The 53,947-nt window shown below is 26.9% G+C and overlaps 1 protein-coding gene across 1 annotated transcript; it reads left to right on the top strand.

Annotated features, from left to right (window-relative positions):
* The first annotated feature begins 8,444 nt into the window (after positions 1 to 8,444).
* On the top strand, positions 8,445 to 41,601 carry LOC145846800 (transmembrane protein 131-like). Its single transcript, XM_082953412.1, has 38 exons — positions 8,445 to 8,544; positions 8,829 to 8,965; positions 9,312 to 9,424; positions 10,609 to 10,674; positions 10,811 to 10,931; positions 12,551 to 12,664; positions 14,735 to 14,857; positions 15,088 to 15,168; positions 15,415 to 15,574; positions 15,800 to 15,856; positions 16,457 to 16,639; positions 17,085 to 17,199; positions 18,173 to 18,347; positions 18,995 to 19,219; positions 19,723 to 19,824; positions 20,016 to 20,156; positions 20,497 to 20,601; positions 21,077 to 21,120; positions 25,461 to 25,582; positions 25,893 to 26,010; positions 26,243 to 26,378; positions 26,564 to 26,746; positions 27,908 to 28,110; positions 28,512 to 28,651; positions 28,847 to 29,036; positions 29,345 to 29,570; positions 30,385 to 30,539; positions 30,933 to 31,636; positions 32,881 to 32,945; positions 33,007 to 33,137; positions 33,327 to 33,483; positions 34,053 to 34,242; positions 34,518 to 34,594; positions 37,543 to 37,684; positions 38,264 to 38,413; positions 38,507 to 38,572; positions 40,292 to 40,734; positions 41,539 to 41,601. The coding sequence occupies exons 1-38, from the start codon at positions 8,466 to 8,468 to the stop codon at positions 41,593 to 41,595; spliced, it is 5,796 nt and encodes a 1,931-aa protein (XP_082809538.1). The 5' UTR covers positions 8,445 to 8,465; the 3' UTR covers positions 41,596 to 41,601.
* Positions 41,602 to 53,947: the final 12,346 nt, after the last annotated feature.

Genomic DNA, 53,947 nt, shown 5'->3' with positions numbered 1-53,947 from the left:
CACTTGAAGGGCTTTTAAATAATTTATTGAAATGACGATTTTAAAAATGCTGGAACATATGTTTCATAAAGACAAAAAAGATTGTCTCTAATCTTCAGCCAGTTCAAATTTAAAAAAAGATTTTTTAATTTGAACTGGCTGAAGATTAGAGACAATTTTTTTTGTCTTTATGAAACATATGTTCCAGCATTTTTAAAATCGTCATTTCAATAAATTATATATATATTTATATATATGTTGGAAGAGAGATAAAACACTCTCGTATTTATTATATATTAGTTTTGAAACAAAAAATAAGCGCTCAAAATAATTATTCCTAGGACCTGGTGTACAAAAAAACTCTTAGGTTATCAAGTCGTACACCACTTGGATATATTATAACATCTTGTCAAGGACACTTTATGTAAAACTATTGATTTTATTTATTGCTATGAACTACTTTTAAAATATATATGGAAAATCAATATATTTTTTATCTTCGAAACCTACGTGTTTAAAAACAATCTAAGCGAATATTTTTTAAATGATTAAAACTCTTAACAATTTTTAATTTTACTCTAATTTAGTTGTCATTTGAGTTCATCTTAAGCTAGTAGTTTTAAAAAAGATGGTTGTGAACAAGACAACAGATTAGCTTTAAAGATGTATTGAAAAAATAAAAAGTTTTACCTTTGATAGTTTTTAAAATAAACATTATAATGTTAATGCTATACTTAAGCTATAAAATTTAAATGCAATTTAAGCTATAAAAGTTGCAAAAAAGAGCACATATTTTCAGATTTTATATAGTTTATCAAAACAGTGAAAGTTCCAAGTTTGAGCGCTATATTTTTCAGTCTTTTACCTGTAGAACTGTTACAAACTGTATAAACATACTAAATTAAATAATTGTCATACCTTTTTATTAGCTTTAACTTTAAACTAGAGTCGTAAAAAAGAAGAAAATTTTAAATCGGTAATTTTATTTGATAGTTTTAATACATTAAACGTTTCTAAAACATTGGTTGAACATCAGTAAGCCTTGTGTAATGATATTTATTTAGCCTAAAAAAGAAAGCTGGGACAACAAGTAGATGATTTATCTGACTATAGAAAAATTTTATTGGCTTTACTTTAAAAAAATTCAAAAATATAAATCGTGATTTAAATTGTGATGTTGGACTTTTAACAAAGTACACAACACTAAACTCGTACTACCAATAAAATATTTCATAACAGTGTTAACTTAAAACTAGTAATTTTAAATTTGTGCATGTTAATTTCATTTATTTAAGTTCTTCTGAAAACTGCTCTGTACAGTTTAAATTATTAAAAATACTTCTAAAAAATACTTTTTTAAATATTAAAGACAAAATCAATGATTTAAAGCAAAGTTTTAGAACATTTTATAAATAACGAGACAGGTTTCAGGGTCTTTACGGACCGGGTTTGTTAGAAAAAGTGTTCGCGGGCCACCATAGTTTAAATAATACAAACAAACGCATCAACAGCAAAGCATTACTAAATTAACCATTATATTAAAACTACTGCTTACTCATAATCAATAATAAATACACATTTTTTTAAAGAAAGCTTAGGTTTGTTTGTTTTGCTAAAGTTTATTTAAATCTAGAAAAAACGTTGCCAGCAAGGGATTTACGCTTGATCGTCCGAATCTGGCCTGCGGGTCGTATTTTTACGACCCTGACTTCGTTCAATTATCCTCGTGTTATAATAAGAAAACAAAACAAGTGCGATATCTTTTATAACAAATTTTCTATCAAATAGTAGACGTGAATCAAGTACTTCTTATTTTTATTTTACACAGACTCAAGCAAACTAATTTTATCAAGTTTTAAACAACATAAACTTTTGGTTAATTTTTTTGGAAAACAATTACAATTAATAGAAAAACCAATTAAAAACCTTATTTATTCTCTTTATTATTAGAATGCTTCTATTTCCCCTCAAAAATGAAAGTTTTGTGGTAAATCTTAGGTTAAGTATTTGTTTGTAACAAATCACATAAAAAAAGAGTGAAACTAGCTACTAGCCAAAGACTTTTGACGATTTTGCTTTTTATCGTTGCTTTTGAAAAAGATCTTCTTTTTTTTAATACAAGTTACTTTTAAAATATATTAGTACTTAGCTTCAAATACAAAAAAGCTAAACTAATAGCCCTTAAATAGCTGTCAATGAAACAATAACCAGAACACTTTAGCTTAGCTTCAGAAAGATTTTTTTAAATTTATTCAGCTTTGTCTTTTTTAAAATACATAAACCGCAAATATCTGTTGAGATTCGAATTATATAAATTTAATAAGAAAATAAAATAAATCACTATAGTTTGTTCCTTGAACTATTCTTTATTCTGAGGTTTGGTACGTCATTTCTATTTGATAATTTGTAGATTGTCTTGAAACGTGTCTTTATTTCTTGAAGAAGTTGCAAAATTGCTGAATAATTTAATATCTTGTTTATCAGCGTCGTTGACTACACTCATTTACTATTTCTTTTGCATGGTCACATGATTATTAAAATTCTGTCAATTAAACTTCGAACAATTCAAATTCCGACGATTCAAATACAACAACTCAAATTCGGATAATTCAAGTTCAGACAATTGAAATTCCGACAATTCAAATTCCGACAATCTAAATCCCGCCGATTCGAATTCGGACAATTCAAGTTCTGACATTTTAACTCCGACAATTAAAAATCAAATAAAAAATACTTTAAGTTAAAATTTTCACATCAAGAGGTATAAAAGTAAAGTTTATGCAATTTATAAACTTTTAAGACTACGTCGTAGTACTAAATACTGTCGTTCTAATATGAAAATGTTTAACATTTTATATCTCTAGCAATAAATCAATAAAAAATTTGTACATTGTTGCCTGTTTTTATGCTTATCAGAATCTAAAGTTGAAAAAAAAACAACTAGGTTATATTTTCTAATCATTTTTACTTTTTTTAGGGATTTACAATTAATTATAACTTAATATAAAATTTTATATACAAAGCAACACCACAACATTAAATTTTAAAACAGATGTTTAATCTTTACTTTATTAACATTTACATATATTATGCTTTTAAACAGAACTATTTTATTTAAATATTTTAACTGTAATAACGTATAACTAAAAACAATAAATTTGTTTTTTAGTACTATAGCTCCATACTTGTAGTTCTTTTTTATAAAATTATGATTCACTTATTATTGTACACTGAACGACAAAAATAAAATTGCTCAAAATGTTTGATCCTAGGACCGGGTGCACGAAAAAACATTTCGGTTATTGAGTCGCACACTACTTTGATACCTTCTAACGTCTTGTCAAGGACAGGTATTACTTAGTTTCCAAATAAGTTGTATTGTTTTATTCAAAGAAAAAAATTTTTTAGGGTTATACTTTATAGTCTTGTTTTACTTTTTCACTTTCTATGATTTTTAAAATATATATTTTTAGAATTTTAATTTAATTACACACGAACTTTTTAGGCAAAACTTAGTTTTTCAAAATAAACTCTTGCAGCGTACAAAAAACATGCAAAGACAAAAAGTTTTTGTTGTTTGAATACTAAATTTTATATATTTTTTAACTCGTTTTCTTTTTTTCTGCGGCTAACAATTGTCGAGAGACCTGTAAAGTTCGAAGACTAGGTGTAGATACTTAAATAAAAAACTGTTAAAATAAATGTTAATTAGCGAGTCTTGTGTAAAACTTTATATCAAACAGTAACTGAAACAAATAATTAATATAATTTGAGAAAAAAGGTAAGGTAGAGTAAGAGTGTCCCACATAATAAAACTTACAAAAGCATAAAGAAATAGAAGTGTCTTTAAAATACTAACTAAGCTTCAGAAAGAGGAAAAAAAGAGAGTGTAACAAAGCGATCGTGAACCTTGTTGTTTTGTTTTAAAGTCTTTACGAAAGAGTTAATAGTTAAGTCGAAAAACTACAAAAGCTTTCTGTGCAGTCTCAAATCTTTTAGTAAGGAAAAAGTTGAGAAAAGAAACGTGATTTACTTCTAAGAGTTAAGTTAAAAGTGTTTGTTTCCCTGGTACACGGGGAGACGGCGAAGCAAATGCTGAAGCACTGTCTAAGAAAAGAGTTTTTTGATAGAACGAGGGTATAAAAGTAGCCGAAAACTTCACTGTCCAATTTTTAACCTGTCCATGTTATGAAATCTAAATATAAGAAATTTAATCTTATAGTTAAGTTTATTGTGCCTACAAGAATTTATGTGAAGTTGTTAGTAACATTTTTATCACAATTTTTTTTCAATTTCATTTTTATATAAAATCATATAGCACAAAATAGTATTTAATCTATAACTAATTGTTTAGAATTAACCTATATAAGATTTATCTGGCGTTCAATCTTGACGTCTGTAATAATAACATCAATAACCAATTTTAACTATGATAACCAAGCACGCATTAATTATGTTAATACCAAACCTAACACGTTAGTTATAAACTGTTGTAATGGCGTCCTTCAAAGCTATAACCAATTTTCGAAGATAGGAAAGAATGCAAGAAGACAAAAAATGAAGGAAAAATGCGCCAAGATTTGGTTTTAGTTTATAACGTCGTCCTGCACAGCTTGAAACTACCAACCCACGAAGTAATATTTTAAAATGAGGACATAAGTGGTAGCAGTGAAGCTTGAAATGGGACAGAAATATCATGTACTGAAGTTCATTTAAAATGAGCTTTTTTTAAGTAACGGTAAGTGTTTTAAACCACAACTACTTCAAAAGAGTGATAATAATCTTCTAATCAACACTTAATGCTGTTTTCACCGCATGTTTAAACGTAATTTTCTCTGGTAACTTAACATCTGTCTTGTATATAATCTTTCCCTTATAAAATACGATTTTATTTCTTTTAAATTGTACATTTCATCAGTAAAATATCCCACACATACTTTTATGTTATCATCTACATAAATATATCATCATACTTAAAATTATTTTGTCTATATTGCTACAAGTTTAATTTAAATTATGACAGTACTACCTTATACTTATATAGTGATATTTATAAACGAAAACTGGTTTTATGACGTAGAAGTCCTTATGCTGGCTTTAAAAACTCTCTGAATTATCTTTGCCATACTAAAATACAGTGTATAACCCTACAAGATTGTGGGTTACTTCAATTAGAGATTGGTTTTGGTACTCTTTAAATCCCAATTATTAACCATAAATAATAAAAAAATAATAATCTAGCTAAATGATACTTAATAACTAGGCAAAATAATTGAGTGGTTTAATTATTGTTTTAGAAAAAAAAGATACACCGTTAACAGTATAGAGAACCATGCACAAAATAAAAGTGTCAAAAAATGTATGCTTCATAAAATACTTAATATGGAATTAAAACCTTTACACGTAATGTAAATCTAAGAGAAGCATACTTAAGGAATACTAAATTAAGTTGAAAAATAACTACACGAAATAAATCACACATTTAAGAAATAAACATTGTTAAAAAAATAATTAACACAAACAGTTATATAACACAAATGTCTATATTCCGAAAACTACATGTTGACACTTTCAATGACTGCCAGATGGGTTGTGGCTCGAATAGGTCTGCTCAAACTGATAAGTTTATATGTTCGCGTAGTTTGTTGCATCAGTAAACCATGTTACTTATCGTATGATGTTGTCGTAAGATTACAAAAGTTGCGCTTCTCGTAGTTCTCTCTTATTCTTCTTGCGAGCTTTCTCTTAAACACTTGGATGGATATTAATTACTTCAAACTTTCTATTAAATCAAAACTGTTTATTAAATGCAATTTGATATCATGTAACAAGATGTCGACATAAAGTTTAAGTTTTATACCTACTCAAGTTTCAAAAAGTACACACATCTTTTTCAAAAAAAAAGGATTTGTATCTTTAAAAGTAAATTATTGTTACTTAAAAATAAAAATTTGTTTTAAATGTGATAAGTTGTCTTTCAATACTTAGTAAACGTAGAAAAAGTTGTTTAGTATGTAAAAGTACATGTTACAATACAACTTATTAAATTGTTTTGCTTATTTACGCTTACAAGTTATATTTAATAAAGCAATAAGATTGCTTTGAATTTAAAATCTTAAGAAAATAAAAGTTTTTTTTCACTATTAGTAAAAATAGATCTTAAAAAACTAGCGCAATTTTTAAGTTCGATTATTACTCTACAAAAAGTTAATCAGTAATGTCAAGCTCAACGTTTCTCTATTTATGTAATAAATAGCTATAAGGCTTCATTAGGTACGATTACTAAAATTTGTTGTTATATTATTGTTTATTGAACGACAGAAATAGCGCTCAAAATGTTTGGTCATAGGATCTGTTACACGAAAAACCTTTCGTTATTAAAGCGAGCACCATTTTGATACCTTGTAATGTCTTATCAAGGACATAAGCAATAAGGAAGTTAAGGAAAAAAAAGTTTTATACAGTATTTTATTTAAATTTAGAAAGATTATTGTATTCTGAACTTAAAATAATGTAAAAATTCAATATTATTTATACTTTATATATATATATTTATATCAATAAACCAAAACAAATCTTTAAATTTTATGTTTAAAATAAAAATTAGTAAAGAAAAATACTTAATAAATAACTTTTTATTCTAAAACCTATTTTAGATTTAGCTGATTAAAGTACGTTTAATAGAATATATATTTTTTTATCATATGCGAACGATCTTAAATTAAAAAACGCTACTACTTTATTCAAAAATATTAACACAAATATTACTAATCAAGCCAATTAAATTCTCATAAGTAATTATTCATAACAGTATTTTACAGTAACACAAACATTTTCTTGTGGTGTTTTAACTGGTATGTTTACTGTAAACTAAAGAAAGACTGTTAGCTTAAAAACTTTTATTAAAAAAAAAGAAAATCATTAAACGTAAAAAAACAAAAAATATTTTATAAAAGATTTTTTTTAGTCACAAGTTAAAAAATAAACAACTTTTAGTTGTTTAGTATGGAAACTGTAATAAAATTATTTATAAAAAAAAAGGGTGAACAGTTAAATAAACTGTTTTGAACTAATTAACTAGAGTCATTAATGTACTTTATATTTATTTTAATAAAAACATAATTACTTTTTTGTTAAATTTGTTTATGTACTTTTATTTTAACCGGATAACTAGTAAACGGTATTTAAAAGTCAGCACTCAGCAGCCAATCATGGTTTGTAGTAAATTTAGCTTCAACCACCAAACTTTTTCATGTTAGGGTATTAAAAAAATTGTATGAAATACAGTTAATAGTTTTAAAATAGTATATATAAAATAATAAAATTTAGTAATAACTTAATTAGTAAACCTTTTAAATTACTATATAATAAACGATATATTCTAGCTTTACTATAGTTAGTAATTAAATTTTTATGTAACACATATTTCCACAATGAACAAATTTTCTTCAACAATAATAAAATTAAATTTTACACACTCTAAGCTTTATCACACTATAGCTCGATGACCGAAAGGTCTTTCTCCACACCAATCCATCGACCTTAGTTGTGAGCGTTCACATTTTTCTTTCTTTCTTTCTTTCTTTCTAAGTAAATGTGGGTTTTTGAACTTTTCTCCTTTTTAAAATAAAAATAGTAAAATTATTTTGCTTGAGGTACAGTAAATAGTTCATTGTCATACGTTATATATGCTGAGTAGTAGTTCATATATACTTAAAATTTAGTTACAACTTTAGCAAAATTTTGTTTGTTGATTTAGATCAGGGTTTCCCAAACTTTTTTGCAAATGGCCCCCTTTAAAGAAATTGAAAAAGCTATGGCCCTCTTCAACAAGATTACTCATAAACTACCTTTTTTTTTAAATCTTTATCTGCAACTCGAGAATATCTAGTGTAAGTTCCTAAACTAAACCCCTAAGACCTTTTTTTTTCTTTGCTCTACATCTGCAACTCGAGAATGTCTAGTGTAATTTTCTAAACTACCATAAAAAACCCCTAAGACCTTTTTTTTTTCTCTTCATCTGCAACTCAAGAATATCTAGTGTAAGTTTCAAAGTATGAACTCATGGTCCCCCTGTGGCTCCTTGACTGCTTATGGCCCCCCTCTTACCCCTTTGCTGCTTGTGGCCCACTTTGAGAAACCCTGATTTAGATTATAAAACTCTACTGCTCCCTAGTTAAGTAGAAAAGTAATTTTGAAATAAAATACTAACTATAAAAACAATTGTTTACTTCATCATTTATAAAGTCTACAAAACCAATGCAGCAATGTATATTATAAAATACAAACTAGAAAATTATTTGTTACTAGTATCTAAGTAAGTCATAAGACTTTTCCTTTTTATAAAGTTTGATAAAACATGTTTTTATCACAATTGTAAACTTTTATTTTTTTACACTTGTTTTTATTATTAAGATTAAAAAAATGTTTATTGTGCTTTATAAACTTTTGCAGAGATAAACTATAGTAAATATAAAAAAAAAAAAATGGAGTTAAAAATTGAAGCTGTATTTTTTATGTTGGTGTTCTTACTTTCACTGTGTTCTAATTTTGTGAATGCTTTAGGTATGTTTTATTTTTTTGTGAATATTTAAACTAAAATAGTTTTATATGTACATATATTAATTAAACTTATGTTCTGTTTAGATTTTTCTTAATTTTGTAGAAGTTAATTTTATGACTGCTAATATAGTTTTTATAATCAACAGTCATAACTATACTTTTTAAATAAAGATTAAAAAACTGCAACCATCTAGTTGAAAAAAAAATCAATACTATCTAATATTTGTTATGAATTACAATTTAATGAATAATAATGTAAATTTTTTTTTTATCAATTTATTTTTTAGGGGAGATGAAGTCAGAAATATTAAGTTGGGATTATGAGAGTGAGGATGATAGTAGCACAATTATAGAGCATGTGCAAGTTGAAATTAAGCAAATGCAAGCTATGATTTCATTTAAGGATGAAAGTAGTCACAGAAAAGTAGTTATTTTATTTTACAGTATTGCAACTTTATTTGTTTCAAAATTATATAGTAGTTCTTAAGTATTTTCCAAACATATTCATTGTAAGTAAGTTAATTTTTTATTAAATTTTCCAAGATTTTTACAAAAGTATGTGTTATTGTAAAGATTTTTGTACTACAAATTAATTTTTAATTAAACAAAAAAAAAAAAAAACTTCAAAGTAAAACAAAAGTTGAAACGCATTAATGATTTTTTAAAGTTTTAGTTGAATTAGGTAAAATAGTTAAGGTAGTTTTTACATTTTGTTCTGATAAATCTATAGAAAAGTAAATATGAATAATAAAAAAAACTAATAATTATAGCCACCGGATGATATAGCAAACAAGCAATTACAGCTACTAAGAAATCTGCTTGATGCTATAACAGATGAACAAAAAAGTATTAGTAGTTCTTTGTGTGAAAATACAGCCTTGAGGTATTTTTTTTTCATTAAAAATGTTTTATTTATTTCAAATATAACATTGACAGAAAGTAGAAAATTATATCTAGTTTAATTTTTTTTATATAAAAAATTTTTTTTCCAAATTTGCTTGCTATTGTTTTAGTGCTTATTGCACCAATTGTCAAAGCAAATTAAAGTTAAGTTTGTTGGTGAAATTATTATAAAGTTTACTAAAACATTGTGAGGCAATAAAAATAGTTTAGTTAGTTGATATTTTCAAATACATAAGTACATAAGTTTTAAGTTATGATTCAATTTTTAAATAAATAAATTTTACCTCAGACGTTTTGTGTCAAAACTTTATTCCGACTAACGGCGTTTCACTGCTCTCAAATAAATTTAAGAACAGATCTACGGAGTCTCAAAAAAGCTCTAAGAATAGACTATTTTTAGAGCTTATGTCTATTATTAGCTTAGGTTTATTCTTAGAGCTATTTTGAGACTCTGTAGATATTTTCTTAAATTTATTTGAGAGCAGTGAAACGCCGTTAGTCAGAATAAAGTTTTGACACAAAAACATCTGTGGTATATCTTCTGATAAGTTTAGCTTATCAGGATCTCCAGGATTTAACACCTTTTAACGTTACATCTTATAAATAAATTTTATTTATGTTTGTACTCTTTTTAATTTTTTATTTACCAATAGTTTTTTTTTAATAATTTTTTTGACTTAATATCTCTTCAAGCTGCTTAAATAGACAATTATAAGCAATTTTGGAAAAAAGTTTTTTTTTATTCAAAATATTTAGCTCTGCAATAACGAATTGCATATAATAACTGTGACAGTAATCAATCCAAAAAAAACTAAGTATATCCAGTTTTATATGTTTTTTACATCTTAAACCATTTAATGTCTTTGATTTTTTAATTTTTAAAAGTGATGTTATGTAGATTTTCTTCTATTTAATGCAATGCTTTAAGAAATAACTACATCACAGCATCTATCATTAAACTATGCTTCTTAATTAAAAAAATTTTCGTTCTAGCTATTTAGCTTATTAGCTATAAGTTATCAGGTTTATTTTTAGATATTTTATTTTTGTAAAATAAAATTAGTGGTATCTGTACAAATTAAAAAAATAATATTTTTACTTAACATGATCTTTATAAAAAGTTATGTAAAGAAATGTTTATACATAAATTTATTGTTAACACAGAGATGAAGGAACAAAAACAATAGGATTTTTAGAATTTAGTCCTCCATACATAGACTTTGGTCACCAGTAAGTTTTTTTAAATTTTCACAGTAAGTTGTATAAAGTATTTAAAAGTAACTCTGAAATATTATTTATGAGTATCGAAAGTTAACATCTGATTTATGATACCAATAAAAATAACAATGTTTCTTATTAATTACAGAGAAATAGGTACAGTTACAACAAGAGACATCATTATATATAATAAAATGGACAAAGATGTTGAGTTGAATTCGATTGCTGGCTCTACTCCGCACCTACATGCGTCTTTCTTTGGAAATAAGGTTAACGCATAATTTTGTATGAGATCTTATATGATTTAAAAAAATAATTTTTGTCAGAGTGTTTGAAATTTTAGCATGCTGTGCTGATGCCTAGTAATATTTATCTACAGTTTTTAGTATTATAAACAGATCATAAAAAATTAGTATTTAGTTTTTTTCTGGACATGTTGGGCGAGATTTTTCTGTAAAAATGTCCGGATAAGTACAAAAAGTTATTTTTATAAAAGAACAAACTGCTGTATTTAGTGCAATACATAATAAAAGCTCAGCTCCTCATTTTTTTTACTTTAAACTTTTTAAACTTTTTTTCACTTATCAAAATGTTGTACAAAGTGACCTTCTTATGCTAAATTGCTCAATTATTAAAGACTTTAACAGAATATTTTTACCATTTTACAAACTTCTGATTTATTTTCAATGGTTAGTGCAACTCGTTTTCTTTTTTTGAAGTCTTGCCATTTCTAAAATCTGGTATGTTGAGTGTGTTAAACAACTTATATAACTTATAAATATAAAAAGTTGTCAAAAAGTGAAACATAAAATTAACAGTTTTACATTATTATTTTTAAAACTTAGAATTTGTTAAACTATTAAAAAAACATTTAAAGTTAAAAAAAAAATGTTAAGTCATATTTAAATTGTTTACAAAAGTTTTAAAAACTGACTTTATATACAAAGGTTTTTTATAACTAAACTAGTTTTGAACAAAGCTTAAATGTAAGCTTCAGTAATATGATTACGTCATAATAATGAAACAAATTGCAGATCTTATTAAATCCCTTAACATTTTCTTACAGTATGAAAGCTTAAATATTTGTATCACACAAAAATGTTTGTGTTTGATATTGTGTTATTTTTGAATTTTTTTCTTGACTAAAACTGTCCGGATAAGCGAATAAGCACTGTATTGCTATTTACTATTTGATTTTGAAATTTTTTATTTTTTGTTAATTTTCTGTAAAATTCACCTTAAAGTATGCGTACTATTTATTAATAGCTTTTTTATAAAGTATTCAAAATACTTATTTCATACAACAAATGAAAGCTAGGCCTGTTGAATAAATTTTAAAGCCGAAGTCTATAGCTATGAATAATGAACATGCAGTATAACCATGATTCGACGCAGGTTCAAAATATATAGTTACTTCGTAGAAAACTGAGTTTTATAGTTTAAAATAACTTGAATTGCCATATCATTGCTTTTCTTGTTTCGGTGCTAGAATACTTGTTGCTACTTTTTTTAGGTCTTAAACTTAAAATTTTGTAGTTTTTTTGAGTTTTGTTAAAATTTAGATAGAGAAACTCATTGTTTATTTAACCATTAACAAGGTTATTTAATCACAACCACGATAATTTTAAAGTTATTATCTGTCTGAAAAATAAAAACAGCAAACTTTAATATAATGATAACATTTTATGTCCGGTAAAATATTATATTGAAACTGATTATTAAGCTACTTATTAGCATCAATTTACACTAACAACTAAAGTTTTAGAATATATTTGTTGATTGTATATATAAGAACATAATAATAATAAAAAATCTATAGTTATAATCTTTATTTTACAAAAAAAGATTATGAAACAACTTATAACTGAAAAATTAAAAATATGTTTAGATATTAGCAACTGGTGGTAATACATCGTTTCAAACTATTTTTAATCCAAGAAGTTCTGGAAATGTTGAAAACACTATCTATATAGATACTTCACAAGGAAGATTTTCCTATCAGGTATGTTTGAATTTCATTTTAAAATTTTGTTTTTATTATGCATTTAAGATAAAAAATCTTTAACTATACATATAGTAAAACTATTCGATGAAATCCACATAAAGAAGTTGGTTAAACAATGATTATTTTTACTGACAACCAAAATTAGTTAAATAGTATCATAATTCTAATCAGTAAAGACAAATTTTTGAAGTTGGATAAGCTATTGATGATTTTTTTAGCAAAAATAGTTATATTTAGCTTTTATATAAAATACATTTTAGCTTATAAGTAGACAACATCTAAAGCTGTTAGCTTAGCTTATACTTAAGCTCAAGACTAATAAAAGACTAGTCGATTAATGGGTTTTTGATATTTACTATATAAAATTTTAAATGTGTTTATATATATATTTTTAAAGCAGGGATTGCATTTATGAACACAGTTTTAATGGAATGGTTATTTTCAAATTTGCTATTGTTTTTAATATATTTTAAAAGCTAACTTAAAACAATGCCGAACAAAACAAGTCTATACACATATAACATACATCCCTAGCCTATCTTTTGCAAAAATTAGAAAAAAAATAGCCTAACATTTAATCCTCCTTACACAAACAGTATTTATTTCAACTTAAAAAAGATGTTTTAGCATCAATTCATAAATGAATAACTTATAAAATTTGTTAGAAAACACTTCTGTAATTGTAACTTTTATCTACGTGAAATACTAAACTGCACATACTACCTAAAATAACAGCTCTTGCTACAGACTACGGCCCGGGTTTTTTCTTAGTATAGGTATCCTTACCTAAAAGTTCTAATAAGATCAAAACTAGATTCGAAGTCTGTTATTGGATTTGTTTTTGTTCTTTCAGTCTAGTGTTAAATTTTAGATTTAGGAAGTAACTTCTTGGCAATGCTGATGAGTTTTAATAATTTTAGTTGTATTTGTAAACTATAACTGTATATTTATTTTACAGTTACAAGCATCAAGTTTACTTTTCTCATATATAATTGTAAAATTTGATTTCTTGGTACTTATTGAAAGACTCTGTTTTAAAGGATAGTACTGATAAAAAATACTTTAAATATAAAATGTATTTTAATGAAATCTTTTCAAATTCTTTTCATTTTTAATATTATTAATAAAGTTTTAAATTCAACAGTAAGTTTATAACTTTGTTATTTTAAGAACCCTCAATTTGTAGAGATTTATTTAGCTTTTTCGTTAATGTCATCACTAGTATATTTTATGTTGTGTTTGACGTGCCTGCATTATTTTCCTGAGTGTTTCATATCTCATATCTCTCTTATGTAAAACTGCATCTTTAAAAAAATCTGATAAAGGGAAAGCTGAGATTTAAACACTTGAGTGAATATTTTAAAAGTTCGTGCAGCTTCAGAAGCCACTTTGTTTATGCGAGGATATTCGATTACACCTAATATACTTAGTTTGTTGATAAAATGGTTTCAGTGAAACAAAAATTACATAATTCGGTTAATAAATGAGATTACTTAATCTTTTATTTTAAATATCATATAAAGTTATACTTTAGATTAAACTTAATTTTTATGATTAAATTTTTATACGTATACAAAGTACACAACTACAAATTACTTTAGAAAAAACATTTTGAAATCGTTTTAAAATTACTGATAGAAATCAAGTAAAGGTGGCTTAGAAGTTTAAATCACAAAATAATAACTAGGAAATGCAAGCTTTCTAAAAATCTGTTTTTACCTTTAGATGGCCAAATATTCTCATTTTCTTTTGTCTTATCAATCTTTTATATAAATGAACTTTCTATGTAATTAGTGAAGCATTAAAGAACAAGTTCGGTAAATACTTATTTGAAAAAGTTTAATTTTATTTGTTGACTTAAAAGTTTTATTTTATGCTACTTTATTTTAGATAATAACATTAAGGGCTTTTTAAGTAACCAGTATGTTAAGTTATTGTTTTAGTTTTAGGTGCCAGTTTTACTATTAGCATTTTAAAACTTATTTATATAAAAAAAAACTAATTAATAAAAACTCTTTAATATATTAATTGGTGTAAAATAAAAAATATAATCTTTACATTATTTAGTTGTTTGGAGTTGGGCATCCGAATCCATACCGGTTTAAGCCGCTTACGAGTTCTTCTGTATTTGTCAATAGTTCTTTTTCTCCATTACTAACCATTTTCAATCCAACTTCTTCGCCTATACAAGTATTGAATTCATTTTTTTGTTATTAAAAGGGAATCAGTACTAATTTTATACGAATAAAAATACGTTTTAAGGTTTACTTAAGTAAAGCTCATGTATATAAATAAGCTCATGCTTAAATTTTACAACTTAAAAAGAAAAATTATAAAGAAACTGATGGTTTTTTTATAACTATGATTTACTATCATTTCCACTTATATATGTTTACATAATAAAAAACTCTCTACCATAGGTGAAAGAAGTATATAGTTCGTCGGTTAATTTGCATCTGCAATTACCTGACGGCCAAGATTCAGCTGACACTTCTGCATGGGTTTGTTTTAACTTAAAATATTCACTTATGTGTTAAAATATTTTTGTAGTATGTATTCAGTGATACGTATCAGTTTCTGCTGAAGAATAACTAAGCTTGTATTATAATTTATAAAATCAGTGTAAAAAAGTTTCAGTTGTATAAAAAATGAACATCCGAAATTTAAATAGTTTAAAAAATTGTACGTATATTATGTAATTTTTTTGTTTTAAGTTGTTTTTTGAATTATCACTTAATGTTATTTAGAAAGTGGAGCCTTACGAAACTAAATCTTTAATGCGAGTTTACTATATTGTGTCAAATTTAAATACTTTCGGTAACCGAACAGCATATATTAATATTCGGGCTGAAAGTGAAAATAATTGCACGTTGTTTAAAGTTCCCATGGATGTCACTATCACTTCCAGTTAGTTTTTTAAAATATATTTTCATAATTATTTACCAAAAAACGTTAAAAATAACAACAAAATTTAAATAATATTTCTACATATAAAGTGTTTGTATATGATATAAAGTATGAAAAAAAATATTTAACTATTTAAAATAAAATTTTATAATACACTTTAGTTGATAAAAGACTTTGCTAAAAAGAATCATATGTGGCATGTCTAAATTAATAGTTTTTTAACAGAACCTGGTATATATTTTTCAATGGATTATTTGGATTTTGGTACAATGAGATCCGGAGGTAGTTTTTTTTTAATTAGTTTGAATGTGAATCAGTTTAGCTTCTTCTATACAAATGTTTTATTTACATGCTGAAGCGTTAAGTACAATTTCTTGTTAGATTTTATAGCATTGAAATAGTTTTTTTTTCTTGGTTTAAAGTTAATTTATATAATAATTTTTTTTTAAGTTTGTTTTTGTATTTATAAACTAAAAAAACATTTATTTAATATAAGTATTTGTATTAGAATTACTTTTATATAATTATTTCTCTTTTTTATTTATTTTATAACTCATAATCTTAGTATAAGTGAAAAATTTATCTTTTAATTGTATGTCAAATAAATTGTTTAAAGAATAGAAAATTAAAATTTTACATCTGCTTTGTTTTGTTCATAAAGTGTAGTAAAATGCTTTTAAAAAGCGTGTAGTTTATGTAGTCCACTTATACATAATATATGTAGTGTTTTTTGAACTAGTACATTATAATAATGAAGTGGTTAGTACTTTTTTAAGAGTTAGTTTTAAACAATTTAGTTAAATCAGTGTTATTGCCACTTATATAGAAAGTTAAAAAGTTACAAGATTATGAACGGACTTTTAATTATTTTTAAATTGACAGACGAAAAAAGAATGCTGTCAGTGTACATGCTGAACACAGGAGATCGTGAAATTACCATAAAAAGCATAAAAGTGGAAAAGAAAAAAGTCAAGAGGGAAGAACCGTTAGAGATACAACTCACACAAACGAAAATACCCACATCAAAACAACAATTTGTGCTTGCTGCCAATGTTACGTTTAATCGTAAGTTTTGAATACTTTAGTTTCTAACTAGAATTCAAACAGTTCGTGGTATACAAACAGTGGTATTATTTAAAACATTTGTTATTAGGATAACCTTTTAAATTTTTGCATGTTTTATGATTCAAGTATACAGTTAGAAATTAGTTAAATAACAAATTGATTTTGAGCCATAGTAAATTAGACTATTTTTGATTTTTGTGGTTTTAATGATGAAATAGTTTGGCACATCTCGTTAAATATTGTAGCTAACATAAATTTTCAAATTTACCAAAAGAGTAAATAATCATAAGTATATAAGACTTATAGTTTTATACATACAAAATTACTTTTAAATAACATCTCAAAAAGTTAAAGTGAAGTACAGGCAAGGTATAACATATTTTTAAATAGTTCTATTCTTAACTTTTTTTTTATTAGTATTAACAAATGATTTTTTTATTTACAGCTGAAAAAGTTAAATCAAAGCACAGGCAAGGTTGTTATGGTAACTTAATTATAGCGACCTCAAGTGCAGAACAGCCATATCTTTATTTGCCTTATAAAGCCGTTGTCTACGACGGGTAATTTTTACTAGTTTTTATTTAACTGTATAAACATTAGTAATCTTTAATTAGTTTGCGGGGCTAGATTATAAGCCAATTTAAAATGATGAAGTTTTTTAAAACTTTTAACAGTCTTTAATAATAGTGAGAAAATATCTTACAGTATTTCAAAGAAGCTTGCTTAGAGAGATATCTAAATAAATAATAATAAATTTTAGTCCAAAATAATTATATGTTTTCTAATTAAACACATGTATTTGGTATAATATCATACTTTGTAATAAACATTTAATTTTTTAATGCTCTCTCTCTCTATATATATATATATATGTTTTAAAATATTTATGTTTTAAAATGTTATCACAATGTACAAACTGAAGATCCGTTCTGTTTAACAGAATAGTGAAACAATTGTATTTGTAAAGCATTGTGTTTTGTTAATATATATATATATATGTATAGAAAATAATGTGATTTTATAAAATTAATCACTTTCAATAGAGCCCGCTTGAAGGGCTTTTGAATGATTTATAAAAAAATTCGATTTAAAAAAATACAAAAAATACGTTTCATAAACAAAATATATATGTATGCTAGCTAAAGGGTGTAATACAAACACAGATGTATGAAGTAGAATATTGTTTATAAGTTTGTTAATTTTGTTTTCATTATTAACTCATGTGACAAACACATGATAACTATCTGTATTTGTCTTACTTAACAATTTAATTAAAGTTGTTAAACAACATAATAACGTTTTTTAACGAGGAGTATATAATTTATTTAAGTCAAATGTACATATTTTCAATAGCAGATAAAAAACATTGACTATATATTTTAAATATTGTATAAAGTTTTATAAACACGAATGAAACGTATCTGAGTAGCATAGTTTTATAGTTGTGCATAAAAAAAAACTTATTATTTTACCTGTTACAAAATTTTACGTAAGATCAAAAGTAAAAACTTGTAAATGATTTTAAATGCACAGCACGCTCGGTTGGAACGAGACTACCACCTTGATCGGGTTGCCGAAGTTTAAGGACGACGGAGACAGCGTGGTTGAGAGAACAATCGAAATGATGAATTCGTTTACGTTTGACGTTTTGCTGCACCGGATAGATGTGCACGGCAACGGCATGACTAGCAACGACCCCATTGTACAGGTATAATGAAGTGTAAACCATACAGGGCAGATTTATAATTTATTGCATGTACTGTTTGAATTTATCATCAATAAAAGATTTGTGTTTAAAAAAAATATATTTTCTATTGAACAAACCTTTTAAAATTTACGTCAAAGTTGTTCATTTACAATGTGAATTTGTTAAGTTTGTTGATACTAACTATTTTTTGTCTGTACACTGTTCTAAAAAAACTGATTTATGAAAATTTTGTGATAAATAAAAATAGCTTTAAAGTAGATATGTATCATGTTAACAGTTTTGTTTCTTGAAGTTTCTTTGAAATGTATAATTTTGTTAGTTCTGGATTTTTTTTCATCTATACAAAAGTAAGAAAGGGATTTAAATAACAAGTATAAGTATCCTTAAATAAATATAAGCTAAGTATTCTATTGAAAAAATTCTTAATTACCTAAATAGGTAAACTTTTATATCAAAGCTAAAGTAATGTTTTAGCCATTGTTTCATTTAATAGTATTAGTTTGAAACATTTTAAAAAATAAGAATGTTTGTAACGTCCCATGACAGTAGAATTACTATCTTGCAGTTGTATAAATAAACATTTATGATTTAAATAAATTTAAATTAAAGGACAAAATGCAATCAATTCGATTATATTTCTCATCCAGGTTGAAGAGCTCGGCACTAAGTTGAAGTCTGCGACGTCGATAAAAGTCAATGTCAAGTTGACCGCCCGTCACATCAGCCCCTCTTTCAACCTCGTTTGCAACATGACAGCCGCCCGCAACGCCATGAAGAGCACGGGGTCCACTCTGATGAATTTGCAAGCTGTCGTGAACACCAACATATCTTCCTTTACTGTTCCAATCACAATATACAGCAATTGGCTGCAGGTAATTCTATTTTACTCGCAAAGTTGAAAAAGATCTTTTCTTGAAACTCATATAAAATAATAGTTTCTAAAAGTAGTAATCATTTTTAAAACTTAACATCAAAACTTTAACTCGATGAGTAATATTAAACTATATTTTAATTTCAGTACAATTAGAAAACCTAGGCCTGAAAAAATCTGGATTTTTAAAGAATTTTTTACATATCAAATAATGAAATTCAATATCTTTATAATATTTAAGACAGTTTTTAATCTTAAGTTTAATTTTATAATAAAAATGGACAATAAAACTTTTACTATCAAAAATCTTGTAAAAACTCAGAAAACCTGGAAAAAAATTTCAAAAAACTTCTAGCAAACCTGTATATAAAACAATAACACTAATTTAGTATTACTTTAATAGAATTGTTGTTATATTTTTTTGACATAAAAAAGTTATATCTATTGAGAATTACTCAAGTATGCTTTATCCTAACTATAGATTTCAAAGTAAACATTTTTTAGTATGAAACACAAGACAAAACCCAAATATTGGATTTTCAAGTTGTTGCTGTCAGGCAAAAACGGATGAAAACTATCAAAGTTATCAACTTAAACCCTGCGCCAGTGAGTTTATTATTCTTTAGTATAAATTTATGAGTTTCACATAAAACTAATAAAAAACATTAAATGGTATTTAAGCTATTTTATACTACTCTTTGAAAAAAGTTTGTAAACACAGTTTACGCAAAGCTATTCTTTGTAGTTATTAAAACAACAAGCTGAACAAATTTTACAACAACTGTTGTGCTTTCAAGGTCAACATAGAGTCAATCTACACGACGCTCAGCGGTCTCAAGTTGAAACTGCATTTGGACGAGGAGGAAGTGTCGATGGCGCAGGACAGCAGCGGAGACGACGTTGCTGAACACGATGTCGGCACGAATCAGATAAATAAAGTAGTTTTTCACTTATATATATATATGTATATGGATCATTGGTTTACCTATCTATTGATTTTTTTTTCAAGTAGATGTCGCAATAAATTACACTTTTTGTTTTATTATATACATTTATATGATTTAGCGCTTGATTGAATTATGATAACTATAGTTGTATACCTTTAACTAATATTTTTATATAGGTAGCTTTTTGTACACAAGTTTAAAAAATTCTATCTAAATTTTATCTAAAATTTTAGTTACTAGGAACATACTTTTATTTTAATGAAATAAAAAGATTATTTAAAAATACTGTAATAAAATGCTTAGAATTTAATTCTACTTTAATTTTTAAAAGGTAGTAGTAAATGAGAAAAGCAACCTTACGTTGGATGTTACGTTCACAGCGCCACCTAATGAGCAAAGCTACACTGGGCTTCTTATAATTGAGACCAATTATGAGGTACAAAATAAAATATTTTGATATTTACAATTAAAGAGTTTATGGTATGGTTCTTTATTAATTTTTTGCTTAGCTAATGATTCACAGAACTAGAATATTCCTTGAAATAAGTACACTTTTGTATCTTTGCTTTAAAAATGTATAATTATTTAGTGTTCAAAATAAATGTTAAGTAAGTATTTTATTTTTAATAGATTAAAATTTCTTAATTTGTTAAAGATATAATTTTAATACTCTTTAACTAAAAGCACTTGTTTTATTAGTTACTATTTAAACAATATATCAATAAACTGTATTTATAAAAATTAACATAAAGTAGTTTCCTAAAAATATCTGAATTGATTTAAAAACGTATTTTGTAAGCAACTTCCTATTTTTATATGTTGTCAAAAGTTTAAAATAAACTTAAAAGTACCTTTATTGTAGCAAAGAAAAATTAAAATTTATAAAAATGTTTATTCAAACAACCTTGTAGACATTGCAAATAACGGTGAGAGGACAGGTTGAGTGGGGTCTTTGGTGTTTGAACCGGAATCTCTAACATTTCCAAGAAGTTTCCCTGTTAGTTTTTGAAATTACTCATATAGTTTTTCTTAATAATATGTTTCTTGATAGTAATAAGGTAAACAGTATTAAATTTGTATATAAAATAAGTTAAGTGTTGTACTTACTTGAAACTATTTATTGAAGATTAAAACTAATTCAGCAAGTTTTTTTCATTGTATGGAATTTAAAACTTTTATTGTATTATATTAAGTAAAAAGTTTATTAAAGTGAGTTTGGTAACAAATAAAAATTTGAAATAAAGTTGTAAAGAAGTGTTTTTGACAAGAAATCAGAATAAAAGTATTACGACAGGGTAAAATTGTGCATCAAACTTTGAAGATTTCTTCATCTTTCGCTCATTCAACTAAATTAGAAAGTTTCACGTCTAACAGCAAGCTTTTTTACCATCGGTTAGTTTAAATTAGTTACATGCTTTTATTTTCGTAATTTTTACTTTTGTGAATAAAGAATCTGGCATTAAAAATATATAGTGTGTGTGTTTGTATATAGATTTTACTATAGTTAGGGCGGGTGGGTGTCATTTTTGCACGATCGTCACTTTTGCACGAGCGTCACTTTTGCAGGAAGGGTCACTTTTGGACGAGGGGACACTTTTGCACGGCGACTCTTTTGCACGAGCGTCACTTTAGCACGAGGGGACAATTTTCCACGGCGTCACTTTTGCACGAGGGGACTCTTTTGCACGGCGTTACTTATGCACGAGCGTCACTTTAGCACGAGGAGACACTTTTGCACGGCGTCACTTTTGCACGGAGTGTCACTTTTGCACGAGGGGACACTTTTGCACGGCGACTCTTTTTCACGAAGGGTCACTTTTGCACGAGGGGACACTTTTGCACGGCGTTACTTTTGCACAAGGAGACACTTTTGCACGGTCGTCACTTTTGCACGCAGGTTCATTTTTGCACAGCGTCATTATTGCACGAGAAGACACTTTTGCACGGCGACATTTTTACGATAACAACTTTTTACGGCAGCATTGTTGCACAACGATACTTTTGCAGAACGTCACATTTTTACGATGGATTTTTTGCACAGCGACATTTTCGCACGATGACTATTTTGCAAGGAACATCAATTTTGCTTTTTGGTAAAAAGTTTTTTAGCTAGTACCAAATCTGTAACATAAAAAGAATCTGAAAACTAAAATTTTATAACATGCTTATATTAAAGGCAAATAATGAAAGATTTAAAGTCTTAAACAGTAAAAGTTAATGTTTGAAACAAACTAGCGAAAGAATAAAATAATTTTTTTTACAAAAAATTCATACCAGGGACAAAAAACTTACTTATTTAGAAACTAGGATAAAAAAATCTTTAAGTGTAAGTAAATTGTTCTAGTTTATTTTGAACTTTAATAAAATCAACAGCTATGCCTTTTTATATATTTTCGGTTCCAAGTTTATTGTCCATATGATGGACCTAGGCATCAAAACCTAGACCACTTAAACTGAAAGACACACAAAGAAAAAAATAAGAATAAACACAAATAGTTTATTTATTAAAACAAAGATAAAAACATAATTTGATATAAAATTTATAGGTTAACATAAAAAGCAAAGTTTTAACCACAAACTTATACTTATTTACACTTTGATGTAGAACGATCAACATCAATTATTTAAATGCATTAACCAACAACAAAAATAAAAACCTAACGCTGCAAGGACCTTAACATTAGACTGGCCAGATGAATAATCATTAAATACATTGAAAAATTACTCATTATTAATAGAGTAAAGATACGGCTAATAAAATTTAACTGTAAACTAAGTTAAATCTTAAAATTAAATCAACGGTTAATAAAATTACTTATTAAATTTACTAACACAAATATAATTCAGATAAAGCTTTTTTAACTTTAATCGAAGTTCTTTAAAGTTTTTGCAAGAAACTAATTCATTTGGTAGTTTGTTTCTTATTTCAAGTGACCGATAAAAATAAATCTGCCAAGCCTCATTATTGAAATATTGCAGCGGTTGAAGACTATTATTGTATATTTTTTTGAACATAAGTTCAAACTTGCAAATGTTACTCTCTCATGGGCTTATTATGATCTTGCAATTATAGTAATGAATTAATCCGAGTTTAAATCATGAAAAATGCGCTATTTCATTACTCTTTTTATTCTCACGCTAAGGTAAAAAAATAAAAAATAAAAAATATCAAGTAAAATTTGAAATACCTTTACGCTTCATAAATTAACTAATTTTTTTTTTTAATTTAACAATTGTTTAAAATTAAAATAAATTTAAAATATTTTTCTAACAACTATATAATATAATTATAACATAAAGAGAATATAAATAAAAAATAATACTCAAGATTCGTATTTTAAAGCCTTACTAAATTAAGTTAATCTTTCTGTTTAAAAATTAACGAGATTGAGATTATTTTTATTCAAAGTATTTAAAATTTATTTTTTTTAAATTAGAAAATGTGTGTTCATCTAGTTTATTTAAATTAAGATTATAAATATGAATTAATGAATTGTGGTACGTTAAAATATTGTTCTACGTAAAACTTCAAATAAAAACTTTTATATAAGAACTTTATTTAAGCACTTACGAGCTCTTTGACCGAAACTTAGTTGTAAAATAAACTCTTAAAAGAATAAACTTATAAAACTTTACATTAAAATTTTATTAAAAAACTACCACGTTTTATTAATTCAAAACAACTTTCGTTTAAAAGCGAATATTATTTAAGTTGACAAAAAAAATATTTTAGTTTTCATATGAGAAAAAACGATTAGAAGCGTGCAAAAGTGAAGTTCCGTTCGAAATTGACTGACTGTTTAAATTTTTTGCTGTTCATAAGTATATCCTCGAAAACATAATGCCGTGCGAAAGTGACGCTTTGCAAAAATGACACCATGCAAATGTAACGTCGCGCATAGTGACGCTGTGCAAAAGTGTCCCCTCGTGCAAAAGTGACGCCGTGCAAAAGTGTCCCCTCGTCCTAAAGTGACGCTCGTGCAAAAGTAACGCCGTGCAAAAGTGTCCCCACGTGTAAAAGTAACCCTGCGTGCAAAAGTGTCCCCTCGTTCAAAAGTGACCCGTTCCCAGTAAGGGCATAGGGGTTTCCAACATTTGTTTACAAAAATTAACATTGGCTCTTATTTGAAAACTTGGAGTATATACTATAAAAAACTTAGCAATTAATAAAAAAATTAATTAATTTTTGAGATATAATCAGTTTTGTAAAAAAATGATACAACTGTTTGGAATCAAAAAACTTTAAGGCCGATTTTCTCGGAGTTTCGAAAAGTTCAATTAAAATCTATCTTATCCTTCATTTTTTAAGCTATTAATCTCAAATTTTCACGAAATGTTTCTTCTATTTAAATAAAAGCGCTATTGTAATAATAAAAAATAAATAAATACTAAATTATGACCAAAAAAACAAAAAAAAAAATTATTTTTTAAGAAAAAAAATATATACTTAAAATTTTACAAATAACTTTTATAGAATTCTTTATTACTAAGTTAAGATTCAACTAAGTAAGTTTGAGAAAAATTGCTCAAAAATTGTGGGAGATGATATTTTTAGTGATATAGTCTTTTTCGACTTTTTTTTACCTCGCCCTTCCATTGGGACCCTGAAGATTTCTCCGACTCTGTCGCTTCATATCTCATAAACTTATTTTTATTATAAGAAATGATAACAAGCAACTGTTAAGTTAAAAATCTTTATAGATCAACATGTAAAAAAGCGCATGACCTTCTTATCCCCTTATTTAATACTGCTCTTTCGTGGTAGCCTTTTGAAGAAGATCTAATTTACTTACGAATCAAATGTTTTTTGTGTGGCATATTTCGCTTAATATATTTATAGACAAAGCAATAAGGACTAAGTAAAAAGGTTCAAAAAATCACATTTGCTGTTTTTGTAGTTTTATTTAATTCAACGATTTACCTTGAGGTATAATAAAATTAAAGTTTATGCAATACCAACAAAATTAGTTCTCTTTTTAATTTTGTTTTTGAGGTTGAAATTTTTTAAAGTCTTATATAGTATAAAACTATTTTTATAAAGTTTTTTTGTATTATTCAGACTTGAATATTTTTATAAATTTAATAACTTCATATATTTTCGATCAAATAAAACGTTGTAAAAGTTAATTTCAGCTGTTGAAAAACTCAATATATTTAGAGGTAGAATAAATATCAAGTCTTACGTACTTTCCTTATGTTTGTATCAACTGATCTGCTGCCACTCACACTTACTGTTGTTTTTTAATGATACAAATTAACTCATGCTCACTTTGACTTATCAACTTCAACTCACAGTAAGCTGAGAAGCAAAGAGTCGTGCGGAGGGAAGTTTGTGAAAAGCGGCAAAGTTTACTTCGACATACGACAGGAATGCAAGCTGAACGGTTGCTACACCACACTGCCATCTTCAACAACTCGTTAGTTTGTTTTTTATGTTTGTTTCGCAAGTTTTCCGTAGATTGTAAACTATTAAAATTAAGGAGTTATTTGTTTTTATTGTGGTTTATTGCGCAACCCAGGCACTAAAACCTGAGCCACTCAAACAGAATAAAAACGATGAAAAAATAGACAGAAGTTTGGTGAATATATTTTATAGTGTTTTACTGCTCACTAATTGTTTTCGTTCCTTTTGGTTTATTTGATAGTCAAGTGATTTATTTTTGTAAATATTATACATGTTGTAATAGTTTATAGATGTGCCAAATAGTTGTGATAATTTCTTTTCAGTTGGACATACATGGATTACAAGTTTAAGCTTAGGAAAAAGCACAAGTAGCATTGATGAAAAGTGCTATAAAATTTTAACTGATCGGTGGAACAAAGTTGTGAATAGCAATCAAGCTAAGTAAGTTTAGTTTGAAAACGAATTAAATATTTTTACTGCTACTGAAATATAATATAAAATTAAAATAAAATGTTTATAAAGTACATAGCTGCTTGAGGTAAAAGTTTTATACCTTTCGTAGTGCAAATAGAATATGTCTTTGTAATTGTTATATATTTATAATAAATTTATAATATCTGATCAAGTTTACCAAGCTGGAATTTTTATATTACAAAATAAATTACGTCAACAGAAAGGAAGCCACATTTACATTGATGACGTCATCACAGCAGACTTACCACTTGGACACCCGAGCGTCTTTGTATTGGCCGCATTTGGCTGACACCAACCATTACAAGTTTCCTAAAACCATGGTTGGACATAGCAGTGTTAGTCGAAACTATAGTTGATAGGTTTTATAGTAATACCTAAACTAAACATTGTTGAACTAAACAATTTAAGTGATAAAATTTAAGAAAATTAACAATTTTCAAATAATTTATATTTGTTTTAATAAAAGAAAGGTTTAAACAAACTAGTAAACATTTTTTTTAGTTATACAATATTGTTTCAGAATCTGGAGGTCAAAATAAGAAATCCATCAGACTTTTTTCTTGTAGTCCAGCTGACCACGTTATCAAATTATCCTCAATCTGATGACGTCATAAAGCTTTTGAACTTAACAACCGAACTTCCGTTCAGCAGTTTTGTTAGCAACGACTCGTCAGTATTTCAAATTAATCACAATTCAGACTTAGTAAGTTGTATTTTGTTTAAAATTAGTTTAAATTAATTTTTAAGGCCAATGGGGAAAGGTATTATTTTTATGAAGTTTAACATTGACCATTATATGAAAGCTTATAGTTTGACGTGTTATAGTTCAATTTTTATGGAAAAAATAATAATTATGTTTTGGGATAGTGTCAAAAATAGTTTTCGGTCTAAACATAAATGTATCCAAATATGTTCATTGTCAATTTTCTAGGAAGTTTCTTAAAAGGAATAAACTTTAAATTCTAATTTTCTGTTTTATAACAAAGTTTATATTTTCTGGAAAAGTTATTCGTATTTTTAACAAGAGGAGAGCAGTATATGTTTAATAAAAATATATTTAAAACGTTCTCAAGTATTTACATAACAAACAAGTTTGTTCAACTATTTTTAGCATTAATTTAAAATAAATCATTTAATAACAAAATTTATTTTTACTAGTAATAATAAAATGATTTATACAGAAAATTAGTTAGTTGTAAAAGTAGTTGTAAAAGATTTTATACGTTTTGTTTCTAAATCATCAGTTTAAATAATGTTAGTATTGCTTAAAAAAATTATAAATCAAGTTTAAGTTACTCACAGTGACTCAAGACATACAAATTTAAAAAATAAGCTTTTGTATCAAGTTATAACTAAGTTTTTACATGAAATAAATATTTTTTTTAAACCTTGTAGTTTCATGTTTAGGTTCTAAATTTAAGTGCCAAAATGTCAGTTAGGCTGTTAAAATAACATAAAAGTTCCTAAATATAAAAAGTTCTTTCAAAAAGACCAGTAAACGCTTGCTAAAAATATTTTTTTGTATCGTCCAGCAATGCACCATATAAGCTACAACTTTCTAAGTACTATTTAAGCTAATTTGTACTTACCATGATATTAAAGTTCTTACCTGTGTAACAATCATAACAAGTACATAAGTTTTTGTTTGTTTTAGTACAAAATATCATACTTGAGTGAGTTTGTGGCGATAAACTTGAAGCCAATCATGCAACTATAATTTAGGTACTTTAACAAAAAAAAATTCTTATTCTATACTAACAGAGGCTTTAACAATTTTTTTTTTGGTTTTTAACTCAGTAGGCCTCAATTTTTTTTTGTCAAATGCACATAAAATTTTAATAGTTTGAATTCGTTAAAATCACAGTACAAGAAGCAGAAACTACGCGAAGTTATGAACGGAAATAGCGGACTTACTTGGCTGAAAATTGCCTTCAATCTGAACTTGGACAACTGTGCGAACGATGAAAAATGCACCATAATGGTCCTTGAACCTGGCCAGCAGAGAACCATACCTATTCAATACAAACCTACTGTTAATACAAAGCATCATTCTTACATACTGATAAGGTAAAATGGAAGAAATTACAAAAACATTAAGACTGACATTTTTTCTAATTAAAAAAACTTAAGTAAAACTAACTTTTAGTATATTAGTAAAACCGAGCGATTAAAACGTTCTTACGCTTTGTTTTAATTTTTTGGTAAAGGTTTTGTTTAATTAATAGTTCCTGTTAACAATATTAACGCTTAATCATCTTTCAAAGTTAAGATTTTCGTATATAGTACTACATATGAAGTTGATTTTTGTAAATAAAATTTAAAGTAAGTCGATTTGTATGCTATGCTATAAAACTAGCTTTTATATTAGAAAATAATTTTATAAACGGATTAATTCTTGAAATTTAGATTTTTGTTATTAATGAAATTAGTTTTACAATATTTGTAACTCCATATCAATTACAAACTAGAAACAACTTAACTGCTTTGGAGCCAATTCACTTAATTGGAGATTCGTACATTGAAAAACTGAAAGTCGGATCAGTTGAACACCACCAGTCCCACATTAAAGACTTGAAGATTCAGTACACAGAATACTTGTTGCGAGACTGTTTACAGTATCCTAAAAACAATAGGCATAATTGTTAGTGTTTTTAAAATGTTTTGTAAAAAAATATTAACAATATATAATAACTGTTATAGATGGTTCATTTTTGAAAAGGTTAATGTGTTTCAGAATCCTATAAGTGTTTATACTAAGTATTATGTATTAAAGAATAAAAAATATTTTTTTGATTTATTTCAGCTTATAATGAAGGACCATACATTACCATCTTAAAAAAGTTTCAAGTAAAAAATATGGGACCTCTGCCTCTAGAAATATTGCATGTAGTTATAGATGATCAAGTTTGCGAAGGATACGGATTTAAAATTGTCAATTGCTTTGAGTTTGAAAATATTTTACAGCCCAACGCTTCGCAGGAAATAGTTATAAGGTTTTTTTTTTATACTAATTCTAAATATTGTGCCTTTTTTATATGTCCAGTTAGTTTTAAACATGCTAATAAAACATAAACATTTTAAAACTATATTTAATATTAATAAATCTTTTTTTATTCACTTTCTACTAGTATATAAAATTTAAATAGTTTTAGTTAAAAAAATAAAATAAGCATGTGCATTTCAAAACGGCTAATCGCCTGATTAAAAAGTATATGAAACGGTGAAAAATGCTGTTTGATTATTTTTACTGTTCTTTATTTTATTATTCCGTTAAATTTCAATCTCTTTTTCTTCGACGCAGGTTCTCTCCCGACTTCACCACGACGCAGGTCACTCGCACGCTCAAGTTCCTCACTGAGCAGGGAACGCTGTTCCAGTTCAACTTGAACGTCACGCTTCCCAGGAGCATGCTGCGAATATGCCAGCAGGCGATACCGAAGCACGCGGACGAGCTGACCATCGCCGTCGCCGCCCGGGTCATGGTCATGTTCTTTGTCGTAGGCGTGCTCGTCGCGGCCTACTTCGAGGTGATTTTAAGTTCATCTCACATTTTTGTAAAGTCTGTACGGTTTGAAATACAGGGTTGCCACTTTACCTGAAAACCTGGAAAAACCTGGTATTTGACAATCTAGGCTAAAATAACATGGAAAAACCTGGAATTTTAATAACTTTAACATTTTTAGTTGTAAAATTTTGATTTGACACAAAAAATCTATCATATAATTAAGATTTTTTGTCATCATCAAAATTTTTTTTTATTACAAAACACATTTAAAGTAACTTTAAAATATCTTTTCAATGCTATTTAACACAGTTTCTTTAATGGAAATTAATTTAAAACTGAAAATAGACCCAAAAATGTGTACTTTTAAAAACCTGGAAGAAATTTGGAAAACCTGGAAAAAAATTTGAAAAAATGAATGGCAACCCTGGAAATAACTTTGGTTTGGTAAAAGATTATAAGTATGTTTAAACCTCAGGGGCCGGAAAACTGCGGGCATCAGGCCAAATGTGGCTCGCCAAGCACGGTTCTTTTTAGCTAAAATACAATTTTTGTGTACTTTTTACTTTAGATATCACAATAAAGGTTTTTGATATAATAATAATAATAATAATAAGGAGAATAATCAACTCAGTTTTTAAATTTAATTGTCAAAACAATTGTTCACTCGTTGAATTTAAAAAAGGCTGCTGACCCCTCCTTTAAACAATTGATTTTGTAATTAAACATTTACTTTTTAGTGTTCATAATCTCATCGTTCGTTTAGTTTTTAAGTGTGTGACAAAACCTATTAAACAGAAAAAATAAAAAAAACTCTTTTTAAATAAGTGAAAAACTAGGCAAACGAAGTACTGGAAGCAATCATAAAATTAAAAGACGAGCAGCAAGCTCCTCTGATAAAACTAGCAATGGTAGATGGTTGTGTTCAATTGCCATCCACGCCTAAATGCGAAACTAACTGCGAACCAGTTGTCAATCCTTTGCATCTTGTCAAGTTAGTTTTACGAAATTTCAAAACACCAATAAAGACGTTTTTTTTTAACCTTTAAAGATCCTTTGTACTTGTTGTGTAGGTGTAAGTACAAAAGTTTTAATTTTAGTTGAAGGTTTTATAGGTTAAGTTATAACACTAATAACAACTGATTGTCTTTATTAAAACTTTTGTTTTATGCACATATCTACTCTGTATGTATACTTTTATATACAAAGCAAACCTTTGTTTGCCTACTTTTTTCTTTTAAAATGTTACTTAGTTCAGTAAAAAAAAACTTGAATTTAATCAAATCTTTAATACTTAGATAAATTATTTTCCTGCATCTGTTGTGTTCATATGAGTAAAAGCTTATTTTAACTGTTTTCATTCCAACGTTTATTTTGTTCCTTTTAGGATCCTACGCTACCTAGTCAGACTGCTAAAAGTTGTCATCCCGCGCAGAAGGGACGACTTGCACATCAATTACGTTAAACTCGAGAAAAAAGTTGAACCGACCATCGACATCATATGCTACCAGAACAAAAAGCACAACTCTTCTGCTAAGAACGGCTCTAGCGCAGAAGGCGTTTGCGGCAAAAACGGCGCGAGCGTCAAAAAGAACCAGCAGAAGCGGCCGAGCAGCTCGCCGGGAAGCCTGTCGCGCATGAGCAACACGCCGAGGAGGACCAGGGTCAGGCAGCAGCACAGGCTGAGCAAGCAGAACCGGGGCAGCAGCAGGTTCACCGACGAAGCGTTGAAATTTTTCTTGTACATTCCCAGATGCTTTCAGGCGTTCTTTTCCCGCGTGTGGTGCCGCGCGCGCGCTTTCTTCACACTACCTCAACACGACTTCTCGGCGAGGAGTCACGCCAAGAGCAGAGTATCAAAATTTTTTAAGTATTTTTCCTATCCACCGCACTCTTGTTCGTCGTCGGGCGACGGCTCGGCGTTGCAAGACGACGTTAAAAAAAATGCTGCTAAATGCAAAAGCTCTCAACAGGCCGCAAAGGTCAACAAAAAGAACAATCCCGTGCAGAACGTTGCTGCAGTCTGCTCCAATAGGAAAGTTTGCAGCACGTTGAAAAGTGAAAACGTTCAAAACAATAAAAAAGTTAAAGGTAGGTAATGTTAAATTGAATTTAAGTTAATTTTAAGGGATATGATTATTTTTTAGGGTAATCTTTTAATATACTTTATTTAAGGTTTTTATTTTAATGCTATAATTAGTTTTTATTAAAAAGAATTTATTAAACTTGAGTTAAATAGTTGTATTAGAATAGTTTTAAAATTAGATTCCAAAAAAATCTTATTATATTTTCGTCGATCTTTTTAAATAGTCTCATTTTTTGTTTTAAATTTTTATTACATACTTACATTTTAAAGCTTTTTAACCGCTTTAAAAATAACTCTCAAATTTTGAGGTCCGTCGCTTATATTACCTTAGAGTAGACAAATCTTATTAGTCTTTTGTAGTTTTTAATTTTTCATGAAAAATCACTGTGAAAAGTATCCATGATTTAAATTTATTCTTTATTAAAAATTGTATAAGTTGATTGTTAAATAGTTTTATGTTTAAAGTAACCAACATTATTTACTTAAGGCGTTATTAATAGATGTTTTTAAGTTATTTGGATCTTTTTTACCCTTTATTTGAATATTAAGTAATGACTTTTTGCTTGTAGATTAGCTATTTGCTCACAATTTTTAAAATTAAAATCAAGTTTAAAATTGACTACGTTTTTAAACAAAAGCAAAGTTATGGTTTTTTATTGTTTTGTTTACTGTTTTATTTTTATTTTTGTTATTTATTAAAAAAATTACTCTTCAATTTTTTTAAAGTTCTTAAAAACTTAAATTGTTTACATTAAAACCAAGCACTAATTAGTTTTTAGTTAATTTTAGTTTATAAAACTTTATAATTTTAATATTTGAGCATAATGAACTAACATATTTTCGGACATATTAAAACTGTATGAAATAAATGTTTAAATTATTTTTTATATGTAGTTTTTTATTGTTGCATCTAGAAAATTTAATTTCTTCGGGATTGTCACATTAGTCTTTTTTAAAAGTTCTTGTATATTTTATTATACAAATTAAATATTCTTTAACAAATTAAACTAGTTTAAAATTATGGTTTAATTCTAATTTTTTTTTTCTCGCCTGTTTTATCGTTCTTAAGTATTTATTTTGTGTAAAACTAATTACTAGTTGTGTTTTTCTTAAAACTATCATATATGTATATTTTACTTTTATACAAAAAATACTTAAAAACTAATTAAATTTTATCGAATAGCATAGTCAAAGCTACGACAATATTTATTGTTTTCTTGTACTAAACATTACATAATAATTTTTACAGCAAAGAAAACAAAAAATTTAAGGAACAATAACATTGCGGACAAAATAAAAAATGAAGATCCAAAAGTAAGTTTTAATTAATAAAAAGCAATAATTTTACTCTATTTTATAAATTCTTAACTTTTAGACGAAGAAGTCTGTTTCAAAACCATCAATACCTCGAAAATCATCTTTACCTATCTATCGAACGAGCAAAACTTTTGAGAACAAATCTGAAACTAGTAAATATGAAAGCTCGTCTAGCACAAGTTCTCATAAGTGAGATACTTTAACTTTTACTTATATTTTTTAGTTGTATATATTTTTTTTCTTTATTTGAAAGGTAAGTGTGCTTACAAACATGGTAACCTTCTTTGAGTAACTTAAAAATATTTTCTAAATACTGCAACTATTACTTTTTATTTATGAACGTAGCACTTTGGCACTAACTCAAGATTTTTTTTACAGAAATTCTACCAAAGAAAAAGTCAAAGCTAAAAGTGTTTCAAATTCAGGATACTTAGTAAAACAAAAAACACTCGATAAAGTTTCGACGTCTTCTTCTGTGACCATTAAAAACTCTTTTGTAGACGCTGTTGCCGAACCTGTCAAATCTGCACCACAAGTAAGTTTTGACTAGTTTAATTGGTTTTTATTCTTTGTGTATTCTATAAGTAGTTTCACACTTCACTCGAAAACCGTTCAGAGACATAAAAGTCTGACAAAGATCCTTTTTAGTTAATTTAGTTTGAGAAAGCTACGTTGTATGATAGTTAAAAAGTTTTTTTAAATTTAGAATGTAAATTATTTTGAGTATTTACATAATTCAACGAAAAATTCAAGTAGCTTCAAAACTTTCGTCAAATGGGGCATCAAGACCAACTTGAAATTACACAAGCTTTTATTTATTCAGAAAAAGTCATCCAATGTGAATAACGACTGCTAAAAGTTATTATATCCTATTATATGCTTATATATTTAATTTATTAGCTCTTCAGCCAAAAACTTCTTGTAATCAAAGCTATACTTATCTGGTTGAACAACAAAGACTACTTTACACGCTACATCCATTATCCTTATTTAAACTCTTTAAATTTTTGTTCACCCGTTTTCAAGCTGCCTACCACTGTCTGCATAGTTCAACCACCAAAATTAGCCCATTGGAGACTTTTGAATTCGGTTTTATTTTCACAGAAACCTTCACTACCCTCGCGTGCCAACAGCTTCCCCGTGCAACCCCCACCCTCCACCTGCGTCAACGTCGGTCCGATGTCGTACGCGGGAGCGCTCACGGGAGCCAAGCAACCTTCCAAACCGACCAGATCCCCCTCGCCTGCTCATTCCGATCTTCCACCAACGAGCAGCGTCAGCAACACGAGCTCAAGTGAGAACAATTTTATTGAGCTTTTTTGTGATGTTTTGTAAGTTTGCTTGTGAACAAGTTTTAAACTCCTTTAAGTATTGATTTTAGAGTAAAACTTATATGGTAATTCATTTCATCAACTGAAGTAAATTTAAAAACAGTTATTATATTTTCGGCTTAAGCTTAAAATGAATCGATAGAACGCGTCATTTAAGTGCTATAAATGACACTCTAAGCAGTTTTAAAAAGTAGAAGTTCCAAAATACTAAAAAAATATGATCTTATCAATATTTTAGAAGCCTCTCAAGATGCTTCAAGCCAAACTGTCATTGAAAACGGAGCTGAATTTTCTATACAAAGATCCACATTTAAGGTTTGAAAATACTTAAACTGTTATCATGTAATGAAACTAAAAGTTTAGATTTTTAGATTTAATATTCAAATTTTTTTATTTTAATTGGAAAATTCCAACTTTTTTTTGCATAAACTTAAGGTGAAGTTTAAAACTGATTTATTTGTGAAGCCAAGAACTACATAATTTTCTATTACAAACTAGTTGTTATTTCTTAGTATTCAGCGACACAACAAACAGCGAAATTCTATTTTTTTACATACGTAAAGTTAATCTTTCTTATTTATTACTAACTAATGTATATAAAAATATGACTGACATGGAAAGTATTTGTACTTATATCAAAAGAGTTTTAAACGCCTAGTTATATATAGTTAAAATAGAAACTAAAAAATAAACTTTATATTTTTTTCAGCTGAAATTTAGAATTTATACGAATAAAGCTAAAGATAATCGGCTTTGGATAAAAAACTTTTTTAATCCAAAGTTAATCCGCTTGAAATTAGTATCCAGATACTAGCCGTATAATCTTTGCAAAACACAGTTTTAAAATTTTTCTTTGCATTATAAAATAAGGCTTCTGATAATACTTTACTTTTCAAATGTTTTTGTATCCGTTTAATAATCGTACTTAGCTTAGATTATTAAAGGAAGTTGAGATTTATATTTTACATTGATTTACACTTATGAAAGATCGTTATCAATGTTATGTATTTCGGAAATACACTTTTGTTTATTCACTATTACAACTCACTAATCCACCAAGTAGAAATATCTTGCCCGCGACGTTACTTTTTCTTGAAAATGACCTTTTGCAATAAAAAAAAGAGCTTTTATAAAACAAGCATTTTTTAAAGTGCTCATTTTTTGATTTTCAGAACATAATAGTGCTTATTAGATGATGATTATTTACTTATATATTTTATTAGAACCTTGATTTTAAAGTTAATTGTATTTATAAGTTTTTTTATAAAGATACGTTCAGGGTTGCAACATGGTCAGGAAATCAGGAAAAGTCAGAAAAAAATGGGGGTTTTTGAAAAAAAGTCAGGAATAGTCAGGAAATTTGACAAGATTAAAAAAAAAAAGGTCAGATTATGTCAGATTAATTTAGAAAATTCCTTATTTTCTAAGGCCTTCAAATAGTAAAAAAATAATTAAAAATCTTTTTAAGTCAGACTAAAATTGCAAAGAAATTTACAAAATTATTTAATTTCCAATGCCTTTATCTGGTATAAGTTTATAAATTTCCTATTGTAAAATTGCAGCATTTTTCTATTAACATATTGAACAACTACCCTACTTGAACAAGCAGTTTTTTTATGCTCTTTAGTATTGATTACCTGTGGCAAGAACACTTCCATAGTGAAACTGTGATATATACGCAAAAGTTTTCTTGCATTTCTTTAGTTATGTGATTTCTTATGCAGCCTTTTTTGACATTGTACCAGAGTACCCAGCCTGTTGTTGCCTTTATGCATGAAAACATTTTGTGCTTGGTAATCAAATTGCTGTGCATCATTATGAAAGACGTGATAGTTACGAACCTCAGCTTAACCAGTTATTCAAGGTTGAATTAAATGATCAAGCTGTCCTAAAACCTGCCCTTGATCTTGGTTGTGCTGCAACTAATTTACTTGCAAATTTGAGGAAAAAAGACCTAGTTGAGGAACAAATGGTCTTTTATTGAAAAAAAATTATTTGTTATAAAAGCGGTTGAAAATCTCCGGAGCAGAATGGCTATTGGAAGTACATTTGTAAAAAATATGTCATGCCTAAATCCGCATAGCCTTGAAAAAAATAGGAGTCACAATTGTTGTTAGGCGTTTTTCCAACATAGTGCACTCCTTAACATAGTAAAAAATGTGCTCCAACTCTGAAGGTGATACTAGCATTGAACAATTTAGAACTTTGGTAAATTGTCCAATGAATGCATTAAAGTTCAAGAGCTTCAAGCAAAAGGAAGATTGTTTTGACCAGTTCTATTTTGAAACATTTAAATTTTCTGCCAAATCTTCTCTTGGAAAGTTGTTGCAACCATTATTTGTGTTGCACAATGACCAGGCTGAGGTTGAGCTAGATTAAGTATTAAGAAAGCTCTGCTTGAAAACAGTATGAAATGAGAAACTATTACATCCAGAAGAATTAAATATTATATGTATGTAAACAAGCTATAACTTTATAAAGTTAGAAAATACAAGTATTTTGGTGATAGAACTGTTTATTGCAAATACATCAATCATACACAGATGGTTCAAGTGATGTAATGGAAGTTAGATGATTGAATTCATCAAAAAAACAGTTGTTTTAACCTGTATAAAAATAAGATTGGAAGATGTATATAGTTTCAAGTGTTTGACTATGTATTTTAAAATAAGTTTAACTTAAAAGTTTAGATTTAGAAAAGTCAGGAAAATTTTAGTTACAAGTCAGGAAAAGTCAGGAAATTTTTCTCAGCTTGATCTGTGGCGACCATGTTCGTTGCTCAATAGATAAAAATTTTATGAAGAAATGTAATTCGTTAAAGACTAGACTCTTTGTATTAAGTATGGCCTGTCGACTAAAAAATTTTCCTACCCGTAATTAGACTATAAGCGCTTCAAGACTGGTATTATACTTTCAATATAAGTCTTTTTGATAAGTGTTTTGTTTTCCTGTCTTAAATACAAAGGTATTAAGATGAATACTTTTTTTATCATCAACTTGTTAAAAGTTTTAAGAATTTTAAAAAATATATATGTGCTCCTTTAAAGATAAGTAAGTATAATTAAGACTCGCTAACTTTAACGGGCATCTTTAGTTTTATTAATTTCAGTTAAATAAACTTTTGCTAACATGCTACAGTTTAAAGTTAAAGCTTCCTTTTTACATCTAAACTAAATTTATCCGCTGTGATGTTTAAATAAAAATAAAAAGTTAACACATAGCTCCTTCCTAACTCAAACTCACTACTTGGGTTTTGTTAACAGAGAGATGTGGCCAGCAACGCTAACAATACTGCCAAATTGTCGTCGACTGTCTCTGCGTCTTCCGCTCAACAATCACCCCTCGCCACTGTGAGCTCCCACCAACACGACGTGTTTCAACGGGCGAGCCCGTGGAACTTTTCAAGTGAGAATCTGATGTCTCAGCTTTTTTCGCAGCGTTTTATTGAAATTTTTTAAGTGACTTTGAATTTGTTAAGTCAGTGTTTTTTATTTAAATTCGCACAGGGTATCACTCAAAAAATGCACACAAGACAATTTTTGATGTTTTTTAATAAAAACTACCTTTTTAAAGCTTGCTAAGAACTATCGAGAATGCTTCAAAATGAAGTAATATTAAATATAAACTGTTTACAAATTTTTTCATTAGTCATCAAAATTTTTTGTACATAAGTGAACGGTTTTGGAAATACTGAGTAGACTAAAAAAAGTTTTAACCATACTTAAAAGTTTTCGTGCAACATAAACAAATAAAATTGGTTTTTATCAGCTATATTAGTAAAAGATCACAAATATTATACCTGTGCTCCGTTTAAAAGATTATTTTATGGCTTTTGGGCAAAATGCTTTTTTGTCATTAAAGGTTAATACTTTCATATAATAATTCTTTCTAACCTTTATCTTTATTTTGTATAAAAATTGAGTCTTGTTCAACTAATATTGAATTTTTATCAAAAAGTATAATGTGACAGTTTTTTTATTCTAGCAGACAGTTATATAGAAACACCTTTTACATCCTCACAATCTATTGTTCTTGATAACCTGATACAAAATAGTAATCAATTCACCAATGTGCCGTGCTTACCTTCTTTAAACGCGCATTTCGATGAAAATTTGCCAATGTTAAATACAGAGGGTTGGTTGATTAAATTTTTATGTTGCTGTATGTTTTTTCCATAAAGCTAGTAGCAAACTTTTCTGCAATTTTTAATCAAATTATCTTTTCAAGCTATTGGAAATCCGTTGTTGAACAAAGAAAAAAGTACAAGTACTGGAATGGAAGGCATAAGTATAGGTTGTTATGTATTTTTTATTCTTTAAAGTTTTTATTTAATTTAAACCATTTGTACTTGGAAATATCGTTTTTTTTTTAATATTATTAACTTATGAGTTTGTTAATTGAGTATATTTTTGTTAGTTTGCTTAAGTCTAATAAAAAATCTCTAACAAAAGATATACTTTAGATTTTTAAAGACCTTTTGTATACTTTTTCGGTTTATGGCCCAGTAACACTATATTAATTTTATGCTATGTTGGAAAATTTTATCATATTTAATCAAATTGTTTAGTTAAAAAGTAAAAAAGCTAAAAAAAATATAAATCAGTATTCTCAAAATCTACTGTGAACTGGTTACATTTCTGTGCACACTTACACGCTTTAATAGATATTGAAATAATTATAACATAAAATAATTTTTTTATTAAAGTATTTAAATCGTCAATATTGTATTTAAGTTTAATAAGAGTCTTCAAAGTTTTAAAACACTTTTGTTTTTTGAATTAAAAACAGCAACATAAGATGTAAATAACATTTAAAATAAAATTAACTGAACATCTCCTTTTATTAATTTATTTTTTGTTTTGTATAAACTAAAAACAAAATAAAAGTTTTAAACTGTGATGTTAAACATAAAAATGGTTAAGAAAATTTCATTATTTTGACTTCAAAAGCTGCAATACTAAAGATACTTCTTAGATTTTTTTTTTTGGCCATAAAATTATAAATTGTTGTCTTTGATTAATTTATAAATAAAAAAGAAGTCTAACAATTTGTAACAAATTGATAATTCCGAATTTAAAGAGAAAAAAAAAATTCTGCAATTACATTTTCTAAGAAAGTTATAAAAAACATTTTATATCAACCGCTTTAAGTTAATCGCCTTCTAATGTTAATTAAATTAAATAACCTAAAATATTTGTTATTATTAAATAAGAACCGTTTCTAACCTTGGTGTTGGTTTAAACGGTAATCTAATTTTAAAATATTAACTTAAATTTGTTTTTCTCAATAAAAGCTAAATTTAGCCGTCAGTTTTTTGTTTTTAAAATAAAAGTTACGTAAAATGTTTACGCTAGTTAATTTAACATACATACTAAGCTTCCAAGCTTAAAAGATACTCGAATTTAACAACAACAGTTTTTATTGAAGATTTTAAACTAAAACTTAAAATGGTGTTTAAAAGTATTTATATATATTTTTTTGTTAACAAAATTTGTAAAACTACTTTAAATGTAAAAGCTCTGTAGCGGCTGTGTTAAAATTGGTACAACAGTACTTTATTTTACAATTCATTCTATTAAATTTCAACAGCTTTAAAATATACTATATTAAAGCGTGCAATAAAATATTTATTTATGAAGTTAAAAGTTTTAAGTAAAAAACTCATAAAATTGATTTTAAATAAAACATTAAAATTCTCCATTTTTAAGTCACATGGTTTACTTTTTTTGATCATAAGTTTAGCTGCTTATTGTTTTTCTTTTAAATTTTATTATCATTATGTAGCACAATATTATTCTACCAATTTTTTACTCTGTATTTTTTTTTTTTTTTTTTATACTCCTATCAGATTTTGCAATTTAAAGTAAATTCAATAAAGTTTTACTTATTTATATTGAAAACAACATTTTAAAAAAGAACTATAACTTTCTACTTACATTACGAATTATCTAGCTTTAGGTTTAATGCAAAAAGCTCAACTGCTTATATTCATCTCATTATTTCGATTAACAGCTCCCAGGCCCGCGAGCAAAACCCCCATCGGACCTCCCAGCAGGCAGGTGACTCCCGACAAGCTGTACCCGTACAGCTCACCGTTGATTCCCGCAGATTCCCTGGTCGCTAACAGCGCAATTCTGCCGCCCGGACTTCCCCTCGTCCAAAACTTTGTTTTCACCACCGAAGCGCTGCCCCAGCTTCCACTCTGGCCCGCGACCACGATCGAGGACATTCTCAACCAGAACCTGGACCCCGTTTTTCAAGCCGCCCCTCAGGCCCCAGGTGTCATCGGCCATTCCGTCGTGGCGCCGGCGACGCAACATGATAATATTTGGAGTTCGAACGAGCAGACGGGGGCTTTCCCTCCATCTACATCCACGAGCGGCAACGGGAGGTACTACAACATCTGGGCGGTGCAAAACTCCGCCACCATGGAGGACAACACCGAGAACGACCAGGTTTTTGAATTTGTTGTATTTCGTTTTGATTGATCGAATTGTTTGCTTTGTATTCGCTGATATGATTTGTGCCTTAATTATTTTAATACTTTAAGCTTGAACAAGTTGGTCCAAGTTGAGTTGTTGTTGAATGACATATGTTATGTCTAAAGGTAATTTGAAAAAAAAGACAATATTTTATTAAAATACTTGAATTTAATTAAAAGCTTCATAAAATACTTGATAACCCACTAGTTTTGAAGTTAATTTTTTTTTTAAATTAGAGATGCTGAAAGACTTCGAAGCTTGTTATCTCATTAGGGATGCGTAATGCATTTTTTGTCCTTTTGTTTTTATTCTTTTATCCTATTTCGAAAAGAATTTTATAGCAATGATGACACGACTATTCAAATTTGTACAACTCAATTTTTTTTATATTTAAAGGGTCACAACTCAAAAAGTTATATAAAAAAAAAAAGTTTAAAGCTCAAGTTGATATGATTATGGTAGTAAAAAAAATTCAAAAACAAAAAAAGTTTAATTACCAGAGTTTGCTATATTTTAAAACATATTTTAAATTTAACTCATATAATGTTTTAAATTTTTTAAGCAAAAAAAAACATTAAAGGTATCAATTAGACCTACGTACGCTTTTTTTCAAATTTATATACTTTTATTTATATAGCTTATGAAAAACACAATTTGTTACAAATTTATTACTTTTGAGCAAAATTTAACGAATACAAATATGTACGACAATTACAAAAATTAATTAAATAAGATTAAAACTAATTAGTTTTTACAGTGCAACATAATATTTTACAGGTACAAAAAGATTTCGAAAGCATGGGACTTAGAGAGCTTTGGGAACGAAAGAAATAATCGAAGCTGTTAAAATGTCATTTCATTATCATGTTAAATCAAAGAAATTTCTGTTAAGTGTTTCAGAGTTTGAAATATTATTTTGAATTCAAATTGTTGGTACATTTTGTTAATAAATAAGTTGTTCAAAGGTTATTTAATTTTTTTCTTCTTCTGTAATAAAGTTTTATTTAAGCACAAAAAATTAGCATAAAAATAAAGTTCATATTATTTCAAGTTATTCTCATCAATTTTTTTCTAAAATGAAATTTTCAGACTTTTGTAATGCTACTATTTAATACAATAACAAACCATTAAATTTATAAGCTAGTACATCTACGAACTTTTTGAGTTAGCATTTTCGTTAATAAAGTTAGAATTGACAATTCAAAACTCTAGTTTTAAGAATTATAGTGGTTCTTTTTGCTTGTTTTAAAAATATATAAATTCCTATACAATCATAATATTTTAGGATATAACAATATCATAGCTGTGGTCCTAAGATAATTACCATAATTTTATTTCTATACTATTACATTCTAATAACAGAGCTGCACTAAATAATGTTAAAAACTTAACATCAATTATATGCGACTGACTATTAAACAACATTAAAAATATAAAGTTATACCCTTACTTCATTCACGAATTACAATTGTACACTACAAAAAGTGTATATGACATAACCTAGTTGTCTACCTTCCAAAATAAATTTTAAATTATCAAAAAAAGTTTAAAAAAATTTCAAAGGAAGCAACAAGTGTATTCTTTGTTTAGTAGATAGTTATATCAACACTAAATACTAAATCACATAAAAGGTTACAATAAGTTTGTCATTTATACAGGTTATTACTCACTTTTTTTTTTACACTATTTACGAACTTTTTAAAACAAATGAAGCTTGATAATGCTATTAGCTTGTAATATAATGCAACAAATCGAAATAAGTGTTGGAATTTTATTTACCATAGTCTAGCGCAGGGTTTCCCAAACTTATTTTCTTTAGACCACCTTTAAAGAAATTAAAAAAGTTATGGCCCCCTACAACAAGATTTCTTAAAAACTACCATTAAAAACGCTAGGACCTTTTTTCTTGCTCTTCATCATCAACTCCAAATATCTAGCGTAAGTTTCAAATAATGGTCTTGTGGCTCCCCCTTTTACGGCTTGTGGCCCCCTAGTTTTTTTTCATAGTATCTAGTATAAGCTTCAAAACAGTCATGAAAAACGCCTAAGACCCTTTTTTTGCTCTTTTCCATCAACTAGTTGCAACTACACAATATCTAAGGTAAGTTTCAAACTATGACCTCATGGCCCCTAAAATTTCCTGGTCTATCGTTATAACTATTAGTGCTAATAATCTGTTTCTTTAATACAGGTAAGTTATATTGATATTTTAAAACTTATTGACGTAAGTGTAAAATTATACCAACAACCTTGTATACAATTAGATTTTATATTTTTTTAAATAATTTCCCTAAATTTAATGTCAAAAAACAATAATTTTGATTAGGTTTCATGCTGAATGAGCTTGTAAAAAAAAGACAATAAAGTTAGTGTTTTAAGTTTAAGCTACTCAAGTTTTGAACTGTTAAAATTATTTTTCTAACTCCTTATTTTAATAACCTTAGATACTTTTTCTAAGAGTTTTAGAAAAATCTAATAAAGTAAACTTTTTCTTTAACTAATCCAAACTGTTAATTTTTATTCTTTTGTTGCTTTTTCTTAGATATGAAATATGTTTTTTAATTATAAGTAAATCTAGAAAATATGTAGTAAATATATGTTTTTCTTTTTTATAGACAAAGTTAAGTTATAGTATGGCAATATGTTAAACATATCTTTTTAAGCAAATACGACAAAATTTACTAAACATGTTTTTTTAACATCTATCTATTTTATAGCATTATTATACATTGTAAACATTTTTTTTAATTTTATCGTATTAGTTTTTGCCTCCAAAAATCTATCTAGTCTTAAGTCCTAACTTAAATAATTTTTTATCCCTGATGAGATAGTTTAAATTTACTAACTATATTAGGTGCTTTAAGTTTGCGTCAGTTGAAACTAATCTAAGGCGTTCTGATAGGCTAATATTTTACTTAATTTTAATTTAAGTTTGTTTTAGTATAACTTTTTTACATATAACTATTTTTTCTATTTACAATTTTTAACTTGGGTTGTAATGATATTAGCATCTCATTTTAATATTTTAAAGCTCGTGAATAAATATGGAATTTTTTGTAATAATAAAAACAATTTTCATTATTCTCAAAACAAGCTTTTGCAAAACAATTTTTATAACTCTTAAAACAATTTTCTAAAACAATAAACAATATTGTTTACTTAAAGGAGTTACATTTGTTTTAGTGCTTATAAAACGGAATTTGACTTGCAATTACAGTGCAGTAGCAGTTTCGGCAAGTGTGCTTTAAGTTAAAATGCATTTTAAACACGTTAGATTTAAGAACTAATATGTTCTTGTGTGTTTAACTTTAGTTCTCGTATAGAGTGATGTAATTGTATCTTTGTGTTGTTTAGTTTATGTAAATAAATATAAGTGTTGTTTTGATTGTTGTACTAATCTACTTTAATAATCTTATTACCCCCCTTAATAACATCTGTGTATCAAGACATTGGAAACCATGTGTGGCCTGTATTTTAGGAATCTTTTGATATTTAGGAACTAGGTGCCTTATCAATTAAAAAACGCAGCAAAAAAAAAAAAAAACTTTAGTTTATTACTAAACAACTTTTTAACGAGTTTAAAATTTTGACAGTATAATTTGCGATAATACTTTACTTTGCGACATTTCACTATGATAATAGTAAGAAAAATTGTGTGAATAACTTTTTACTTTGAAACAGCAAGTCTACAATTATAATACAAGTGTGTGGTAGTGGTTTATTTAGTTTTGTTAAAAGCGAAGCTTGATGTCAAGGATTTTTGCTGGAAGTACTATATATTTTTGCGGTTATTTCTATGTATAGTTTTATATATGTCTTTTTAGTGCTTAAATGCACATAATTCTAACAAGCATAATATTCCTTCTTCTAAGTGCACAATATATGTTGCAACTAACATAAGTCGCATGGGTGCGCAGTATTTCGATCCTAAAAAGCTTAATCTTTTTAGCTAAGGGTATAATATAAGTTGCAACTAACATAAGTCGCATAGGGGCGCAGTATTTCGATTATAAAAAGCACAGTCTTTTTACTCTAGTGCACAATGTTCTTTTGAAGATGTTACAATTTACATAAGTCGTCAGGGGACGCAGTATTTTAGTGCAAAATTGCATTTTATAAGTTGCCAAGAGAACGCAGTTATTATACTTTTCTAAGCATAAAAACTAAGTAAGAACCGCATTAAAATTTAGAATTACAACAGCAGAATAGTTGTTCTTAATAACGTCTGAGTTTTAGCTGATAAAACAATTTGTCTATTTGTTTACTACTACTATTTTATTGTTTTGATCTGCTGATTGATTGTTCTAAAGTATAAATTGTATTTGTTTTAAACCAGAATGTTGCTGTAGTTTAAAAGTATATTTGAATGAGTTTTTATCTTTCTTAGTTGTAAAAAGATAAGTTTCTTGCCTCATTTTATTACTCGTTTCAAGTTCAAGTATAAAGTTGTGTTAAAATTTTCCCTTTGAAAGAAATCAAAAATAAACTCCCCTTAAATTTAGCAGTCGTCGCTTGTAAATAAATTGTTGCGTTTGTATCTTTTTAACGTTGTTTGAAGCAAATTGTCGTTTGATAACCACAGTTTTAAGCACACCTAACACCTTGCTACTGCATGAAACTTTAAAAGTTTTGTTGTTTATAAGTACGACAATAAACAAAAGATTGAATGAAGATTTTGTGTTTATTCTATGACGTCACGATCAAAATTCCTGCTGTCATTGTTTCCGAAGCCAATCGATGTGATGTTTTTCTGATTCAGAAACCAGCTAGAAGACAGAAAGTCAAATGTTTCCTAAAAGAAACAAGACGTTGTCAATGATCCAATTGATGGTTCATAAGCCTCTATTAACAACCTGAGGATAACAGCCCGACGACGAGCCCGAGGACAACAGGCACAAGGACAAGAACCCCAAGGATAAGAAGCTGGAGGACAACTAAATGACTATCATTGTTACTTACTTTGTCTTTATGTTGTGTTTTATCTAAGTTTTTGTAGATTATGTAATTTTTGAGATAATAAGAAATACAGTTTCTTTTTCTTACTTTTTTTAAACCGGACTTTTGATACTGTCTAAAAAGTTTAAAGTTAAGTAGAATTTTAAGGATTTTAATTATTTTTTAATTAATTAATTTTACCAGGCTTTAAACGTTAAAATTGAAAATTTAAAAAGAAACAATGTAATGATATTAGCATCTCATTTTAATATTTTAAAGCTCGTGAATAAATATGGAATTTTTTGTAATAATAAAAACAATTTTCATTATTCTCAAAACAAGCTTTTGCAAAACAATTTTTATAACTCTTAAAACAATTTTCTAAAACAATAAACAATATTGTTTACTTAAAGGAGTTACATTTGTTTTAGTGCTTATAAAACGGAATTTGACTTGCAATTACAGTGCAGTAGCAGTTTCGGCAAGTGTGCTTTAAGTTAAAATGCATTTTAAACACGTTAGATTTAAGAACTAATATTTTCTTGTGTGTTTAACTTTAGTTCTCGTATAGAGTGATGTAATTGTATCTTTGTGTTGTTTAGTTTATGTAAATAAATATAAGTGTTGTTTTGATTGTTGTATTAATATACTATAATAATCCTATTACCCCTTTAACATCTCTGTATCGAGACAGGGTTAGGCTTGAGACAATAGATTAAAAATTTCGGTTATCAATGGTAAGGGATAAAGGTTAGTATTTTAAAAATATACTGCTGTATTAGTAATTCACTTCTTTTGCATAATTTTACGAATAAAAAAATCTCAAAACCTTACAACTGCAATACGTTTTTACTTATGATATAAAAAACATTTTCTAATAAGTACTTAAATCAAAAAATAAACTAATTTTACAATTATTAGGTAAAATTATTTTATTTTACTAAAATTAATACTGTTTCCACCTACCCTATATTTTACTTGATTTTCTTAAATAAAGGCAACAATAATAATGAAATTACCTGTATAAAATTTTTAAAGCCATTAAAAAAATGGACTTTTTTGGATTTTACTTATTTTTCCCTAGTGCTGGACTAATTAGATACATGATTGTTTACAGTATGTATTTTGTATAAAAAAACAGATGATAATTTTATGTGTTTAATAGCAAAAAAATTAAGAGTTCTTTACTAAAATAAAATAGTACACGATATTTAAGTTTTAAAGTTTAGTATAAAACCAGATTTAACTAAAACGGCTTGTCAGTAAAAATAAGGTAAGTTTTAAATAAAATTTAAAAGTTTTAACAATATACTTGATGTTAATATCCTTTTTTATTTTGTTTCATAACGTATAAAAGCTATAATGAAAAAAACTTCTTTAATATAAGACTGTAACTTTGACGTGTGATTTAAAATAAAGACATACTTATAATTAAAATATTTATATCAGTATCTATACTTATTTTAATTTGTATAAAATTTAAAGTTTTCTATTATTATTTAGTACTAGAAAAAATAATTTTTAATTATTGAAAGATAATTATTTTAAATTCCAAGATTATAATTAAATAATAGTTGTTATTATCTATTGAGTATTCTCAATTTTACATAGATAGTGCGAGGCTTATAGCTAAGTCAGCTTGACAATGGTTACTATGTAAATTATCTTTTTATTTTACTTAATTTATGTTCAGTACTCAAGATTAAAATAGTTTTAACCAATGGTTTCAATTCTTTTAAAAACCTAAAATAAGATTAAGACTTTTAAAACTGGTAACTACTCCTGTTGTTTTGATATTGGTCCCAATGCTTTGATGTACTAAAATGCTGCCTTTGTACCTAGTTTAACACATTTTATATAAAAAACTTATCATCCTGTATTTATATATAATAGTAAAAGCTTTAGATTGGTTTACTGGAGCCGGTGCTACCTTAAAAAAGAAAGGAAATGGAAAAAACAAGTTTTAATTATTTTTTGTAAACGTTTTCTAATAATAAATTTTACATTTAATGGTAGATTTGTTTGTGAATTTTGACTAATATTATAGATATTTTCACTAATAATTATCACGAATATACACAACCAAATGCTGTAACAAAATACAACATTAAATAAGGTTTTGAAAAAAAATTAGAAACTTTGTGCACTCCTTTGAAACTATTTTCAAGCTAAAAGTTGTTAACTATATCAAAAACAAAATTATAATTTATGAGAGCTTGTTTTTATTCTGGGTTTAGGTTTTTATCTACGATTTTAAATAGTGATCTACCGGATCCACAAAATAAGGATCCGGCTCTATACGGATTCAGTTTAAATTTTATGAAACTAAAGCTAAAAACTCCCCACAAGTATGCTAAAAGATTTTTTTGCTCTTCATTGTAAACTCCGGAACATATATTAAAATTTTCAAATTCTGAATATTTATTTTAAATTAAAAACTTCTACATTTACGCCGTAGACTTATTTTGCTCTTTATTGTCAACTTCAGAATGTTAATTTTCACGATAAACTTGGTTCTTTTTTTTGTCAAAACATGTATACAAAAAGCCAAGTTTAGTGACCTACAGATCTACAAAAGAAGGATCACGGAAGAACATCTTATTATTATTTTTTAATTAAATTAATAAAAAGTGGTGAAAATTTAGATAAAATCAAAAAAAGCCTCCGTAAAACTTTCATCAAATCGTCTTAAATTCCGCACACTCTGTTATTAAGATAATTTTAAATGTAAAAGAATCTTCAGCTAAAAACTCTAAGGTCAAATTTTTGGACCCTATTTAGTTTACATTGGGGGTTGTTTTTAGATAATCAAACACCGCTTCTATGAAGGTTTATCAAAAACAGATAAATTTTAGGTATTTTTGTGATAATTGCAACATGTAAAACAATTTTCAGCTGAAAACTCAAAAGTAGAATTTTTTATAAATATCCTAATTCACTTTGTATGTAATTTAAAGGTTATACAAGATTGACGTCAAAAAATACCATTTATAGTTAGTTGGTTACGATTTTATATGTCGATATTTTTATTAAAAACTATTTAATATTTCAAGTTATAGGCAACTTTTATTCAGAACTTAACCAAGTTTAAACTTCTAGAATATGAGCCACTTTTGAAAATTTAACAGCTTCAAATAATTTTCAAACAAATGTAACTAACTAGACTACTATTATTCATAAGATCTATTAATAACTTACGTCAACTTATTTTATTTTAGTTCCGCTTACTTTGAGTTATTTAGAAACTTTAACACTTTATTTAAAGACATTTATTCATAAAAAATGATTAAAGTATTAAACATAACCATAATGGAGGTAAACAAAGTACTGCACTGGAAAACTATTCAACAAACTACAGGCTGCTTGGTAAAAATTTTCAGAGTTAATTTTGTGTACTATTATTGTACTAAATATTATATCTCTAAAATAAACTCTTTTTATATATTAGTTATAAACATTTTTTTAATTACTAAACTAACTTTAGTTATATATGAATAACAAAAAAAAATATTTTAATAGTTATTAAGTTTTTTTTTCATATACAAAAATATATTACATTTAATTGTTTCAAGCTTTACTTTTAAAGTGCACCTTACTAAAAAAATTTTACGTTTCAGTAAAATGAACCGAAATACCCTCTCATGCCTATTGAACGCTCATCGACAAAGTATGAATTTTTACGGTAGTTTTTGAAGGCAACCATCATCAAAGACTTTGGACCTTTATTTCTTTTGAAAATGTATCGGCGCACAAGGTAATCGAAAACGAACCGCAACTTAATGTGGATCACAAAAACAACCTGATGCTGTTTCACGGCACCACTGGAAAACTCGGTTGAAATTTTGCGAGAAAAAGAATAAACGTTGCTAAATAGTTATTATGATTAATTAGATTTTGTAAGTTTGTTTTCTATTACAACTTAATAAAATATTATCATTTAGGATCCGGATTCGGCAATATTTTAAATTAATAAAATTTGATAACGTTTTCTAATCATAAATTTTACTTATAATAGTAGATTTGTTGGTAAAATTTTACTAAGTTTTTAAATGTTGAATTAACACACCAAATGCTGTAAAAAAATACAACATTAAATTAGATTTTGCTAAAAAAGATCTTAGAAATTTTTTGCACTCCTTTGAAACTATTTTCAAGCTAAAAGTTGTTAACCATATCAAAAACAAAGTTATAATTTATGAGAGCTTGTTTGTAAAGAAAAACTTTAAATAACATTCATTAAACTTTAATTGAAAATGGTAGTTTAGTTAGTATAAGAGCTATAGGTAACATTAAGGTCAGGGGTAAAGTTGATAGTAAAAAATGTAAATAATAAAAGTAATACCGACATAGGGTAATAAATAGGGAAACAGTGGTAGAAAAAATAATAAGAATAAGTATATTAACAAAAAAAAAAACATTTTCAACCCGTGCAAAAGTGTCCCTCCGTGCATTTTTGACACTTACCAATTTCATTAAGCATGTAAAAGCTTTGGTTCCCAACATTAAAAAGACAAGACAAGTTATTAAGTTATAATCAAAAAAAAATATGTAACATATTTTTTATTACGTAAATCCTATACTTTATGTAAATAATTCATGTTTCGTTTTCTATATTGTTTAAAAAAAATCTAAAAGACTCTAGATTAGTTTAGTTTAAATAAAACCTCAACATTACTCAAACCTAGTAATGAGTAAAAAAAATTGCAAACAATTTTAAAGTTAGTATACTTGATATTAGTTAAACATTAAATATGTATAACAACTACTGTATAAATCAATAGACAAAATGACAAATCAATGAACATTAACAACAAAGACAACAATTACTTAAAAATACTGTTTTATGATATAAATCTTCATAGTTTTATGAATGTCTAACTAATTTTTAATTAAAAATGTCAAAATATCACTACTCCAATCCAATGAATTCCATTTACATGTGCTTAACTGATGATATCATTTCTTGAAATCTAAAATTTTTTCAGTTTAAAATCTTTTGATAATTGAATTAAATAAATACATGACGTAAGAACTTACAGTTTGTAAAAAAATACTTTTCAACTTCCTTTCCCTCATACAAAGCGGAAGTTTTAAATAGAGACAAACTTTAATTTCTTTTTCTTGATTGTATTTTATAACAATAAGAAGTATCCACGAGTTATCTGTTAACATATTAAGTATTTTTAATAAATTTTAAGTGTTTGAGATGTCTAACGAAATTGAATATTAAAGTTTTTTGGTAAGCAATTTGGAATATTAGTCACTAACATTAACATTGAGCCAAGAATTCATTCCTCCATTTTTTAGTATATTCGTGTTAGATTAATTCGTGTGTAAAGGTTTGACTACATTTAAAGTAGTTTCTAAAGTATGATGTTGTTGTTTATATATTTGTTAGTGTTCGCAATTGTTCTTTAATACAACATGTTCATTCATTATCATGCCTAGTTTTATACAGAGTAGCCTTAAGTATTATTTTACATCAGCATTTAGTATAATTTAAATTTTTACCTAAGGACCGTACATCAGTTGGTTACAACACGAACTTTACAAATGTAAAAAAGCCATTTTCAACTTTTCAATAACCACTTTTATCTCTAAATAGAAGTCAATATCGATATAACACTGGGTCCTATTGTTGGTTCTACGGAATTCCCATTTTTCTGCTGACTCAGCAAGTAAACAAAATGGACTTTTTTGTTTAAGTTTTACCTCAGGATCAAGTATTCAATAGCAAGCTAAATTTAGTAAATTAGCAAGCTAAAAAGTGAAATTTTTTGACTGCCCAAAATTTAAAAACAGACCTCCTCCCCTTTTGCCCATTTACTCTTATTGCTCCCCGACTTACTAAAACTGCCATTAGGCGGCGATATTGCCCACTTTGAGAAACACTGAGTTAGAGTGATGATTAAAACCTGCTTTTGATTTGAGATAAACGCATAGCGTACTGTTAATTAACGTAAGTAAATTTTTATTTGTATAAAATTTCAAGGAAATGTTAGCTATATTGAAACTTTAACTATTTAATCTTTAAATTAACAACTTAATATTTTATCTTTTAGAATATTGTTGTTCTTCAGTTCTGAAAGTATAATTAAATATTATAATTATATTTGTTATTATGGTTAAATATCCTCAGTTTTACATAGATAATGCGACGCTTATAGCTAAGTCAGCTTGCCAATGATTACAATCTAATAATAGTACGCTGTAAAAGTATGTCTTTTTGTTGTCATTAGCCTATGTTCAGTAATTATAAATTTTTGACAATTTAAAAATATTACTAAGTCTTTTGAAAGTACTTGAATAATCTACAAAATATATCATATTGGTCTACTAAAATGCAGATTTAGTGTTAGTTTAATACTAATATTGTTAAACACTTTTCATTCCTTCACTATAGAAGATACTAGTGGCAGTCGTAGATTGATTAGATAAAGCCTGTGCTACCCCAATTTTTTTTTTTTTGTTCTTTAAAAATTTTTAATCTAAAACTTTGCTATAGTAGACTTGCTTGTCTTTTTCACTGAATTTTAAATTTTGAATATAAACAATTTTTCTGTGAAAAGATGTTAGCACATAATAGAGTTTACTAAAAAAAATTTTGTGCTATGCATTTCTTTCAAGCTAGTAAAAAGGTAGTTCTTTTTCAATAAAAGTTTATAATTAATGAAAGTCTGTTTAAAAAAAAAACATTTAGCTATACATTTTTTAAATAATAGATAATGATAGTATAGTAAATGTAATTAAGTTGTGTAATATTTTTTGAGTAGATATCGCAAGTTTACATCAATTTACATTGTAAGAAAGTTGAAGTACATTTATCAATTTTAGTTGTAAGTTTATGTAAAAAAATTTTTTGTTTTTTAATTTACAGCAACTGAAATTTTTATTAAATAAAAGCTCATTCTCGCGCGTGTCTTAATTTGATTTTCTCTGTTTAGGTTTAACTTTTAAAGTTTTCATTCTGTAATGTACTAAAAACAGATAGTTTATTTTCAACTACAACACCAATAAAGTGTCATTTAAACCATTTTTGAGTTGTTTATCAGGCTTATTTACACTGGTTATTTCATTAAGGAAGGAACTGAATATAAAATACTTTTTTTTTATATAACCCTAAATATAGATAATTAGAAAATAGTTTTTATAGTTTATTATTTCTTTTATGAATACATACTTCTGTATACATTATAACAAAAATACTTTACTAACATTTGAGTAAAAAATTACACCATTTTAAAAATATTTAACTAAAACTAATTACAGAAAAAAAAAACATTATTAAGTAGGTATAACCTGTGCAACCACACTTAGTTGTGAAAGTAATCACAACAAGTGAAAGATAAAAATGAACAGTAGCTAAGTTATTGGTTATCAAGCTGTTTAATATTTTTTCACTTTATAACAAATAAATGCACGCGATTTTTACATAAGTACATTTCTTACCATTTATAATAACTGTTACTTTAATAGGTTTGATAAAATTTTGTAACCTATCCACAAAATATGTAGGAATTAAGTTTAAAGTAAATGGGTGTTTCTAAACCTCTGTGTGGGTGGTATTTTATTGTACAATTGTTAGTTAAGTAAAATTTGTCATGCGCATTATTTTTGTAAGTGTATAATAATGAAATGAGTAGTGATCTATATCTAACCAACATAAAGTATATATTCCCTAAAATTAGTGAAAATTTTTAATAAGATGTTAGTTTTGTTTGCTTGAATAAAAAATTTATTAGAAATCTTTGTTTTCAGGGGTTTTTAGACTTTTTTCTTAGTTTTTCTTTTAATGATATTTAGATACAATTGAGAGTTTCTTGGTTTTCAGTAATTTGAAAAAAAATAAATATTTTGTATTGCTGGTAAACTTAGCCTGCATTAAATTTAAAGGCTTATATTTGGATTATCTCCTGTAGATGATACCCTAGGTTTTTTCATCGAGTTTTGGTTAAGTCTTTAAGAGAAAAAAGTGATAAGAAACTGATGTTATACTTAAATCTAGTTTTTCTAAAGTTAGCCATATTGCACCCCATAGGGGCTATTACAAAAATTTAGTTTAGTGGGCTATAATTTTGAACTTACAATAAATGTTCTAGAAATGATAGTGAAAAGCAAAAAACAAAAATAATTCTTAAAAGTGTTAGGTGTACTTAAGAAATTTTTTTTGAGAAATCTTGTCAAGGCGATCATAGCTTTTTCATTTTCTTTAAAAGGGGCCTTATGAAAGAAAAAGTTTAGGAAACCCAGA

This window comes from Thalia democratica, unplaced genomic scaffold (genome assembly GCF_965202585.1).
Source record: "Thalia democratica unplaced genomic scaffold, ktThaDemo2.hap1.1 HAP1_SCAFFOLD_649, whole genome shotgun sequence".
Lineage (NCBI taxonomy): Eukaryota > Metazoa > Chordata > Thaliacea > Salpida > Salpidae > Thalia > Thalia democratica.
This window is presented reverse-complemented; position numbering and strand designations above follow the sequence as displayed.

Bases quoted from the DNA above. Each gene is read 5' to 3' on its own strand.
- LOC145846800 (XM_082953412.1), top strand. From the start codon at position 8,466: ATGGAGTTAAAAATTGAAGCTGTATTTTTTATGTTGGTGTTCTTACTT. The intron at 26,379-26,563 runs GTTAGTCGAAAC...ATATTGTTTCAG, and splicing joins CCATGGTTGGACATAGCAGT to AATCTGGAGGTCAAAATAAG. The intron at 33,138-33,326 runs GTGAGATACTTT...TTTTTTTTACAG, and splicing joins TCTAGCACAAGTTCTCATAA to AAATTCTACCAAAGAAAAAG.